The 72,089-nt window shown below is 36.6% G+C and overlaps 1 protein-coding gene and 9 non-coding genes across 11 annotated transcripts; all 10 read left to right on the forward strand.

Annotated features, from left to right (window-relative positions):
* Positions 1 to 3,887: 3,887 nt before the first annotated feature.
* LOC111582788 (SPARC-related modular calcium-binding protein 1-like) lies at positions 3,888 to 33,196 on the forward strand. 2 transcript variants are annotated; one of them, XM_035957853.2, is made up of 11 exons: positions 3,889 to 4,174; positions 11,203 to 11,377; positions 12,846 to 13,073; positions 14,101 to 14,154; positions 14,764 to 14,811; positions 17,725 to 17,805; positions 19,089 to 19,281; positions 21,231 to 21,304; positions 21,530 to 21,623; positions 24,315 to 24,658; positions 31,004 to 33,196. In XM_035957853.2, exons 1-10 carry the CDS (start codon positions 4,097 to 4,099, stop codon positions 24,643 to 24,645), a joined length of 1,356 nt encoding a protein of 451 aa, XP_035813746.2. In that variant the 5' UTR covers positions 3,889 to 4,096; the 3' UTR covers positions 24,646 to 24,658; positions 31,004 to 33,196. The 2 variants fall into 2 exon arrangements, with proteins under 2 accessions (XP_054867810.1, XP_035813746.2); XM_055011835.1 differs by lacking the exon at positions 14,764 to 14,811 and having other exon boundaries at positions 3,888 to 4,174.
* On the forward strand, positions 31,837 to 31,909 carry trnak-uuu (transfer RNA lysine (anticodon UUU)). The gene has a single exon. It is a non-coding gene; the product is annotated as a tRNA-Lys (tRNA).
* On the forward strand, positions 32,439 to 32,511 carry trnak-uuu (transfer RNA lysine (anticodon UUU)). Its single transcript has one exon. It is a non-coding gene; the product is annotated as a tRNA-Lys (tRNA).
* An 874-nt stretch (positions 33,197 to 34,070) lies between the features above and the next one.
* Positions 34,071 to 34,143, forward strand: trnak-uuu (transfer RNA lysine (anticodon UUU)). Its single transcript has one exon. It is a non-coding gene; the product is annotated as a tRNA-Lys (tRNA).
* A 282-nt stretch (positions 34,144 to 34,425) lies between these two features.
* Positions 34,426 to 34,498, forward strand: trnak-uuu (transfer RNA lysine (anticodon UUU)). Its single transcript has one exon. It is a non-coding gene; the product is annotated as a tRNA-Lys (tRNA).
* A 269-nt stretch (positions 34,499 to 34,767) lies between these two features.
* Positions 34,768 to 34,840, forward strand: trnak-uuu (transfer RNA lysine (anticodon UUU)). The gene has a single exon. It is a non-coding gene; the product is annotated as a tRNA-Lys (tRNA).
* A 792-nt stretch (positions 34,841 to 35,632) lies between these two features.
* trnak-uuu (transfer RNA lysine (anticodon UUU)) lies at positions 35,633 to 35,705 on the forward strand. The gene has a single exon. It is a non-coding gene; the product is annotated as a tRNA-Lys (tRNA).
* Positions 35,706 to 36,215: 510 nt separating this feature from the next.
* trnak-uuu (transfer RNA lysine (anticodon UUU)) lies at positions 36,216 to 36,288 on the forward strand. The gene has a single exon. It is a non-coding gene; the product is annotated as a tRNA-Lys (tRNA).
* Positions 36,289 to 36,640: 352 nt separating this feature from the next.
* On the forward strand, positions 36,641 to 36,713 carry trnak-uuu (transfer RNA lysine (anticodon UUU)). The gene has a single exon. It is a non-coding gene; the product is annotated as a tRNA-Lys (tRNA).
* Positions 36,714 to 36,996: 283 nt separating this feature from the next.
* Positions 36,997 to 37,069, forward strand: trnak-uuu (transfer RNA lysine (anticodon UUU)). Its single transcript has one exon. It is a non-coding gene; the product is annotated as a tRNA-Lys (tRNA).
* The last annotated feature ends 35,020 nt before the right edge of the window (positions 37,070 to 72,089 follow it).

A 72,089-nucleotide genomic window follows, 5' to 3' on the forward strand; every position in this document is an offset into this window, starting at 1 on the left:
CAGTCAGACTCTTCTAATGGAGTTCCGACTTGCGGCAAAAATCAACTTACACTTATGGAGTTCCATTTCTCCCGCCCGCCGTAAGTCGGAACTCCATCAGAAGACCCTCTGTTTATTGTAATGAAGCTGTGCAACGTTTTATCTTATTATACCAATATTTGAAAACTGTTCTGTCGCAGAAGGAATCATGGGTAAGAGATGCTCCTGGTATCAAAAATAAAGGTTACAAATGAGACCTTTCATTGTCTAGAACTTCCCACATGCTGATTTACACCCATCAGGCATCACATTGTGATTACTGACAGGTGAAGTGAATAACACCGATTATCTCTTCATCATGGCTCCTGTTAGCAGGTTGGATACAATACCGTTTAAAAGTTTAGGGTCACTTAGAAATGCCCTTATTTTTGAAAGAAAAGCATTTTTTTCAATAAAGATAACATTAAGTGAGTTATGAATAGTCTGGACATTGTTAATGTGGTAAATGACTATTCTAGCTGGAAACGGCTGATTTTTAATGGAATATCTCCATAGAGGTACAGAGGAACATTTCCAGCAACCATCACTCCTGTGTTCTAATGCTACATTGTGTTAGCTAATGGTGTTGAAAGGCTAATTGATGATTAGAAAACCCTTGTGCAGTTATGTTAGCACATGGATAAAAGTGGGAGTTTTCATGGAACACATGGAATTATCTGGGTGACTCCAAACTTTAGAACGGTCGTGTATATCAGGCAGCAAGTGAACATTTTATCCTCAAATGGCCAAGAGAGGATTTCAGTGAGTTTAACAAGACGACTGGGTCAGAGCATCTCCAACGCTGCAGCTCTTGTGGGGTGTTCCTGGTCTGCAGTGGTCAGGATCTTTCAAAAGAGGTCCAAGGAAGGAACAGTGGTGAACCAGCGACGGGGTCATTGATGGACGTGGGGAGGAAGGCTGGTCCATGTGGTCCGATCCAACAGACGAGCTACTGTTGGCCAAACTTCTGAAGAAGTTAATGCTGGTTCTGATAGACAGCTGTCAGAATACACAATCCATCAGTTTGTTGCGTACGGGGTGAACAGATAGACCAGTCAGGGTGCCGATGCGGACCCTGTGCACTGCCAAAAGACCAACAATAGGCATCAGAACTGGACCATGGAGCGATGGAAGAAGTCTGGTCTGGTCTGATGATCACGTTTTCTTTACATCACATGGATGGCCTGGTGCGTTGCTTACCTGGGAACACCTGGCAAGCTGGCGGAGTGTGATGCTTTGGGCAACGTTCTATCCATGTGGACGTTACTTTGAGACCTACCACCTACGTCAGCATTGCTGCAGACCATCTACACCCTTTTGGTTTTCCCTGATGGCCTCTTTCAGCCACAAAGCAGCGATGGTTCAGGAATGGTTTGAGGAGCTCAATGACCAGTTTGAGGTGTTGACTTGGCGTCCAGATCTCGATCCAGTCCAGTATCTGTGGGATGTGCTGGAAAAAGAAGTCTGATCCATGGAGGTCAAACCCCACAGCTTCCAGGACTTAATGGATCTTCTGCTAACATCTTGGTTCCAGATACCACAGCACACCTTCAGGGTCTAGTGGAGTCCATTAGACGGGTCAGAAAAAGGGGACTTGGATCATCCAAGAAAAGACCTGGAATGAAAGCTGACTGTATCTGAAGGTCAAGGGGGGGAATAATGATCTGTTTACATCAACAACTTTTTAATAAAAATTTTACTGTCATGATGTGATACTGATCCATTTTTTGCTGGTGTGGCAGTGATACTCTACTGTAAGTTTATTTTCAAAGATAGTTTTAACTGAAATGGTTTAAAATGGAGATTTTACAGTTCTATGGATGAAAAATTGGAAGAAAAGTGGATATTTCAGCCAAAATTCTTCTTTTAAATGTAGTTATTAAGGATAAGTCCACCTCCTGCCTGGTTACCAGCCTTTATAAACACAGTTTCTGAGCCGTGCAGCAGCAGCAGGGAGGTTTTCTGGATAAACACTGAATTAAGAGCATTTAATGGAAACATCAGTACAGTTGGTTCTGTGTCCAGATTTTGGGTGGCAGCTGGTCCAGCTTCCTACAGCAGTTTTCTACTAACATTCCAGCTTCATGTCACCAAACGTTCAGCATGTAGGTCAGTTAGTATCAGATGATCAGGAATGTGACACACTGCTACTCTTAACTTTTAATTCTTACTATAATAAGCCTCTTAGGATTAATCAGCTGTAAGTGGATTTGTTGTTCTTTAAGGAAGGAAAAACTCAACGTGCTGCAACAAAGAACCAGATTGTAGGAAAAAATCTAACTTTACTGTAGATTATGCAACTTTACAGAGGTTTCTTTATGTAAAATAGCAATAAGGCAAAGTAAAAATAGTATAATACAAGGAAAAGTCCTGCATGAAAAATCCGACATCAATAAAATAACAGCAAAATGTAGTAAAGTATTGCAGTAAAAGTCCTGAGTGGTACATTATTATATGTGCTGTTAATAGATTATTAATCTTTCTGTAGGCTGGATCTACTTCAGATGTAGTTTTATATCGAGTTCTGATAAACAAATCTGTTTTTAGTTTCTCTAATCTTTGATTTTTGCTCAGATTGGATCATTTCATTAAAATTGAGATGTTTAGAAAGAAAAATCACAAACTTTTACACACATATCTGCAGCTGTACACAGCAGTTTAGCACTTATTCTCCTTATGTTGAAAACGACAGATTTGTTTCTGTTGTGTTTTAAAAGCTCGTTATATCATCTTCATTTTTTAAAAAGCTGTGGAAAACTAAAGAGGAAAACTTCTTACAGGCTCTGTAGGTTCATCTGAATACCTTCAATTATGTAATTTTCAGCATCAAACACTTAATTTCCTGCATTCTGGTGAATTTTTAAACACTTGTTTAAAAGTAAAAAGAATCAGTCTGATCCTGATAATATGAGGTAGAGTGAGACATTCAATCAAGGCTGACAATGTGATGAAAATATGGAAAATAGAAGAGAGAACACAGCTTTGCTCTAGATATTGTTTAGGAAAACTGTTTGATGATGTTAATTCCAGCATTTCATGTGATTCACTGTTTTCTTCTTCTACCAGATAAAAGGTTATGCTAACAAGGTTGTTGTGGGACATGTTCCATGTATAATAATTATTATTTAAAATATTATGTTGATTAAATTAAAATGTTCCCACAACTACAAGAGACATCAATGGGAAAAAAATACCCCCAAAAAAAGGAGTTTTAAATTTATTTATTATTTATTTGAGATTCAGTTTGGTCATCAGGGGGGTGGGACAAGAGAAAAATGACTCCAGACTTATTTAGTATTTTAAAAATATTTTCAAACATTTTTTTCTCCTATTATTTTTTCTGATTTGGTTTCAGGACAAGAACATTTACACAACAACTGCATGTTTTAGTATTTTGTACGTGGATTATTTGAAATTTGATGTAAAATGTCCTCTACTTCTGGAATGAGCCTTATATGTAAGAAATGTCTTTACTTAAGGAAAACAGTAATTTGAGACACCAGATGTCACTTCAGTACATAATATTTATAACGATTTAGTGGATTCATCTGAAAGTAACTAAAACTGTAATATTACTGCAGTAAATTTAATATTGTCCTCAGAAATATGGCGAGGTAGAAGCAGAAAGGAAAATAAAACGGAAATATTCCAGTAAAATCCCTCAGATATATACTTAGTCACCTTCTGACAGCGACTATATGCTGCATATTATCACTGCTGTAAAGTAACTGAGTACACGTGTGACGTACTTAGTTACTTTCTAGCAGTGATAATATGCAACATGTGATAATACTACTACTAATAATAATAAACCTGAGCTGCTTCTGTCTCGCGCTCAGCGGAAGTGGGCAGTCCACTGAGTTTCTTCTTGAGCGCGTGCGTCTGGGCTCCCGTGAGCAGCTCGCGCTCACCGGACGGCAGCAGCATGGTCGGTTCGGTGTTACCGGGAGAGAAGCTCCGCGTGGATTCTCCGTGACGCTCCGCCGGTTCTTTGTTTGTTTGTTTTATTTACAGTCTGGCCGCGCGCGCTCCGCTCCGCTTCGAACTCTCTGAGCGTCTCGCGGGCGCAGCGGCAACGATGCTCGCGCTCACCTTCACCTGCCGCGCGCTGCTGCTGTTCCTGCTGACGGAGTCCGTTCAGACCGACAGGAAGCCGGTAAGTTACCGGAAACTACCGCAGATTTTATATTTATTTTTTATTTTATTTTATTGTATTAATCTTTTCCCTGCTTTTTACTGTAGTCTTTGCACGATACTGTTTTTTTAAAAATATTTTTTCATTAAATTTTTAGTTTTTTTTTTAAACAGATTTTCCCAATTTGGTTAAATTACAGATCACTGAAAAAAATATTAAAAAAACAAAACTGAAGATATGTTCAAAGACAATGGAATACTGTATCATTCAAAAAGTATAAAAACTAATGAAAATAACAGAAACAGTTCTATTCTATTCTATTCTATTCTATTGGTCCCAAGGGGAATTCAAGAAACTAGCAGCATATTAAACATACAGAGATAAGAGCAGAGCGCACAGGGGATATAGAGATCTAAAAAATATAGAATTATGTACACAATGGATATACAGATAAAAACTGTGTAGATGGTGTACAAGTAGGACTCTTAAGAATCAACATGTAAATCAGTACTTTCTTGGGTTATTTTACTTGATATTTTCTGTAACAAAACAGGAATAATAATAATAATTAGAAGAAGAAGAATACAATATCGCTTTTCAAAACAATCAAAATTAGCTACGAACGATTTAACATTTTTTAATCCTTAACCATTTTTCTGTCAACATCTGCAAAATGTTTTAGCCTCTTTTGTTTATTTTAATACAGCAGAAAATAAAATATTTTTTTACTATCAAATGTTGCAAAAGAAAAAAATTACTATTCGTAAAAAAAGAAAGATATTTTTGGCATTATTTATAGATTTAGCCATATGGTTAACGTGTAAATAGATTTTTTTTTCTGTGATTTTTTTTTGTTTGTTTTGTTTGTTTCTTTGTTTTATCTTCATTTAACAAAGCAGGGTAAATCTGCAAAATACTTTTCAAAAAGTAAAAATGGATCATTTTTTAAATAATGAACACAAAACAACACAAAAACAATCCTTAAAAATGTCAAAATCTGCTGATTAAAAACTAGAAAAAAATTTACAGTAAACATGTAAATTAATACTGTTTTGGGGGGATTTTACTAGACATTTTCTGCAATAAACAAGAATACTATAATAATAAAAATAACAACAATAATAATAATAATAGTAAAAAACTTAAACTTGCCTAAAAATGATTTAACATTTTTCAATCCTTCACCATTTTTCTTTAAAATAAAAGCAGAAATCTGCAAAAAAAAAAATATTATTTCAATACAGCATTAAATAAAATAATTTTACTGTCAAATTTTGTAAAAGAAATAAATACCATTAGTGAAATTTTTTTTTTTTAAATAAAAAAAGTATCCTTGCATTGTTTACATTTTTAGCCAGATGGTTAACCCTTCATTTTCAGTGATTTTTTTGTAATGTGTAATTTAACAAAGCAGAGTAAATAAAATACCACTATATAATTTTCAAAAAAAATTGTTAAAAAATGTGGAATTTTTTGCAATTTATACACTAAAAAAATCCTTTAAAATGTGAATATCTGGCAGCAACGGTGTCAGGACAAACTGTATGGAAAAAAAACAGTTCATAAACTGTAAAAACTGAAAATAATGGCTAATATTTAAAAATATTAACAGTGTAATTTTACAGTCAACATGTACGTTTCCTGTAATTTTATGAGTTTGTGTCTGTAATTTAACAAAACAGCAAAAATCCGTTAAAAAAAAAAAAAAAAAAAACACAAAAAGCAGTAAATTGTTGAAGAATTGCAGCTAAAAAAGTTTTTTTCCTGATATTGAATCCAAAATTCCTCCACTACTGCTGCTGCTTCAGTGAGCAAAAAAAGGCAATAAAAAGTGTTAAATAAGTGCATTTAATTTATGGTTTGTTCAGTTAATTCAGTCCCTGAACTACGTGGTTTTATTTGTATTTTTTCTGGCTCCAACGGTGTTTATTTGGAGCATAAAGAGGTTAATCAGGAGGTTTGTTTTGGGTTTATTCTCTGGAGGTTTAAACTCTCTGGAGGAGTAAAAAACCAGCCAAAACCACAAACATACAGATAAATATTTAACCTGCTGCTCTCCAGGGAAAGTGTGAAAAACACCCCAGTAATCCAGTAATTTATTTAAACTGTGCGCTGGACAAATATCCCAGAGTACATGAGCAAATATGACGGATATTAAACACAGCAACATCTCTATGAGAGGAAAAATATAGCAGATTAAAGGAAAAATACATTAAAAACTAAAATTTTAAACTGAAATATTACGAAGTATACCAATAAATGCAATTTTACTGTTTACAACCACAGATTTACTGAAAAAATACATACAATAGATGCAAAATAAACTATATTAAAGCTTTCCTGTAAACCTTTTTTGAAGCTTAATGTAGTTTTTTTTTATATTAATTGAACCTAAATCATCCTACAACTATAATTTATTGGTTAAAATATTGTTTTTACACAACAGAAAGAAGCAAAAACACTCTTTTGTGGTGCATTTAGGTGCTTCTGGAAAACTCTGACACCTGCGTCTTAACTCTTATTGCAGCTTTCTAGAGAAAAGTTTTATTTTACAAATCCTCCAAGCAAAATGACAACATTTAAGCTCTTAATTTACCTTCCAGACTTCCAGATGGAGAGTTTTCTGATCTGCATCTTGCTGAAGTTTGGTTTAGTATAAATGAAACAAGCAACACGATTAAAAATAGGTTTTTAGACCTTTAGCAACTTTTATATAGTTTAGTGGAGTTAAAGTTGCTGCACAGATGATTGAAAAGCTGATAATAAGCAAGAACAGGTAAAAAGAAGAATAAAAAGACAATATGCGAGAAAAAAACAACTAGAAAACCTACATATTGATTTTTAAAAAGGCAAAAAAATTACCGTAAAATGATTTAAAACTCAATGAAATTTAATAAAGACAGAGAAATAGAATTAAAGTCAAAATTTAACAATAAAAAAGTAATTAAACAGATGAATAAATAAAGGGAGAAATGTCTATAAACCAAATTTAATCAAAAATCAGACAGAAGTTATACGTTCATGTTTGAAGATTTCTACATTTCCATCTGTTTTCAGACAAACTGTTCCAACGTTTCAGTGCAGAAACGATCAAATCTGACAGAATTTTAATTCCTCACTTCAGTATTTTATTGCATATTTAGGCTTTATATCCACCAAACATTTACAGCTTTTGTTTGCAGCTGATTGATTCCTGAGCTTTACTGACATTTTTTAAATAAAATTTGGTGATTGATTATTTATTCTGGTGAACTTTATGATGTGATTGTAATGAAATATCGTGTTTATAAGCTTAGGTTTGGTTAATTTTTCTGAGAGAACCACACATCACTCATGATGTGCTCATAGACTGTAGGAAAGCTGGAACTCTGATGAATTTTTCTGTTTTTACAGTTTCAGGTACTGATAAATGGAATAATTTTGGTAATTTAAAAAAAAGCTTTCATTTACCAAACATCTATGACTGAGTCAATGCACAGAATTTAAGTGTTTTTTTGTTTTTTTATTTTTTTTACAGGATTTGGTAGAATTTGTTTATTTTGGCAAACTTTAGAATGTGATTTTGATGAAATATCATGATGTTAAGCTCAGATTCGGTAAATTTTTCTGACAGAACTGAACATAACTTCTGATGCATTCACAAACTTTTGGACAGTTAAGACTTTACTTAAGAATTAAGAATTTACTAGTTTTTACAGCTTCTGACTCTGATAAATTGAATCATTTTGGGGATTAAAAAAAAAACTTTCATCTACTAAACATCTTCAACTCTTGGTTGCTGGTGATTAAAGCATGCACAGAATTTTAGTTTTTTTTTGTTTGTTTGTTTTTTTTTACAAGATTTGGTAAAAATGGTTGATTTTGGCAAAGTTCAGAATGTGATTTTTATGAAATATCATGATTTTAAGCTACAAATTGGTAAATTTTTCTAACAGAACCACACGTTGCACATGATGCATTCACAGACTGTTGGAACATTGAAAGTTTGAGGAATTTTTCAGTTTTTACAGCTTCAGGTTCTGACAACTGCACAGGTTTTGCTGATTTTTTAAATATTTTTGAAGGGAAAACCTTCCTTTCAGACCAAACTGCTTTTGGTATTAAGTCTCTGCAAGTTGATTTATTTTTTTCCATGAACTAAATGCAGCTGCTCCTTTAAAAGGTTATAAATCCATCTGAAAACTGAACAAACTGGTCAGCAGTTAATGCAAAGTGCAGCTAATTTGTACTTAATGTGTGAAAATATACAGAAACCCTGGTTTTCTCCACAGTCAGTCTGTTTGTCAGAGTAAATGTGTGTAGAAGGTGAGGTGTGAAGGTTGTGTGTGAACTTGTCATCATCATCATCATCATCATCATCATCATCATCATCATCATCAGTGTGTCTGCTGATGATCTGCATGAGAGAAACTAACCGCCGGATTCACAGTCAGTTTGTTGAATCCGTCTGTTGGGTGTCAACAGGTCTTTCAGCAGCATCAGCAGACCGTTTCCATCCAAACATCACATTTAGTAAAGCTCAGGAGATGAGTTAGAATGTTTTCCTTCGGCAGCAGTCGGAGGTATCTGGAAGGTGGACAGTGGAGGCTTGTTCTCACTCACTTCCAGCCTCTTTACAAACTCACGGCTGGAGTTTTATAGCCGCAGAAACACTGCTGCTAATTGTCGTAACACTGAGCTTATTGTGGCGGCTGAGCTCCGACCTGACAGACAGGAAACTCAGTCACCCAACACTCTGCACCTGGACCCACTGCACTCTGAGGAATCAGGTTTAGACGCAACAAAAAGAGTTTAAGCAACAGTTTGTCGACTTCTCATGTATTTACCAGACTGTTAGACCAATAAAGCTCCACTGAGCACCAAAAGAATAATGTTTGGGATCAACAACTAAAGATAATTGATCTTTCTGAGTTGTATAAACTTCTAGTGGAATTACAGTCAGGAACTAAAGTTTACATCCACTTGTAAAGACCATCTACCAGTGAAAAGTTTTAGAACGCCCCAATTTTTTATTGGTAATTATGCATGTTTATGTCTCATTGGACTCTGAAATGAACGTATAGAACAAATAAACAAATGAAGTTAGAAACCAAAGTGTATTCTAAACTTTTGACTCGTCAAAGTACCACCTTTGGCAGATTTCACAGCTGAACACATTCTGTCCACAATGGAAATCAAATATTCTTCAGAAAGTTCTTCCTGACTCTGTTGCAGAAGTTCCCATAAATGTGTGGCATTTGTCGGTTGCTTTGCTTTCACTCTTCTGTCCGGTTCATCCCAAACCAATTTTTTTTTTTGTTTTTTACAGGATTTGGTAGAAATGGTTTATTCTGCCAAACTTTAAAATGTGATTTTAAGCCTAAAATATTATGGTTTTAAGCTCAGATTTTCTTATTTTTTCTGATGGAACTGCTCATCACAAATGATGCATTGACAGACTGTCGGACAGTTTAAAATTTCATAAGTTTTTCTGTTTTTACAGTTTCTGACTCTGATAAAGGAGATCATTTTGGTGATTTTTTGAAAGAACAGCTTTCATCATCCAAACATCTTCGACTGTTGGTTGCTGCTGATTGAATCATGAGTAATTTTTTTGTTAGAAATTGGCAAACTTTAGAATGTAAGTTTGATTAAATATTGTGATTTTGAACTAAGATTTGGTTAATTTGTCTGACAGAACCACACATCACAGATGATGCATTCACAGACTGTTGGAAAGTTAAAACTTTGACAAATACTTCAGTTTTTCAACTTCTGACTCTGATAACTGGAATAATTTTGGTGATTTTTTTTTTTTTTTAAAAAGCTTTCATATACTACAAAATATCACCTGCTGATTGCTGCTGATTGAATCATGCGCAATTTTTTGTTTGTTTTTTGAAGGATTTGGTAGAAATGGTTCATTTTGCCAAACTTTAAAATGTTATTTTAAGCTTGAAATATTCTGGTTTTAAGCTCAGATTTGATACATTTTTCTGATGGAACCACTCATCACAAATGATGTGTTCACAGACTGTTGGAAAGTTAAAACTTTGACAAAATTTTTAATTTTTACAGCTTCTGACTCTGATAAATGGAATCATTTTGGTGATTAAAATTTAAAAAAAAACTGAATCCAGTCTGAAACCAGTTTTAAAAACAGTGCAGTCATTTGTTCTAATTTAACTTTGTGCCAAGTTTTGAAGTGACTTGAAAGCAACTTTTATTCTAAAGAGTCCGGATGTCTCTGTGTTAAAACTATCAGACGCCACAGAAGTTGCTGAAATTTTTATTTTTTCGTCCACAACATTTTCTGTCATAAACAGAAACAGAAAAACAAACATCTGAGCCTCAGTAGATGTGTGAGGTTTATGAATATTTATTATTAGCAGCAGTAATTCTCCCTCACAGAGTGAATAGAAGCAGTTTGTTGTATTATTTCAGCTCGGAGAAGACGAAATGGAGGCAAACAGCATTAAAATCTGCTGGCAGAGAATCAGGAATCAGGAATGTTTTGGGCAGAAAACATGTTTCCATTGGCTGCTGTGAGTTTTTCCAACATATTCAGCTGTCAGTGACTCAGTTTACATCCATTCAAAAGATCCTATTTAGCTGTAAAATGGTGAAAAATGTCACTCAGTCCTGCTGTCAGAGCTCCAGAAATGTAGGAATAACACAAATCTGCAGGAAACGAGCTGCCGTCAAACCTCAATTAGTGGATTTATCCTCCTTAGTTTGCGGGACTGAAGCTCTCACAGGTAAAATATCTAAAATATAAGGTGTAGAACAAACTCAGTTAAATAAAACCTTCTTTAACTCACATTTTGATTTATTCAGGTCTGATGCTGATGGTCTAATGAGGACATTTATACAGTTTTAATAGTGGAGTTATTCAATGTCAATCAAGTTCGTCAAGTAAATGCATTTCCAGTGATGAACACCAGGGGGCGCAGTGCATATAATATATTAATTGATAAGCAGGAAGCCAAACTATGTGTAAATTAAGTGTAATTCTGTGTGTTTTTATGCGTTTTATGTGGGTTTTTTTGTGTGTTTTTCTGTGTTTGCAGCCTTTCCTGATCACAGAGAACATGTGGCCTCGTGGTTGTGTCCTGGACTGCCACCGGGGGCGCCACCGAGCCGTCTGCGGCAGCAACGGCAGGTTGTATAAATCGCTGTGCGCCTTCCAGAGAGCTCAGTGCATCAACACACAACTCCGCCTGGCCCCGCAAACACACTGCTCAGGTACACAACCGCAACCTGCTGGTGACGGTAAAGTTAGTTTTCATTACTTTGTTTAGATTTCAAGAGCAAAAATGTATCTTCACACTTCCATCTCAAATCATCAGGTTTCTTCACCTTGATCACCTCTGATTAACTTGAAGCTTTTTTACTTCAAACTACACATATTTAAAATGGTATCTGTGGAATTTTAGCTTCACATATCAAATACTTTTTGAGATAACGTTGTTTTTAAATTGCCCGTTGACCCACTTTCAGCAGGTTTTGTCTCACTTTTTGAACCACAATATCTCAGCAACCATTAAAGATGAAAACCTGAAATTTTCACTGTTATTTCTCATCATGTTATTGATTCTGAATCTGTAACATTGAAAAAGTAGACTCAAAAATTCTACTGGAGTCAGATTATCTACTGATATTTTAGTTTTGTGCCATGACTTGTAAAACCTGCTTAGTCAGTTATGAAACTTCCAATGAAAATAAGTTATTTTCCTCACTTTTCTGACCAAGTATTTCATATTAAAACTATTCCACGTGTTTAGTTTTGTATTATTGTGACATGAAGCTACATGTGGTTCAGAAAAAATCACTAATTGACTTCTGCACTGTCAATTTTATTGGTTAATATGAGCTCAAAATTTAGACTTTTTCATGACGGCTTAATTTCTGTTTCATGTTTCAAATCGCTCATAATCAGAGTTTATTTGATCTATTTGTCTAAAATCACAAATTCTGAATCAATAACATGATGAATAATGAATGAACGAATTACAGGTTTTAATCTTTAATAGTTGCTGAGATATTGTTGTTCAAACAGCCTCAAGTTTTCCGTCTTGTTGTTGTCTTTTTGTTTCTATCTCCACATTAAAAATCAGCGTCACAGATGTAAACAAACCAGCGTGAACATATCGTAAATTCTCCTGGATGTAGACCTCTGATGCAAAATAGCAAAATGTTTCTTCCAGGTCACTAATTTCCATTTTAATTTCATTCGGACAACAAACAAACGTGAAATGGTTCGTGTCTAATTTAGCTTTCTTCGTAAAACTCATGCTTGTTGTGTTTTTAAAAGCTGTTTAGTGCAACTCCTTAGTTCCCCGAGGCATTAAAATGGAAGAAAAGGCAGAAAAGTCAACATGATGAGCCACATTCATGAGTTAAAACAATCCAGAAGTCTCTGACAAAAGAGACTCAGTCAACTACTTCACTAAAAACAACAATCACTACTTCCTGTTTTTAAAGGAACTCAAGGAATCTCAGACCCGGTGCAGACTAAATGCCAGCTGGTTCGGTCTCAGGTTCTGGAGGCTCGAACCCTCAGCACCAGTTCCAGTCCTTCAGTTACTACGACTACTACTCCTGCTACTACCACTACTATTGTCACTACTACTACTTCCTGTTTTAAAGGAACTGTTTGCATCCTGTGTTGTTGTCAGAATTCAGATCTTCCTCTGCTCTCTCTCCATCTCAGACCCGGTGCAGACTAAATGCCAGCTGGTTCGGTCTCAGGTTTTGGAGGCTCGAACCCTCAGCAGCAGTTTCAGTCCTTCATCCGCCGTCTTCGTTCCCGAATGCAGCTCTGAAGGTCACTTCCTGCCAACTCAGTGCCACAACCAGACCGGATACTGTTGGTGCTCGATGCCGGATGGAAAACCGGTCAGCGGGACAACGGTCCTCCATGTCGTCCCCAACTGTACCGGTCAGACGTGATTTATTGAAGAGTTTATAAAGGGTTTTATACTCACATTTAATCTGTGAAGTCATTGGTTGGATTCAGGTTTTAATGTCACCACATCTGGATGTGCCTTTATTTTGAAAATCAATGTCAGTTTTGATCAGACCCCGGATTATGGCGTCTGCATGGAGCACAGAGAAAAATTTGAATATTCATTTGAGATGAGATGGGATGAGATGAGATAAGATAGAATGAGATAAGATAAGATACAATCTGATACGATGAGATGAGATACAATACGATAAGAGAAGTTAAGATAAGATAGGATGAGGTAGGATGATATGAGATAGGATGAGGTGAGATAAGACAGGATGAGATAAGATTAGATAAAATGAGATGAGATATGATCAGATTCGATACGATCTGATACAATCTGATATGATGAGATATGAAATACAATGAGCTGAGATAAAATAAGATAGGAAGAGATGAGATGAGGTAAGGTAAGATGAGATAGGATGATACGAGATCGGATGAGGTGAGAAAAGATGAGATAAAATGAGATGAGATGCAATCTGAAACGATGAGATGAGAGACGATGAGATGACATAAGATAGGATGAGACAAGACGAGATAAGGTAAGATAGGATGAGATGAGATAAAATGAAATAAGATAAGATACAATAAGATACAATACGATGAGATGAGATAAGATGATATGAGATGAGACAGAATAAGATGAGATAAGATGAGATGAGATGAGATGAGATGAGGTAAGAAGATAGAATGAGATAAAATGAGATGAGGTGAGATGAGATGAAATGAGAAAAGGTGAGACACGATGAGATTGGGATGAGATAGGATGAGATGAGATACAATAAGATAAGATATAATGCAATGAGATGAGATATGTTACGGTGAGATGAGTAAAGATAGGATGAGTTGAGATGATGTAAGATAAGATAGAATGAGATCAGATGAGGTGAGATGAGATGAGACTGTGTGTGTATTTTCATGCTGAGGTGTTTTATTTCAACATTATTCCGAACAGATCTCATCACCAAACTGGTCCAGCACACTGATACAGATTCAGCTGCGATCGAAGGTAAGAAAAAATGTTAAAACACGCCAAACACAGAATGATCACCAGCTGTACTTTTACTGGCAGTTAGTCTTGATGTTTCTCTTTTTTTCTGTCTGGCTCGACGTTCTGCTAATTTTTCTGCCAGAAAAATCTGAAAGGATTTCAAGACTCCAAAAATGTATAGTTTTCTCTCTGTTCTCCAGTTTTCACATCTTTACAAAAACACAGATGATGGAAGAAGAAAAGAAATAACAAACATTTAACGTCTGAAACTTCTCTTAAATGCTGGAAAATTTAATCAGATTTGCTTTGTTGTTTGCTCTATTGAATCAGATTTTCCACTAGAATCAATTTGACTCCTGCAGGAAAGTCTGTAACTGCAAACTCTGCTTTCATAAATGCAAGAAATCCATCCACCTTTCAGCACAGATGATCCAACATGTCAAAAATAACACTTCTTTGAGACATTTCCAACATTTGTTTTACACGTGAGCAGTGTAAAACGCTCTCTGTGTGAATTTCTCACACATTCTATTCTTTTCTTTGCTTTTTTTTTTTTTTTTTTTTTACACATTTTTCTCCCGATTCCTTCATTTTCTTCTTATATTACTGACCTTTTTAATGTTTCAGATGAAGCTAATGAACCTTTGCCTACGCTGGATCCTAAAAAACCTGCAGGTGACAAACAACCCTCTATAATGATGAAGTCAAGTCCGATTCATTAGACGTGATTTATTAAAGAGTTTACACAGGGTTTTATACTCGTGTACATTTATTTAACATGGTTTAATCTATGAAGTCATTGGCTGGATTCAGGTTTCAATCTGTCACCACTGGGTGTCTGGGTATGCCTTTATTTTGAAAATCAATAACAGTTTTGATCACACTCTGGATTATGGTGTCTGCATGGAGCAAAGAGAAAAATATGAATGTGAAGATGAGATGAGATAAGTTTAGGTAGATGATATGAGATAAGATAAGATGATATGAAATATGATAAGCTAGGATGAGATGAGGTGAGGAGAGACGAGATTAAATGAGATTAAATGAGATAAAATGAGATTGGGATGAGATAAGATGAGATAAAAACAGATGAGATAAGATAAGATAGGATGATATGAGATAAGACAATACACGAAGAGATGAGATGAGTAAGATAAGATAGAATGAGATGAGTTGAGATAAGATGAGATTGGGATGAGATAAGAAATAAAATGAGATGAGATATGATGAGATAAGATAGGACGTGATGAGAGAAGATGAGATGAGGTAATATAAGATAGAATGAGATGAGATGAAGTGAAATAAGGCCATGTGAGATAAAATGAGATTGGGATGAGATAAGATGAGATATGATGAGATACGATGAGATGAGATGAGATACAATCTGATACAATGGGATTAGATGAGATAAGATAGGATGATTATATTTATCACCTTTAAAACAACAGAAGTTTACTCAAAGTGCTTTCCAGCTGAGTTTGATTCAGGCCAAATGACTTCCTCAATCTCTTTGTATTTCACAACATACCAAAATTAGATTTAGCCACACCAGTAGTCATGCTTTTCAATGATTAGTTGCTCAGAACTGCAACTGAAGCAGCAGCTAGAAGCATAAAGGAGTCTATGGAGGAAAACAAACTAATAAACAACCAAGAAAACTGGTGTTCAAAAGGAAGATTTTCATATTTACACATCAACAGTGTTTGTGTAGTTACTGTTGTGACCAGTAGGGGAAGACAGAACTCTTCACTGCAATTGACTCAAAGAAGTAAAAAGTATGAATTAAAATCGGTTTTATCTTTTGTTTTGTTTTCTTTTGGGGTTTTTTTTGTTTTTTTTTCTTTCTTCTTCTTTTTGTGGGCTTGTGAGCGAAATGTACCAAATGCAATACTATAAGTAAAAGATGCCCAAAAATGTATATAAAAGGAAAGTCTGTACTGCATAAAGAGTGAATTGGTAACTTAAACATGTGCTCTTTCCAAATAAAAATAAAATGTAAAAAAAAAATAATAAAATCGGTTTTATCACAACATAAGTCACCTGAGGGACCTTTAATAATAAGTGCAGCTAGTGATTACATAATTAAATCATAATAATTCTGTAATAAAACATTTATTGTTCTCCACAGAGTGAGATCAGATTGTTGCTTTACTCCTGCCTGACTGAAAATATGCAGCACAGTTTGTTGCCATTTGGTAATATTTTATTTAAATTCCTCCTAATTTTCCTTAGAATATTCAATTTAGCACAAGGGGATCCCAAAGTAGCTGTAATCACCCTTAAAATAACAAAACCATTGTAAAACAGATTTGGACAATTTTTAAACAGGTTTTCAACGGCAGGTTTTGGACATTTTTCAAATATTTTAACAAAGGTTTGTAAACAGTATTAGGACAGTTTATGGAAGCTTTCCAAGCATTGTTTGGACAGTTTCTAAAAGGGTTTTGAACCATTTTTAAACAGGTCTCAGACTATTTTTAAGCAAGGTTTCAAACAGTTTTTCATCAGGTTTTGGACTTTTTTCAGTCCATTGTTGGACACTTTGGACAGTAAAAAGGTTTTGGGCAGTTTTCTTTTTTTAAAAAAAGATTTTGAACAGTTTTTAGGTATGTCTTGGAGAGTTCTAAACAAATTTTCAACAGCAGGTTTTGGACAGTTTTCAAACATTTTAAGGAAAGTTTTTGAACAGATTTTGGACAGTTTGTGGACAGTCTTCGGACTCTTTTTGACCATGTTTTGGATCATTTTTTAGCAGACTATGGACAGTTTTTGGACAAATTTTGGGCAGTTTTTAAACAGGGTTTGGACAGTTTTTTAAAAACAGTTTGTGGACAGTTTCTAAACAAGTTTTGGACATTTTTAAAACAGATTTTGGACAGTTTATGGACTCTTTTTTGACTCATTTGAGCAGGATTTGGAGAGTTTTTCAACAGTTCATGGACAGTTTAAAGAAAATTTCTGGATATCACAGTTAGAAATGTAAACATAATGGAGCATGTAGCTGCTAAAAAACAGAAACTGAGTGGACTTTTGTTCAACAAGTTACCAGAAATAAGACTCCAAATCTCTTCTTGTGTTTCTCTGTATGTGTGAATACAGTATGTGACAGTTTTCTGCATGAAGATACATCAGTGTGTGTTCAGCTCAGCTGGTTTCCAGTTCCCTGAGTTGATAAAAAATCTTGTTACTGCAGGTTTAAAGTGTATAAAGTCAGAGTGTCAGCGTTAGAATCCTTCCCTGGTGTCATACAGCTGTCATGCTCTGATGAAGTGAAAAGATTCAGGACTCCGGCAGCCTCAGCAGACTTTATATCCTCCATGCTTCAGAACTTCTATTTAAAAAAAATACATCTGCATTGTTGTCTGCATTAAAGAAGAGTTTCACCACTGTGACAGTTTCCTCCTAAATTAAACACTGCTGTATATTAAAGCCACTTCCACTACCCATAGGAGTTTAAGATAATAGAAGAGAAACTGAACTTTTTACCTCTGTGATATTTTTGTCTCTTTGGTTTGTTTTGCTGTAGAACATCACAGACTGACTGAAGCAGAAATAACATGTTGTGATGTTGTTGTCTTTGTTGTTCAGAGCTGACGGCTCCTCCGTTCTGGGTCACCATCCTGATGAACTCTGAGCCCAAATCAAACCGATCAGTCCGGCGACCCACCGGTAAGAAGCAGAGCTACTGAACTAGTATGAAATGATGGACTCATGTGGAGCTCACAGACTGCATGTGTGTCTATAATACTATAATAGTATATATACTGAAACTTTTAATGGATCAGTGCTGGTGTGAATCAAAGCCAGAACCTGTGTTTGCATCCGCTGTCACACAGGTGTTGTAAATTTTAATAATTTATTGAATAAATTCAATTATCAATCATCAATTTAATAATTTAGAATACAAATATGAGCACACTAGACATGTATCCTGTGTTGAAAGTACCATTTGAAACCATAAACACATTATACAGACTTCAAAAGGAGCTTTTATAAATGTTACTGGGATACAAAAACCTTATCGCAATTGATCCTGGCTCAGTTTAACCCTTTTGGGCTAGCCTGAGGACATTAGGCTTCGTAAGAGACTTTGTCATGGTGCCCTTTTACGAGCTAAACCCCAGCAATGCTCTCAGCTTGCCTGGCTGCTTCTTCCTCAAAATTAAATTCAAGTTGAAATGTCACCATTTTTGCACAGTTTAGGAGTTTCAGCTGATGTCACAGACAGAACTGAACTTCCAGGGGGCACTTTTCAAATGTTGCAGGAGCCCTGGGAGCAGAGTGTTGCTGCACGAAGACACTACTTTTTATAGGCACAGCTTCACCGGTGAACAGGTTTGCAGCTACCACCCAGAGAACAAACTGCAGTTTATTGAAGACTGAAGGAGGTGTATCGGTTCAGGAGCGCCACCAAAAAGAAATTTGTTGTTTTTTAGAAGTTGTGCAGCAAGAATTCATCCCTCAGGGTCGGACTATCGATGTTAGATTCTACTGTAGCATCTGATGGAGAATATTTGGCACAAATGACCTGAATTGTGACATGTGACATCATGAGAGATGCTCTCAGTCTGTCCTACTTGCCAAATTTGACCTCCTGTGGCTTCTTCTTCTTCTTCTTCCTCAAAATGAAATTCAAGTTGAAATGTCACCATTTTCAGACAGTTTAGGAGTTTCAACTCTAGTCAGAGACGTTTTTCAAATGTTGCAGGAGCTCTGGGAGCAGAGTGTCGCTGCAGGAAGACACTGCTTTACTTTTAATAGCCACAGATTCGCTGGTGAACAGGTTTGCAGGTGCCACCCAGAGAACAAACTGCAGGACTTTATGTTGCAGTGAAAAATGAGCGTCAAAATGTGACTCAAACTGCCTGGATTCCATAAAAACGTTTGCATATTGTTGGTAAAAACATATATATATTATAACAGAGAATGTGTTTTTGTGTTTTTGCTGACAGACAGTCCTCTGACCTGTGAGCGTGAGCGATCGTCACTGCTCTCTGAGATCCGTTCAGCCTTCCAGGACGAGCGTTTTATCCCAGAATGCACTGCAGACGGACGCTACAGCCCCGTCCAGTGTCACTCTGCTACCGGTTACTGCTGGTGTGTCCGAGTGGACAGCGGGAGGCCTCTACCGGGAACATCTGCACGGTGACCAATCACAGCTGCACCTCGTTAACTAATTAACTCTGCTATCCTTATCCTCTTCCTGTCCTCTCCATGCTTCTTCTCCTAATTAGATCTGACCGCTTTATAAATGTACAGAAGCGTTGCATCCTAATCATCCAATTTTACACCAGTTACTGTCGTGTTTCCCAGGTGGGTTCTGCTTTAAACGGAAGACGGAACAAATGAGGATAAACTGTTCTGTTCTCAGGAGGTTTTATCAGCTGGTTGTCGCTGCTCAGCTGGAGGATGTTTTCTTGTCTTGTTTTGGTTCACTGATGTGAGAAAAAAACTCCCTGGGGCTTAAAATATATATTTATTTCATTCTTCCTCCTGCACTCTAGCCATTCTTTGTGCTGTTTAATCAGAAAAAAAATCACTTAACAAATTTAATATCCTGATTAGCTTCACATAAACAGAAAATTTTTTAGGCTATCAGGTAAATTTCCATCCGTCAAACATGGATTCGATCCCACCAATAAACTCTGACGTCTCACTAAATGAACATGTGAACACAATAACCTGCTGTATTTCTAATTTCCCAGGAGAATAAACTGTTTTTTTCTGCACGTTATGAGATAAATTTAAGTCACATATGGTATTAATTAAGTATTTGAGCCACCTATAGATGTGTTTAGAATGAATTAAACTACATTTTCAGCATCCTTTTGAGAATATAACATCTAAAAGGTGGTTTATAATGTCCATAGACAAGTACTGATTGCATTTTTTGATTGATCGATGACCTAAATTATTGAATTATTATCAAAAGTTTCTTTTAATCAAGTAATAATCTCAGCTTAAACTTTTTAGGGTAAAATATCTTGATGGAAATTTTCACTTTTTAAACCCCAAAACCCAAAATACAGCTGCCAAGGACTCATATCCTCCAATATCACCCCTCAGACGGTAAACTGTTTTTATCTTTTGTGACAATTATGGCTAAAATATTCCATTTACAATAATTTTATATTTGTTTTTTGGACTCCACTTTGAGAACAACTGGTTTACAACATCATATTATGTAGCTATAAGCATATATGCGCTCTTTTAATTCAGTTTATTTGTGTATTTGTCACAGTATGAAGACAAATTTCATATTTTACGGCTGTGTTTTATGATATACGGCACAGATTATGCGAATAAGAACACATTTATAACTTCTCTAATTTCTATTATTTAATTTAGTAAGGTTATTGTATGCAATAAATAATATTTTAGGGTCCTAATATTTAAATTGTTTAGGTTTATTTTTATTCTATTTAAAATTGTAGGTCCATAACTACAATATTTAAACATGTTTGGTTAATTTTTAACATTTGTTTCTTCACCAGAAAACACTTTACATAAACATCTATCATTTTAAGTTTTTTCTATAAATAAAAGTGAACTTTATTTGACATTAATAAACTCTCATGTTTGTTTTCAACTAATTAAAATTCATAATTTTTAACTGAACGAGTCATGAGTTCAAGAATAAACAGCAATATTTTCATATATTTTGGAGGCTTCAATCTCTGGTTATTTCCTGTAGTTAAAACTACGGTAGTTCACATTAAAATACTAACTTCATATACTTTTAAAATCTAGGCTTTCAGAAAAATGTTGATATTTGACTTATAGAATCTATAGTTTACTAATTCTTGGCATTTCTAGTTGGGTTATTTCATCTCAAATCATCAAAGTTTTGGAACAATTTCTACCCGACTGTCTCTGATTTGCCTAAAATTTTATTTTACAAATATTTATAAAGATATTCAATACCATCAGATACCATATTTAATATCTGTAAATTATGATAAAAGCAAGTCAGAGATGGTTGAGCAGAAATAGCTTTAAAATTGCTGTTTTTAGATGGACAAACCCAGTTCTAAGATATATAAACTTCAGGTGTAATTTTGATTAATGGTCAGTTGTTCATTCTGTCTCTGCAGGAATCGTATCCCAGACTGCACCGGGGCAGGAGAAGCTCCGACAGACAGGAAGTACAAGGACAAGCCTCTACCTGGTAAATATGACAGCAAAACAATCAGTGAAACCGCAAATATTCTTCACAATAGTCAGGTATTTTCTGTTTTCTCCAGTTTAAACGCCTCTACCTGTTTAATTCGTCTGTAGTTTATGAAGGGAATCGAAAGAATTGCAGAAAACAACAAAAAATGTTTAAAGTCAGAATCTTGTCACAGCAGACTCTGTAACATGTTGATTTATAGTGTTTATTCTGTTTCTACAGGTTGTCCTGGAGCTCGGAAGAAGCAGTTCCTAAAGAGTCTGGTCAGAGCGCTGCAGCTGGAAGCAGAGCATGCTGGGACTCTGAGTCCACACCAGTAAGTATGGCTGGTGTCTACTGTACTTCACAGTCGTGTAATTAGGGATAAATTTGACTTACTGTGACTTCTTCTTCATCAAAATGAAACTCAGGTTGAAATGTCACCATTTTCAAACAGCCATTATATTTTATTGTCCTCTCAGCCTAAAATGATTAGAAATTTGTCCAACGTAATCCATAATTGTCTGAAAAGACCCAAAACCTGTCCACATGAGAAATGTCCGAAACAACTTGAAAACTGTGCAAAATTACTTGAAACTAGTTCAAAATTACTGAAAAATGATTCAAAATGACAATTTGAGTCATTTTCAACAATTTTTGTCTAGTTTTGAGTTGCACCAAATCATCTGTAGAAAGACATTTCACCATGCTGGATGTATCTTCCAACAACTTGCTTCTCTGCTTACCATTTTTGAGCCACGCTGCATTTGTTCTATTGGTCAAGTGTGTTTTATTTTCCTATTAAACTCTCAGATTTGTTTACATACTAGTCTCCAATCTGATTTGTGTAAACACTGCCTGCAGTTAAACAAAAAACTGAATTTTCAGATGAATTTCCATCTGTTTACTGCCAGTCATTTCTTACCTCGGTCCTTCCATCTGTTTGTACAAACATCTCACTTTTCCCTCATAACCTCTCCAGTTTTTCTCATTTTAATCCATCTGTGTTTTTATTATTCTCAGCCAACACACTCTCAGAGCTTCATATCCATCATATTTCCTCCTGGCAATGAATTCCAGGTTTGCTTGCGAGTTGTTCTTGGAGAAAATTGAAGCTGTGGTTTCCGCTGATAAGGAGAACCGAGGAGGAGTCATGTGGTGATTTTGTTTTTCTTGTAAAATGGGATGTTTTTATTGTGTTGTTTGGGAACACTGTGAATAAGACCGCTGGGTTTGATTTGACTGAGGCGCGAACACTTTGTCAGATCTGATTACATGAGTCTGAAGATCCAGCGGTTTGTTTTGTTGTTGACGTCCTCTGTGGTGGAAACAATATTCTCTCTTCAACTGCTACCTTGAAATCCCTATTTTAAGGTTTTATCAGGTTTATTCCAACAACAGTGAATGTATATAGATTTTATTATTTAGTTTATAAATGCTTCCATCACAGATAGGAACAAAAAACTATCAAACTGTGTTATATTTTAGTGTTATTTGCCCTTTTACAGCGTGTAGAATATGGTTTCTTTATTGTAAATGATTTGAAAGAAGAAAACTGTGTCCTCTAACTCATATTTTTAACTGCAAATATAAAGTCCTGCGGGGCTGCACAGTGGTGTAGTGGTTAGCACTTTCACCTTGCAGCTAGAAGATCCCTTGTTCGCGTCCCGGCTTTCCCGGGATCTTTCTGCATGGAGTTTGCATGTTCTCCCTGTGCATGTGTGGGTTTTCTCCGGGTACTCCGGCTTCCTCCCACAGTCCAAAAATATGCTGAGGTTAATTGATCATTCTAAATTGCCCATAGGTGTGAATGTGAGAGTGATTGTTTGTCTCTGTATGTAGCCCTGTGACAGACTGGTGACCTGTCTAGGGTGTCCCCTGCCTTCACCTGAGTCAGCTGGGATAGACTCCAGCCCCCCCCATGACCCTAGTGAGGATTAAGCGGTGTATAGATAATGGATGGATGGATAAAGTCCTGCACCTCTATGGAAACAGAACAACCATGAATGGAAGATGTTTCACCATGTTGGATGTATCTTCCAACAACTTGCTCCTCTGTCCACTGGTTTTGAGCCATGCCATTATGTTTTATTGTCCTCTCAGCCTAAAATTGTCCAAAATTATTTGAAATTTGTCCAACGTAACACAAAATTGTCCAAAACAACCCAAAACCTGTCCAAACTGACACGAGAATTGTCCAAAGCAGAACTAGTTGAAACTAGTTCAAAATTACTCCAAATTGGTTTAAAATGACTTTGGTTCCAAATTTTTGAGTAATTACGAACAATTTGAGTAATTTTCAACTAGTCTTTCTAGTTCTGAGTCTCGCTAAATCATCTGTAGAAAGACATTTCACCATGCTGGATGTATCTTCTAACAACTTGCTCCTCTGTTTACCATTTTTGATCCAGGCTGCATTTATTTTATTGGTCAAGTGTGTTTTATTTTCCTCTCAAATGCTCAAATTTGTTTACATACTAGCCTCCAATATGATCAGTGTAAATACTGCTTGCAGTTCAACAGAATTTTCAGATGTGGCTCATGACTTCTTGATTGTGCTGAGGAATGCAAAATTTCACCTTTTTTTTTTTTTTTACAGCATATCGTACAAAAAGTATATTTTTGTTAATTTTATTAAATGAAGCATGAATGGAGTCATTTTGCTAATATATAGTGATTTTTTAAGCTTAGATTTTGTTAATTTTTAAAATTTTTACCTATCAATTTTTGCAATTTTTGAGAATTAAGGCATGCAGAGCACATTCATTTTGATAGAATTTTGTGATTTTAAGCTGAGATTTGGTTATTTTTTCCCAGTGGAGCTGCCAGTCACACATGATTAAATGAAGGACAGTCAAAAAGTTGAAAATCCAGTTTCTTGCTTTCATAAATTCTGTATTTTTGATGCTTTGTTTTAAAAAATAAAATGTCTTTCAAACACAAGTGGGGTTTTTTGGGGTTCCGAGAGTTAAACTGGTGTCACTAAAACCTTTAAACTCTTTGTTTTTTTGCCGTTTCTTTCTTCCAGGGCCTCAAACTCTTCTCCTTCCACCTCTCCGTCCTCTGCTCCTCCTTCATCACCACCGTCCTCCTCTTCCTCCTCTCTGGACGTCGCCGCCTCGGCTGCTCCGGAGGCCGAAGACTCTTCCGGGCCGGAGGCGGTTCTGCGATGGTTCTTCATCCAGCTGGACGTCGACTCCAGCGGCGTCCTCAGCGAACGTGAGGCCCGACCGCTGCGTCAGTTCCTGCGACGGAGGCTGAAGCCGAGGAGATGCGCCAAGAAATTTGCTCAGTACTGCGATCGAGACGGAGACCGAGGCCTGACGATGGAGGAGCTGAAGACCTGCCTGAACCTCTGAGGGTCAAACACAGGTAGGACTGTAGGAGAATACTGACTACACAACCAGTTTTCAGTGTTTGTCCTGCTTCGTGTCAGGTATGAGGACTGTAGTCAACCAAAGAAAATCTTGTTGGGCTAAAATTGTACCTACACTGCAACCAATTGATCCTGAATCCTGAATTCATGCCGTAGTATTGACATCAAATGTGCTTAACGCCTCAAAAACAAAGATTCTCAGTATGCAGAGTCCCTGACAAGAAATTATATATTGTTCAAGGGTGATTTTTAAGAAAGTAACATGTATAAGCAGTACTACATTTTTGCTAATTTTAGGCAGTTTAACTCTCTAAACCTCCCGAGCCCTTTGAAAGGCATGTTGTCTTTCAAAATCAGAGCCAGAAACAATAAAAACAGAAAGAATCGTTAGATTTCCAACTAACTTTCTGACTGTCTTTGGACTAATCATGTGGCTCAGACAAGAAAATTTAACTCGTCTAATCTTAAAATGACTTTATTAAACATGTAATTTAAAAAATCACCAATAATAATACACCGGATTCTGTAAAAAAAACAAAACAAAAAAAAACAAAAAAACAATAATTCTGAGAGTTTTTCCGAAAACTGTATACAGTGGAGCAAAGTTGGAAGATACATTCAGCATGGTGAAACATCTTTGTACAGATGATGAGCAGAGATTCAAAACTGGACTAAAAATTGTTCAAAATGACTCTCTGACTTTCTGTAATGACTTAAAATGGTCATATTGAACAAATTTTGAGTCCCTTTTAACTAGGTTCAGCTCATTTTACAGAGATTTTAGATGATGTTTGAAGTTTTGCAAGACATTGAACTAATTTTGAGTCATTTTGAACAATCCTATGTTGCTTTAGACAAGATTTAAGCTATTTTTTTGACACATTTTAAGTCATTTTTGGCAACTTTAGACTGAGAGGAAAATCAAACCTACAAGATCAATAAAATTAATACAGCATGGCTCTAAAACTGTAAACAGAGGAGAAAGTTGCTGGAGGATACATTCAGCATGGTGAAACATCTTTCTATAGTTGTGTCTAGAGTATTTATCCCAATATTGGGCACGTTTGGGCATTTGCCAAAATGTTGGACATGCTGATTCCATATTTTTTCCAATTTTTGTAAAAAAAAAAAAATCAAAGAAATTCAACTTTTTTTTGTTTTTATGATTTAACTGTAATTAGGAGATTGGCGGCAAGTTAAACAGTCAAGCGTGGTATGTGGTTTCTCATCTTAAAATCACGTTATTCCACTTCTTTCATTAAAAGTGACCAAATACAAGCACCATGTTCTGTTGATACATTCAGCATGGTGAAACACCTTCCAACTGTTGTATCTCTAGTGCGTAGAGGCACCATGTTTTTCCAATATTGAACATATTTCATCTTTAAATAAACTAAATGTGTCATAGCAGATTGAGTGACTCAGCATAAAGACGTTATAGCAACAGGTTGTTCCTCCTGCTGCCAAAAATGATGAATTACTTCTGGAAGGATGTTGAACTTTTTTCCTTATGAAAGTAACACCAGATGTTGCCTGGTAAATGATAATTTGATTAGATGAAAGCAAATCGACCAACAAAATGACCTCAACTGTGACAGATATCCAACATAAAATACTTCAGAATCCTAAAAAACAAGATATGGTAGATCGGGGATAGGTAAGATTAAACATTTTGCTATTTGGGTTGAGGATAATCAATGTTTTAGCATAGTTTGTATAATCGAAAATTGTACCTGTTTTCTTCTGTCTTTAATTATACAATATTTTCCTATTTATTAGTGATCAGTGCAGCATCCTTAACACTCCTGTTGTCCTCATTTATGGGCACCAAAACATATAGTTCCCTTGTCTGAAAAAAAAATCCAAAAATTCTGCAAAAAATTCCCTAAATTTATAAAAAATTGCAAAATCTTCAGGGAGAAAATTCAAAAAAATTCCTTAAAAGTTTCCCTTAAAATTTTTATTTTTTTAAAAAATCCCCAAATTGTGCAAGAAATAAAAAAAAAAAAATTAAAAATAAAAATTGTCAATATTTTTCAAAAAATGAATAAAAATCTTCCAAAAAAAATCCTAAAAATATCTAAAGTGATTACACATATGTCAGTAAAACTTCTAAGATTTTCTTTAAGAACATTCAGAAAAAAAATCAACCAAAATCCAGCGAATTTTGCTGGATTTTTTTCTGAATGTTTTTAAAGAAACATTTTTTTGAACATTTCTTTTTTTTGCACCAAAAAATGTTCAAAAAATTCCCAAAAATGTTGCAAATGTGGAAGTTTTCACTGTGAAAATATATACTTTTTCCGCATTTTCAAACTTTAAAACAGGTTAATTTGACCCACAGGACGACACGACAGTTAACTTTACAAACACATTTTTACCAGATGTTTAACTGACACTAACCCAGACTTCCATACAGAAACTAATAGCCCAGTAAAGTCTGAGTTTACCTACAGAAAGTCACAGTGGACTGAAACCTGGCAGCCCGACCGGCCTTAGAACCAGAGCTGATGTGAGTCTGGCAGAGAGTCTCTGCTGTGAATGAACCAGCTGTTCTCAGCCAATCAACCAATTAACCTGATGGAGAGCAGCTGGCATCACACGCCTCCAGCTGCTGCTCAGTAAACCTGCTGCAGTAACGTCGTCTGGTTCATTCACAGCAGCCCAGTGATGAAGTTACTGCCGTCAGGGAGATACTATTTACAGCACAAACTTATTTACATGTTTACTTTTGCTCTCCTACTTCAACTTAACTCAACGCTGGTTGAATTTCTGTTTTGTTTTGACCGCTAAGTCCAGCCTTTTACTTTTAGGACAGCTAATTTACAGCCTCCGTCACTGGTTTATCTTTTATTATGTTCTGTGGTCTTCTCTGTCCTGTTGTGGTGCCTGAGTTGTTCCCAGAAATGATTACTTAGATTAGTTGCTGGAGTAAAAGTAGCACCACTCTGTAAAATGCCAGTTTGAAGGTTGAAATCCTGAATTCACACAAACTGAAACTTTTCCACTGCGAACAACAGAAACCCGCCTTTACTTTTAAAAATATGTATGTGTAGAAATAATGTCGTTGCAAGTCACCTTTTGCAAAAGGTAGTTCCCACAAGGATGAGTCTTAGGGTTACTGAGGAGTCTTAAAGTAAAGTTCTGATTAAACAATGACTAAATGGTAAATATTTGCACCAAATTCTCTTAAATCTCAAAAACTCTCAGTATGCAGAACCCCTAACAGTGTTATTGAATCTGTTTAATTGTGATTTTAACGTGTAAATTGCTACTTCTGGACAGTCTAAACATGAAAAACAAACAAATAAATCACTATAATTACAGCAATTATTATTACTAGATTTTCAGCTTTCTAACAGTTCTTGAACTAGTCATGTGTGCTGTGCAGTTCAGTCAGGAAAATTTTAAGAATTTATGTGTGAAATCTAAGAATATCGTCAAAATCATAGTTTTCACTAGATTCTGTAAAAAACTAAAAAGTGCTGGTGTTTTCATGGAGCAGAGAGGAAACAACAAGAGATATTTAGAGGAAAATCAAACCTACTGGATCAATAAAATAGGCGTGGCTCCGAAACAGTGAACAGAGGAGCAAGTTGCTGGAAGATACATTCAGTATGGTGAAACATCTTTCTACTGATGATGGGCAAAGACTCAAAACTGGACTGAAAATTGTCCAAAATGACTCAAACTTTCTGGAATGACTCAATAAAATGTCATACTGAACCAATTTTGAGTCATTTTGAACTAGTTTCAACTAATTTTAGATCATTTTTAGTTGAGGTTTTTCATTACTTTGAACTAATTTTGAGTCATTTTGAACAATCGTATGTTACTCAGGACAAAATATAATTCATTTTTGACACATTTCAATTAATTTTTGGCAACTTTAGACTAAGTGGAAAATCAAACACACTGGATCAATAAAATAAATGCAGCATGGCTCAGAAACAGTGAACAGAGGAACAAGTTGTTGGAGATACATTTAGCATGGGGAAACATCTTTCTACAGATGATGGGCAGAGACTCAAAACTGGACCAAAACTTGTTCAAAAATGACCAAAAAAAAAACCTCCATAGTGATCAAAAGTTGTCATTTTGAAATAGTTTAAAGTAATTTTGGGGCATTTTTCAAGTTATTTTGGACAATTCTTGAGACAGTTGAGACATCCATCCATCCATCCATTATCTATACACCGCTTATTCCTCACTAGGGTCATGGGGGGGGCTGGAGTCTATCCCAGCTGACTCAGGTGAAGGCAGGGGACACCCTAGACAGGTCACCAGTCTGTCACAGGGCTACATACAGAGACAAACAATCACTCTCACATTCACACCTACGGACAATTTAGAATAATCAATTAACCTCAGCATATTTTTGGACTGTGGGAGGAAGCCGGAGTACCCGGAGAGAACCCACGCATGCACAGGGAGAACATGCAAACTCCATGCAGAAAGATCCCGGGAAAGCCGGGACGTGAACCAGGGATCTTCTAGCTGCAAGGTGAAAGTGCTAACCACTACGCCACTGTGCAGCCCCAGTTGAGACATTTTTTGAAAAAATTATGTTACTTTGGACAAATGGCTTTGGACAATCTGAGACTAACAGAAAAGTCAAACACACTGTATGAATAAAATAAATGCAGCATGGCTCAGACACAGTGAACAGAGGAGCAAGTCGTTGGAAGATACATTCAGCATGGTGAAACGTCTTTCTACAATTGATGAGCAGAGTAGAAGGGAAAGGTTTGTAGAGTCTGGAAACAGTTAAATATCTATAGTATGTGGAGCCATTTTTTTGTAAAATAATCACACAAAATTTTCTCTTTTTTGATTTCTGTCATTGGAAGTGTGTCATTCTGCACAGAAGACATGTCAGAGGGTTTGTCTATAACAGCGTATCACATTTAACGAGGTTATCATTCATTAGTAGTCGTGTCAAACAGACAGTTGTGACCTCACTGTTCACATGTATATAAATATATATAAATACTGTGGGTAAACGTGGCTGTCAAACGCCTCCTCATTGGTATGCGGAGATAAAAGCGTCTTTTTCGGGTTGTTTTTCCGTCGATCTCAGGAGAGTCGAGCTGTTCGGCTTCCTCCCAGACAAATTACACCGCCGACGTCTGAGTGTTTGTGTTCCTGAATGAAATCCAAACAGACGCAGGCGGCAGTGAAAAGACCGACTGTGTGTGTTTCTGTCATTAACTCACTATTCAACTTACATCAGACAAAGAGTCTTTTTCTGCATTAATATTTATGGCATTACTGTTGACACACACAAAAAAACCCATAACATGTTCATACATACAGACCTACTGACATGGAAATACAGTGTAACACATGTTCAAGTAGAAACCTGTAGTAAAGACGACATAGAACAACATTTTATTTACTATATTTGTGCATAACATACTAGTAGGTCATCACGTTTCACATTTGTTGGATTTACATTCAATAAAAGCACTTCTCAGCAAACAGAAACACTCACATTTCATTTTTTTAAAGATTTGAATGGAGCAGAAACCAACATTTTTTTTAATCATTTTTGGAATTACAGAGTAGTTAAGCAATTCTAACAGTAGCTTTTTGAACTAGTTTCAAGTAAATCTGGACAATTCTTGAGCCAGTTTGGATGAGTTTTGGGTAATTTTGTGCATTTTTTGTTTCTGTGGACAGCTCTCAAGTTATTTTAGACAAGTTTTGAACAATTTTAGGCTGACTGATATTAAAGTAAAACATACTGGATCAATAAAATAAATGCAGCATGGCTCAAAAACAAACAGTGAACAGAGGAGCAGGTTGTTGGAGATGCATTCAGCATGGTGAAACATCATTGTATTTATTTGCTTAAGTTTAGTTTTTCTAATTTATTGTAATTTACTGCTGTTTTTTAAAGGTGTTATACAAATAAATTATTATTTTAAACAACAGTTTGCAGTCAGAAAGGTCAGATATGTGACAAGAATTTGGAAATTTAGATGCTATGATAATAGAAAAGATAAAGTTGGTATAAAGAAAGAAGTCCTGCTTTGTCATTAGGAGGACATAGAGGTTAAATTCAGTCCATTGCAGGGTTAAGAAGACGAGGAGGAACGATAAGAGTCGATGTGGAATAAATGGAACACAGTTGGAGTCGGTGATAGAGGGAAGGTGGGGTTCAGAGATAGTGAGAGGAAAGTAAAGATTTAAATGATGAGAAGCAGCAGATTACAGGAAACATGATGCAGAGACGCGTTAAACCAACGTGTTGGACAGAGATAACCTCCAGAGGACTCCTGAGAGTTTAGTTTTCACTCTATGTTCAGTTTCTAAACGTTATTTTCTATCTTTTTCAGAGTCGAAGCCTCAGTGAGCTCAAAGACCAGCATGTCTCCTCTCCTCAGTTCTATTTATTCAACCAGAAAACCATGGAAATGTCGTCAATCGCTTCCTTTTCATCCCAGATCAGCTCAGTGTTTCCTCATAATCCTTCAGCTGCAGCAGGTCTGGTGCTTTAAACACTGTATAACTGCTCTTTCTTTTATTTGCTGCCTGTCTTCTCCTCTTGCTCATGATTCCTGGTTTCTTTTCCTGTTTCTCATTTCCTCGAGGAGAGAGGAGTTGAGTCATTTATTTAACAAAACAATGTTGACAGCTGCATCATCTGTCTGTTGCTTTGTTCAGAGATTGACAGATGTGGTTTTCTTAGGGCAAATTATTATTAATCAGTGAGATGGATGACCAATATTTTGACTGATGTTTATTTGCGGTAGACAAAATAAGTGCATCTCAGCTGGAGGACAGAACATTTAGTGCACGAAGTCACAATAATGTTGTACAATAAAAGGCTGTCAATTTATTTTTTACCCAAAAATCTCAATTTAAAAAACAAAAAAAGATAAATTCGGAACATTGGATCCATTATTCAGCCAGACCTGCTGAGATTAATTTCTGGGTCAACAGCAGGAAGATGAAGGGGAAGTTCAAAGTAGAGAAATTATTCATACATAATTATCTCAGGATTCAACTCAGACTTCACAGTCAGAGTTTGTTAAACCACAAAAATAAATGAAACCTTCAGATTAAAAGTCTGATGCTCACAGTTCAGTGTCTTTCTGCTGCAGTATATCAAAATTGGAGATGTATGAATGTAATTTGGCGATTTGAGAGGAAATACAGAAGTTTCTGAGCCTGAATAGTTCAGTCGGTAAAGCATCAGACTTTTAATCTGAGGGTCCAGGGTTCAAGTCCCTGTTCAGGCAACATGAGTTTTAAGATACTTCATTCAACATCACAAACTGTCAACTTTCAGCACAGCAAACTGCATTAAATACACTCCATGCTACGCTGTATGTTGGTCAAAGAAAAGGACTCCTAATGTGGTAGTTTATGCCAGAGCTTCATCTGTCTTTATCATTTATTTGATGATGTCTCACCTCTTTTATACGTCACTGATACCAAAAACCAAGACCACAGAAAGTCACTGTAAAGGTGAAAGTGAGTAGTGGAGGTGCAGCAGAGAGAAGCTGAGGAAACGAGCCTTTAACAAAGTTCCTCGTTTCTATTCATAGATCAATATGTTTTTTTTGTTTTTTTTTTTTAAATTTTATTGTTATTAGTACAAGAGTGACAGTTGGATAAACCTGCTTTGTGGAAAAGATCTTTGAACCTGGAAACCTTCAGATTAAAGGTCTGATGCTCTAATCTGGAATGTTTCTGCTGCAATACACTGAAAATACAAATGTAACATTATAATTTTGTGTCTCCAGAGGGAATGTGTAGGCTTTCCAAGCCTGGATAGCTCAGTCGGTAGAGCATCAGACTTTTAATCTGAGGGTCCAGGGTTCAAGTCCCTGTTCAGGCGATAAAAACTTTCTTAAAGCCAAGAGGAAACACTTTAACTTTCTCTGTAGCTAAACTATGTGGTACTCAGCATCACCTGCTCATGATTTGTTGTTTAAAGCGGCTCTGAGATGAGCAGAAGAGTTGATGATAACTTAGAGTAAATATTTCCTTCTTAAAGCTTTGTGTCGTGTCTCTTTTATACGTCACGGCTGCTATAAAGTCTTCAGTGAAGGATCCACCTCTACATCCTCACTCATCTCTCCTCCAGATGAATTCTAGGATCAGACAAAGAGCTTTAAAACAGAGAAATGAGAAGAACCTTCTGTCTTTCTGATTAATCCCTCCTTTAATGATCTCCTCCTTGCTGCTTTCTTTCCTTCCTTTGTTTTCTACCTGAATCATCACCTCCTTCTTTTGCTCAGCTGCTCCTTTATCTTTCCTATCTCCTACTTTAAGCTACTTTTCTACCTCTTTCTTCTCCTCCTCTTCTTTGTACAGACTCTGCTTCTCCACACCAGCAGTATATTAATGCATTTTGATACACATTTTGAACGTATTTACTTTGTAATTTGTTTTATATGTTGGATTTTTATGCCAATCTTTAACTTTACAGACACTAAATCAATCTGTTGTGACTTTAATCACTTGTTGGTGTTTGTAAATGTGATTTCAATAAAGAGATGTTGAATTTCTCTGTTCATTAATCTCAGCAGTGATGTTTGTGTCTGTCAGTTCTAATCTCCCCAGAAAGAATCACCCTCATTAACATGCTGAGTCGCTGCTACATAGCAGATTTATCTCCTTTGTTGCTCTACGACCGTTATTACTGTCGGACCACCTGGTTTCACAACATTCACACCTGGAGAGAGCCGAGTCATTAATGGGCCGTTAGCCTTCTGAGCTGGAATCACTGAGAACATCTGAAGCTCTCCATCAGTGAGTCTCTTTGTTCATCCTCACGTCTCAGTTCCTCCTGCCAGAGACAGGAGAGATGAAGCAACAGGCTTTCAAAAAAATCAGACATCCTCACCTCTAAGTCACTATTTTAAAGCAACATCTCTTAAATGTGTTGCATCTATATCATCTGGTCATCAGTTCCTCCTGCTGTATTTTAGGATCTCTGTTGGACTACGGTGAAATCTTGGATGTAAAAATGTAATTTTGTGCTTGAAAAGGGAAAGTGAAGCTTCTTAGGGACTGGATAGCTCAGATAGGTAGAGCATCAGACTTTTAATCTGAGGGTTCAAGTCCCTGTTCAGGTAAAACTAGTTTTAAGATTCTAGAAACAACATCACAAACTTTCAACACAGCAAACTGCGTTAAATACACTCCATGCTACACTGTATGTTGGTCAAAGAAAATGACTCTAAATGTGGTAGTTTATACCAGAACTTCATCTGTCTTTAGCATTTATTTGATGATGTCTCACCTCTTTTATACATTACTGATGCCAAAAAGACTTGCAAAGAGGATTCACCCGTTCCCAGTAGACTCGTCTCTCCATTCTAGAAACTGAGACATCCTTCCTTTCAGTAAAATGCAATTCTGCATCTTGAGATGGACGATGAAGCTTTCAGATCCTGGATAGCTCAGTCGGTAGAGCATCAGACTTTTAATCTGAGGGTCCAGGGTTCAAGTTCCTGTTCAGGTGATATGATGATTAAATCAGCATTATAAACTGTCAACTTTAATGCAATGCTTTATCTGAGTCCCAGAAAGTCACTGCAAACATGGTATGTCTGTTTTTCAAGCAAGACCAGTTATTAGTACAAGAGTTTGTTAAACCTGCTTTGTTGAAAAGATCTTTCAACCCTGAAACCTTCAGATTAAAGCTCTGATGCTCTAATCTGGAGTGTTTCTGCTGGAAGACTTTGACAGAACAGCTGTTAGAATGTAATTTTGTGTTTTGACTTGGATTGTGAAATTTCTTAGAGCCTGGATAGCTCAGTCGGTAGAGCATCAGACTTTTAATCTGAAGGCCCAGAGTTTAAGTCCCTGTTCAGGATAGAGAATCTTTAAGGTGATTGAATGAAAACATGAAGAACATTTGGATAGATTTCAATCACAAACTTCCAGCATAGAATCCTGCATCTTATGCAAGTTCCTGTGAATATTTAGTAATTTATGTCAAATTACTCACTGATGTTTAAGCCTCTTTCAGGCATGATAAATGTAAAGTAGCTTCATCAATATTCATTAATGAACATTAATATGTCAACATCACAATTGTAAAAATGTAATTTTGTGTTTTGAGAAGAAACATTAGCTTTTCAGAACCTGGATAGCTCAGTCAGTAAAGCATCAGACTTTTAATCTGAGAGGCCAGGGTTCAAGTCCCTGTTCAGGCGATGCAAGTTTTAAAATGCTTCAATCATAAACAGGAAACACAAGAAGAGATCTCAGTCACAAACTGTGTGCTTTCAACACAGTGAACTGCATGTTGCAGGAGACAGAAAGTCAGTAGTTTAGGTAACAATTAGGTAGCTCTTTTAGTAGTTTACGTCCGATCACTCACTAATGTTAAAGCCTCGTTCTGACATGTAATATTGCTGTTTTGATGAACGTTGATCTCTGAGAAGAACAGAAGTGAGTTCACAATAACTTAAATTATATATTTACTTATGATTTATTCACAATGTGGCAGAATGTAAAGAGAATGTACAAAAGTTGTATCTTCTAATTAACACAGTGCGACGTGGTATAAAAGGCGAGACACACAGAGGAGTATTATACAAATAAAGAGCGACATATATTAGGATGGAATAAACACACATTTGTCAGTCCTCCTCCAACGCGGTTTGTTTATTCCAGCTGTGTGTTGCCTCTTTTACACATCACTGGTGAAAAAAAGACTTCTGCAAAATCCTCACCTCGTCTCTCCTCAGCTTCATTCTAGGAACTAAGACGTCCTTCAAGGTGGTGTGTTCAGGTGGATTTGTGGGTCAAAGGCAGGAGGGTGGAGGCTGAAAATAGAGAAATGAGACAAGCCTAGATTTGTTTGAACTCACTCTGATCAGCTGAAACCTTCAGATTAAAGGACTGAAGTTCGCAGTTCAGTGTGTTTCTGCTGCAATACATCACAAATCACAAATGTAACAAAATAGTTTTGCATCTTGATGGGGAACATTATGGTTTTCAGAGCCTGGATAGCTCAGTCGGTAGAGCATCAGACTTTTAATCTGAGGGTCCAGGGTTCAAGTCCCTGTTCAGGCGATGCAAGTTTTAAAATGATTAAATTACAAACTGAAGACAAAAGTTACATTTCTGAAAATGCAGCTCAAGGAGAACGGAGATCTGAGGATGAACAGATGTATTGTGTTAAAGAGTAACACAGAAACTATTTATAGAGCTGAGTTTTAAGATGCTTCATTCAACATCACAAACTGTCAACTTTCAACACAGCAAACTGCATTAAATGCACTCCATGCAACACTGTATGTTGGTCAAAGAAAATGACTAAATGTGGTAGTTTATGCCAGAGCTTCATCTATCTAAAGCATTTATTTGATGATGTCTCACCTCTTTTATACGTCACTGATACCAAAAAGACTTTCAAAGAGGATTCACCCATTCAACCTGCATTCTGGAGCAGATCTCAGAACAATGAAACCGAAAGGTCTGACGCTCATAGTTTGGTGTGTTTCTGCTGCATTATATCAAAATCGCAAATAGAAGAATGTAATTTGGAATCCGAAATGTGAGAGGGAATAAAGATATTTCAGAGCCTGGATAGCTCAGTCGGTAGAGCATCAGACTTTTAATCTGAGGGTCCAGGGTTCAAGTCCCTGTTCAGGAGAGAAGAGTTTTAAGATGCTTGAGTTGCAGATTAAAGACAAGGGAAACATGTAAAAAAAGACTCACTAGTTCATCCTCAGAGCTCCTCCAGCAGCCTCATCTCTCCTCGAGCTCTATTTTAGGAACTACGACATCCTTCAAGGTGGTGTGTTCAGGTGGGTTTGTGGGTCAAAGGCAGGAGGATGGAGGACATAAAGAGGCTGAAAATAGAGAAATGAGATGAGACTAGATTTGATTGAACTCACTCTGATCAGTGATGTGCACAGTCCCGAGATTATATACCACAATACACACATATCACAGATACAGGAATTTAATCCTGCATTGTGACAAGAAAGATAACATTTCTTAGAGCCTGGGTAGCTCAGTTGGTAGAGCATCAGACTTTTAATCTGAGAGTCCAGGATTCAAGTCCCTCTTCAGGCAACACAAACTTCTTTAAGATGCTAGATTAAACATTACAAACTGTATCACTGCAAATATATAAGCCTGCTGTACATGGTATGCATGTTTTTCAGAAAGCAACATCAGTTATTAGTATAAGAGTCAGAGTTTGTTGAACCTGCTTTGTGGAAAAGATCTCTGAACCCCGAAACCTTCAGGTTAAAGATCTGATACTCTAATCTGGAGAATTTCTGCTGTAATACATTGAAATCACAAATATAAGAATGTACTTTTGTGTTCTGAGAGGAAATATAAACATTTCAGGGCCTGGATAGCTTAGTCGGTAGAGCTTCAGACTTTTAATCTAGGGGTCCAGGGTTCAAGTTCCTGTTCAGGTAATGCAAACTTTCTTCAAGACAAGAGAAATGCTTCAACTTTCTCTCAGATTCAGAAAACTTTATTTGTCCCCAGGGGGCAATTAAAAAGGGCATGTAGAGCAGGCAGTGTAACAATGACGTGATATTTAAGAAAGAGGGATAAATATATATACAAACTATCACAAGTAATATAGGAATAAAAATAAAAAAGAGAGAAATAAGACAAAAACACAGGTTGGTAACGTATTAGTGCAAATATGTCATACATAGTGCAAATACGAATGATAAGTAGATACATTATGGCAATGAGGTAATGATTTATTGTTTAAAGCGACTCTGAGATGAGCAGAAGAGTTGAAGATCACTTAGAGTAAATGTTTCCTTCTTAAAGCTTTGTGTCGTGTCTCTTTTATACGTCACGGCTGCTATAAAGTCTTCAGTGAAGGATCCACCTCTACATCCTCACTCATCTCTCCTCCAGACGAATTCTAGGATCAGACAAAGAGAAATGAGAAGATGACTCTTAGATGTCTTCACCATCTAACACTCATCCTCTGTCTTTCTGAATGATCCCTGCTGTCCTCCTTCATCTCTTTCCTTCCTTAGTTTTCTACCTGAATCATCACCTCATTTATTTTGCTCCTTTATCTCTTATTTTCCATTTTCTACCTCCTTCCTTACATTCCTTACATACTTTGCTTCCTCATTTAACAGTCATATTATTGAATTTCATGCACATTTACTATTTACTTTGTAATTTGTTTTGAAGACAACGTTTCATTTTACAGAACTTTCTAAGACACTAAATCATCTCCTGATCTACTGGGACTATAAACTCCATCAGTCTCAGTTTGATGAACATCAGAGTAATGTCCAGAGTTTGATGCTTGTAAATGTGATTTCAGTAAAACAACGTTGTCTTCTTCTTTTTATTAATCTCAGCTGTGATATCATAAACATAGTCTCTGATGGCTGTAATTGGTGGATGGAGTCATCCTGTGGTCTCACAGGAGGGCCGCTGGTTGCCACAGCAACAGCTGCCCTAGCTGCTGTCTCACAATAAACAAATAAACACATAAACAGGAGACAACAGAGGAGCCGCAGATCTCATAACAGCTAAGTAAACCTTATTTCCCAGGATGCATTAGCTCCTGTCCGGGATCATTGCTGCGGCTAAATGCGATTGGACGGTACATTAATGCGACGCCGTGGCTGCTGCAGGAACAAACATTGTTTCCATGACGCTGAATGCAGAGTGACCTGAGTATTTACGATCAGAGACACCGGTGCAAAGTCACAATAATAAACAACAACAACACCACACCATAACACCCCAAGGACAAGTGAAGGTGGCAGACACACTGCTTTTATCTGTCACCACTGTTAACTTCAGCATCAAGATTTCTGGTGACTTGAGAAAACAAAACCTCCTGGACTCACTGACATCCTACGATGTGACAAAAAACACTCAGGATTACTGCCAGGATCAGAAAGAACCAAAAGATTAAATATGAAACATAAACAAGTCCTGTTTTCTGTAGACAGAGTGACTGTAAAGTAATGTTTGTGTTTTCCTCTTACGGTTGTCATTTGTCACTTCATGTGGGCGCATAAATGACTTAATAGTAATAATGTGTGTCTTCACAGCGCTTTTCAAAATAGAAGCTACAAAATGATTCACAAGGACAACAAAACAGACAAAAGACATAAAATCATCAGGTTTTTAAAAGCAGACAAAAACAAAATTTAGTGTATAAAAACCAAAATAATAAAAAAGATGTCAGTGACTCAGCCCGCCTAATTTCCTCCAGCAGATTTAAATGAAAGTATGTCAAAATATAAAGCAAGTAAAAGAATTTAGAAAAAAAAAGGTTTATATTTACTTTTATAGTTTAGGTAGTATTTATTCACCTGCAGAGTTGGCTCATTTTCATTTGACTACATTATTGTGTGTTCTAAGTTCAAAATCAAACATTTCTGTTTAAAACTGTAGTTTTTTTTGTATACAAATACCAATAAATATCTCACACTGACAAAAACTATTAGTTCCATAGGATCTCATATTACATTCGTCACTTAAAATCAATATTCTGTTCATTTAAATGTAAATTTCTAATTTATTTATTTAAAATTTATAGCCAAATTCAAACTGCTGCTGCTTGCTAGAAGTTCCAAACAAATGACAAATATTTATTTTCAACCAACTTTGTAAGCTAGTAACTGTGTGCTAAGGCTCATTTAAAATATGGGATTCTGTTTATTTTTGATGGATTAAGCTGCAAGTAAAGTGGTTTAATCCAAATCTGACACCTCTTCAGCTTCTTTTTTGCTCATTAAAAGGTAAAAAACAGAATGCTCCCCTTTAAATTTTAAATAATTAGCCGCTTCTTTAAGCTAACTTGCTAACTGCCTTTGCCGTTGAGCCCGCTCTGCCCAGCAACGGTTGCTAACTTATGATTGGCTCCGCAGCCGTCTGGACGCGGGGTTTAGATGACGTAGCAGGGCCGACCTTTATAACATCTGCGCGTGAACGTGTGTGTAAGAGTTTTTTAACGTCTTCTTTTTTTCGCGACGGAAAGATGTAATTTTTTAAAATATTCCTGCTTTTGGCGAATCAAGAATGTAATTTGTCGATAACGGAAGTGTCATTACGGATATTTATAGCGAAATATTTAAGTAAAATGACGAACTGGAGGCGCATTGAAGAGAGGATGTTGTTAGCTAACATGAAGCTAAAGCAGAGGAGGACTAGCAGCCGACCGACAGCACAGGTAAGATCTGCTTTGTTGTGCCAAAAAATCAGTTTTACTATTATCCTCGGGTCTCTGCGTTAGTGTACCTGCATTGTGTCCTACAATACAACCAAAGCAGGTGTTTTTACCTTTTGAAATCGCTTTAAAAGGACAATTAGTCTCATATAATGCAGTTTTGCGGTATTAACCTAAACGTTTTTACTGCACAGCAAACAGAGAAACCACCAGTTCAGGTGGAGCTCAGTAGAGGATGCAGATGTTTGCAAGGCCTGTAGATAGTTTCCAGAGACTCACTGAGCTGACATTTGCAAGAAATGGATGTAAAAAAGTGGAAAGTGACATAGCGACAGTTTTATTTAAACTGGAAGCTGACAAGAAAAGTCAGGGGGCCACAGAGTCATGGTACCGTGTTAAATCAAGTCCATGGTGACGCTGAGAAAATGGGTTTTTGTAGAGAGACAGTGATGTTGGGATGCACAAAACATGACAGTCCACTCAGGGAGCAGACATAGGAGGCTCTAAGTGGAGGGAACAATCTGGAGTTTATTGGGAAATACAGTTTGTAGCATTTTACTGCCACTGGAACCTAAACTGTCAACCGATTCATGTTATGTTATGTTACACTAATCATGTAATAAGCTAATCTGATTCATTGCTCTGGCTGTTAAATGACATTAAATGCTGTGGTCATTAACTGGTGCTCAAGTACTAGACATAGGTACAAGTTTGAGGTTCTTATACTTGAGTATTTCCATCCTATGTTCCTTTATACCTCCACTTCACCACATTTCTGGGAGAGATATTCTTTTTTCTGCTCCACTATATTTATCTGACAGCTTTAAGATGAAGATTTGTCACAACATAATAAGATTTTCAAATACGACACATAGTTGTAGATGTGAAAGAAGCAATAGATCGGGTTGACAGGGTTTGCTCTTTTCAGGATATGAATTATGAGCTTATATAACACTGAATCTATTGTGGAACTTTGTTTTTTCTTCTGTTGTATCTCATTAATCGTTCAGTCTTATCAGTCTTGGTTAAATTAATGCTGACACAGTTGTGGCCTTTGCATCAAGAGTTTGTGTTTTCTGCTTGTATGCGGATGTGAGATGATAAGCTACTGAATTTCTGCTGTTTTTAAAACTTGGACATCTCAGTTATTGCTTTTTACTCTGAGGACTTATTGCAGTGTTGCTGCCAAGTGCAAGTGAGAGTCTGGTATAGCTTGTATTCATGATCTAATAGAGAGATTTAGAAAGCTTGATATTTTTCTATCAGTATTTTCACATCTTCTCGGTAGATTTTGGATAGCATAATGCATACGGTGTACTAGTGTTATGTGTTTTTACATACTGTTACTGTTGTTTTTATTTACAAAAACAAAAACTGGTAGAAGTTGTGATTCTGGTTGAGAAATTGTTCATAGTTACAGTATAATTTCCTTTACATGGACTAATTGATTTTGAACTGGGGTTACATAAAGAACTGGCTGCGTGAGACATGCTGTCAGATAACAACTTTTCCATTAAATCCTTCATGCTCTGGTTTTGTGTGAGAGCAGAATGCACAGTAGGACCTGTCATGTCTGCAGAGCGTCTGATGAAACATCCCATAATGTCCAGTGTCTGCCGTAACAGCTGTCACTCAGCTCTGGTTGTTATCTTACAGCATCAGGCCTTTCCCCTGCCACAAAGACCCACAGTTAAATTCACTGTGCATGTTTTCAGGTCGCTTCTCTTCATAAAGTCACTTTTTGTTGTGGTAAAAAGTCCTGCTGAAACTTTCCTCCTCCTCGTAGAAAACATATAGTTTCTTGTTGTGAGTTTTTTAAGTCTTGAAGCAGCTGTTTGTGTCTGTTTTCTTGTTAAATTCAGCCGCAGTCAAAAAAACTGACTGAAACAGAATTTTGATGTCTTTTTCACTCATTCATCAGAATCAGTTTTATGTGAGCGTATGAGAATGTAAGAATACTGTCTTATATGTTGTCTTTTAGTAAATCTGGAAATAAGTTGTTCTGAACAAAGCATCTGATCTGAAGGTGTTTGAAGATTGTTTGACATAATTGTAAGAATGAGGCAAATCTACCCTCAGCAATTACATTGACTTTCCTTTTGATGCCAGGTTAGCAAGGTGGATGAAAGCCAGGATTCCCCAAATTGGAGGGTATATCAAAGAAATATTTAAATCGAAACACTTTTTAAGTTGCTCAACTGTGGTTTGAGCACAGAAGAAATGATGACTGAGCGCATAATAAAGAGCATAGATTAAAGAGACTAGATATTCCATTTGAACCCATGACTCAGCTTGGCTTGCTGTGTTTATATGAGTTTTCTGTATACTGCACACACAGTAATGATGAAATAAATTTGGGAGAGTAAGGCCAGCCAGGGTTTTATGCAGATCCTGAAGAGGTGAAACTCAAGAACCTAAATCAGGATAATCTCATTTCAAAGAATATATGCATAGGGTCATTTCACCTACATTCTGTCTGACCATCTGATATTTATCTGATTTATTTTTCTTTGCATATGTTATTAGATAAAACGTGTACACAGGTTTTGGTCACAGGTTTTGAAACTTTTCGGGTTAAAAAGAGGGTTGGAGTCACTGTTTTTGCATTGTTTTCTTTGCCATAACCTGAGACATAATGCAGTTAGAGTCTTGGGATTTTGTAGGCTCATTGATATGAACATTTGGTCTTTGGTCTTTGCTTTTCTTCAAAGAACTGATCCACAGATTGGGACAAAAAAAATTATGCAGAAACCGACAAAAAACGATCTTTAAAACTTTTAAACTCAAAAGCCAATGTTACTTTTGTCCCCAGATTTTACACATGGCCAACCTAATCAATTTTCACCACTTTAAAAAAAAAATAAGTCAAATTGAAGATGGTCAGAGGAGGGGGTGAATTTGATTCGATGAATTGAGGTGGAATGACCCTGTATTGATGTTCTTTTTCATCATGAAAATCACCTCAGACTAATCTTGCAGCCTCTTGGAGGTTTCTGAATCTCCACATTGCAACTGAATGACTCCAGGAATTGAAAACTATTATTAATGCTTCACTTCAGATTTTAAATCAGCTGACCACACTCGCCTGTCCACTGCTGAGGAGCTGATAGCTTTTGGTCCAGTAGATGGCGCTGTGGCTCTAAAGCAGCAGCTCCAGCAGGCAGGGGAACCTCCTGCAGTCAGAGCTCCCCAGACACACCCTGATAATACAGGGAGACACTGAGTGCTGCTGATAGATCTCAGGAAAACACACATATAGATTTTATAATAAGACAAACTGCTCATGAGATGGAAGCGAGGCGATGACTTGATATGGACTCTGTAAATGATATGATATAGATATGAATTATAGATGAGCTGCTGCATTTAAATGTATAGGTTTGTAATGGTTAGAGTAGGTGGATATTATAGTGTGTGTGTTCATGTGTATATGTATATATGTGTGTGTGTGTCAGGGTTACACACTGGGAGGGAAGTGCTCCACTGAGCCCATGACTAACAACAAAGAAATGGCCTGCAGGTCACACGGGGCATCAATCTGCCAAGGATTTCAGCACAAGAACGCACTCATATGTACACACACGAGCACACACACAAACACACAAACACACACAGAGTAGTACCCTGGGACATTTGCATGCTGGGATTAATCTATAATTCATCCAAGTAAAATCCATACCTGCCATTTCCCCTCTCTGTATCTTTTGTTCACGAGGCCTCGGAGTCACGCCAGCAAAATGGAAACGGCTTAACTGTCATTAGAAAAAAACATGCTGACTGAAGAGCAAATTGGAAACACACTTAGAGGTGAAAACCAGCCGCAATAAAGCAAAATTAAACAAGCTGCTCGTGCTCTTCGTGGACGTGGATGTGGACGCTGATCTTTGTGTTACAGCACCGATCAGACGTTTGTACAGAAACCAGGATGTGGAGGTTCAGTTAATGTGTGAAGTGGTGTTACACTGGAAACAATAGGTGACATTTCTGGGGCATTTTTATGTCTTTATTTGACAGAGAAAGAGGGCAGTGAGAGGAAATGTGGCTGAAGAAATATTATAATCAAGTAGGTCTTAACAAGTAAGGTGCTTAACAGTAAATGCTGGCATGTAGAGCATTTTCAAAGAAGGATATAAAGATGTAAAAAAGAGCAAGTTTCTCATTTTAATAGACAGTAAGACTTCCAAGCTAAATAAGCATCAGGTGGAGCAAATCCTGGTAATTGTAAATCATATTAAAGTAATAAAAATATTCAAGATGTGCAGGAATGTGCATATTATTCGCCTTAGAATGTGCATGTTCTCCTAGCATATGGCGTACACAACTTGAGACGTGGAAGAAGCTGTGCATTTACGTAACAGTCTTGGAATCGAACCCAAGACTGTTGAAGACATTTTAGGGCTCCTTGGCTCATTTTCATCCATGTTGTATGGAGTCTAACTGTTCGGCTATCAGTTTGTCCTGTAACAGGCATGAGTATGTAGACTCTGTGTTTCATTTCGTGTCTTGTAGTTATTTAAGGAACTATGTTTTAATATGCTCAGCTAATGGATTTGTTAGATATGTTAATATGATGCTCGTGTTCAGTATTTATGGTTACATGAAGTCACGAAAACTCTGCTCGTGTCATGCCTCCACTGGAGCGTAGTGTCCTCTTAAAGTTTAACTCCAGCACAATCTTCATTTGTTATCTATCAATCTTTCAGTTCAATCTGTCTACCACCTCTTTATGTTATCAGCTTTTTAATTGGCTATCACCACACATCATTCCCATACATACATTTAGATGTAGAGAGTAGAGACGTCCACCGCATTCTAAAATCAAGCCAATTTAATTTATGTGGCGTGTTTCAAACAACGTGAGTTCGCCAAAGTGCTCTACGTGTTATCAGACAGGAAGCAGCAAAATTAGGTGCAAAACATCAAGACAGGATAAAACTAGTGAAAAACTAAAATATGATAGCAGCTTTTATGTTAAATTTCTACAACAAATTTGCCATTTAGAGCAGCCAAAAGCCATTGAAAACATGTTCGCTTTGAGGTTTTTCTTGAAAACATAAGTGAAGGAGGAAGATTTGATCGAAAGAAGAAGAGTAGTATCTTCTAGTAGCTCAGTAGGTGTGCTATCATCCATTCTGATCATTGATGAATGGAAACTTGATAACACTGGTGACATCCTGTCACTCTGGAAACTTAGAAGATTGAGCTTTGTAACATGTGGTAAATGGAGGGTGCATTTTCCAGTTGGACTCCTGTAAATTGTCAAAATGTGAGTAGAATAAAATAGGATTATTGCCATCATACATGCAAAAAGGCAAGATATATACAATACAGTGTGGGAGGTAAATGAAATGAAATAAAAACTAATAAAATAGAATAAATATGGACAGGAGATTGCACATAAGCAGCATTTGAACCATTAAAAGCCATTAACTATTATTGTTTTGATTTCAGGAGTCTGATGTGACGCTAATCAGTGTATTTTTGCAAGTTGGACAATGTTCTGGAGTCAGACTGAAACTTTTGGATGCGTTTGTCATTCTCTTACACACCTGCCTCAAGAAATAGATGTGCAAAGTGTTTGTTTTTTAATCCAAACCATGATCCTTTTCAAAATAGTTTTGCACAACTAGCAGCAAGGGAAAGTGAAAGTGGCTACACTGCTGTTAAATAAGGTGCCAACAGCCTACTGAGTGTACTGGAAGGTGGAAGAGGTCCCTACTGGTCCATATGGATAGCCATAGTATGTGATAATGGTCATGTAATGGACTCACATGAATACTGTAAACACTAAATCTGGATTATTGCAGCTTACTGTACCTGGTGTTGGAGTTTTTCTTCTAAAGAGTCCTCTCTGTTCAATCTGCAGCTGCTGCAAGATGAATAACTGGTAGCAAAAAATGGAAAACGTTACACCTGTACCTGCATCCTTGAACCAGCTACCTGTTAAGTACTGAATTCTTTTAAAATGTAGTTTATTTGTTTATGCATGATTAGGCGCCTGGGTGCATTTCAGAACTTGTTTGTCCTTTCGCTGCCTCCAGACCTCTTAGATCCTCAGAGGTTTTAACTGTTCTACAGTCGAGGCTGGTGGGTGAGATTGTGACTTTTGAAGAGCTTTAGTCTTTTAAGTGTTCCTCCTACATCCACATTTTTAAGAAAAACCTCAAAGTGTGTGTTTGCTGTGACTTTTGGTTGCTCTTAAAGGTCTTAATATTTTAGTATTTCACAGTGATTTTATATTACAAGTTTATGTTGTCATCTGTCTTCCTGTTTAATGTTTTATATTTATTGTATTTTATAGATTGATTCACCATCATTATACCTTTTGGTCCAGTGGAAATATTTCTCAGCAAAGCAATGATGTTGTTTTTTTTTAGTTTACTGTTTCATTGTGACTCCACTGCGGTATGTGGTTTTGCAGTGGATCCTTTGGGTCCTGTGGGTTGTGGAATGGGGCCTCTGTGGATCAGGCCTTTTGCTGTGTATCCAGTAGATGCTTCATCAGTTTAGTATCTGGGGAGTTCGGACGCCTCCGGCTCTTAGTCATGTTTCTTGAGCGGTTCCTGAGCAAGTTTTGTGATGTTCCCATGGGGGGGCTGCTTGGTCTGCAGCGATGTTTAGGTGAGTGGTACCTGCTAAAGGTTTCCCATCAGAGCATCGCATTATAATGAGATAATCAATGTCTCTCCTCACCTGTCAGCGCTCGGTCTGTATCGGCAGCCTCTCAACGCTGAGGAAATGTGATGGTAATACAACAATCAGCAGGTATTGGTATTCACAAAATCAATGAGGACAGAGAGTCTGGAGGGTCGTAAAGTGCAGAAACACCAAGAGAAAAGACTGCAGCAATAATTGGCTCCTTCTATTACTTCACTGGCTGCTGTGTTCTTTAACCTTGGAGAAGGTTCCCTCGGGAATCGTCTCGGTGCTGCTGTGGAGCAGAGCTGTGTTATACGAGGACCGAGGTCTGTTGTAACACACCTGTGATTGGTAATAGTTTCATGAGGAGGAAGGTTGCCAGGTCAGAACTTACATCTCTGCTCACTCTGCAGCTCCTTGGTTCTCAGCTCTGACTAGTGAATAATGTTGTTTTTCCCTCTTGTTTGCCAGATGAATAGATGTTGAATTTGTGAGTGCTAACAGGGGGAACACCAGTACAACCTCCTGTTTGTTCCAGATTCATACTGTTTAAACTGGAAGAATTATTCAGTTCATTTACTTCAACTGCAATTATTCCTGAAACCTAATCCGAATGTAACCTGATTATCTCAAATTAGCAAGATCACTTTTTATCTCCGCCAAGGAATGCGACGAAGTAATGTGATGATCGGCGCACGTTTGTCTGTCTGTTAGCAACATTACTCAAAAACGGAATTATGGATTTGGATAAAATTTTCAGGGAAGGTCAGAAATGGCACAAGGACCACCTGATTAGATTTTGGCATTCATGCGGCTTCTAAACTTTGTTAAAGATTTCTTGATCATTGCCAGATAACGGCACGGCATCACTGTAACTATGACAACAAGTGAACACTACGTCAGCTGCCTGCTGATGATCCCATGATTGTGATCCTACTACAAATCTACTGCTATGGACTTATCAGGACTTATCCATCACAAATGATACAAGGAACAACTGATTAAATTGTGGGGGTGTTTCTGAGTCCCATCAATTCCCGCCGCCCGCTACATGTTTAGGTCACGTGATTCCATATCCATACATAACGTACACATGCATAACACATGCCTGTGCTCAGTGCAAAGTCATTCTGTTTGTGGGTACATCTATATTGAATGGACACATTGTATGGTGCCGTGATTTCTGCCACGAAGTTTTTCAAGATTTCATCCGTCAGAAATGATATGACTGAGCAGCCTTGGCGGAGTACTGCGCTCACTGAGTGCTTTTCTTGTTTATATATGTGAAAGGCAGTAAATTGAGTCCTTTCAGTGTGATTTTTGACATATCTCATATCTTGCTCAGTTTCAGACCTTCACTGTTACACTTCCACCTCAGACTAAATACTGAAATTTATGAAAAGATTTTTTTCCTGCTCTGAAAGGGGCAATGATGCAACACAGGAAACATGATTGGTTTATGTACAGTACAGTCAGTGATTCTGTATTACCTTATTGACAGAAGTTGTGCATTTTCTTATTATTTTTGACTGTTTCATTAACACAAATGTCTGTTATGCTTGAGTAAATAGTTGTGGTTTGCTAAACTGTCTTTGGATGGCACCAAAAATCCCTTTAGGCAGGAAAAACTCTGTTCCAAGTACACCTTCTCCTACCAACAATCAGCATTACATTCTGACCTCTCTTGCTATCAGTGTTTTACCACAACTGGAAGTCTTCCTGTGTGTCCGTGTAGCCTCATACTGATAACTACACCGGTAGCCTGGAGCTGGAGTTTGGATGCTGCCCACAGCGCTGTACAGACAGAACTGATGTAAACTCTACAGGAGCTCAGCACAGATGGCTGCAGCCAGAGGCAGGATTTGTACCTTCATCTGTCTTTGAGGAGCTTCGCTTAATTAATCCAGCAATGTAATGATGTAACTAAACTTTCAGGCCATTAAACTGTCTTACAGAAAAAAGCAATTTAGTATTTGGAGCTATGAAGTGCTCATGCTTCCAGAAAGTTGCTTTTAAGGACATTAGTATTAACTTAAAACCAAGCTAAAAGGGCCATTTTAGTACAAGTGCAACTGGAATGAAGAGCAGATTAGAAGACTAGAAATAGACAGGAAGTATTCATTTCCCAGAAAAGCAAAAACTCAGAAAATTGACTTAACTTTCATGCTAATTTGTGCTGCACGATATATCATTTCAGCATCTACATTGCAAAGTTTGCACAGTCCAGATGAAATTCATAAGGCTAATTGACTCAAAACATCATACTGCACTTTATTAGCTGCTTGATTCAAAGAGAATACTGCACATTTGTCATTTTCCAGGACTAATCTAAGAGAAAGTCTTAAATACACTGAGTTTAAAAAAAACAACTTTATTTACAATAGAAGATTTAGTTGTAATGAAGAAATATAGGGCTGCACATTTAATTGGATATTAATTACTGTTGCAATTTTGTTGCTGTGACTAAATGAACACGTTGACTATGGTATTGATGCTTAAAATATGTCACTAAATGTGACATTACGATGTGTTTTTTTCTCTTTTCTCAAGCTAATTTTTGGTCCCATGCAGCGTCACAGTAACTGATCAGAGACGAGAGGTTTCTCTGTGCACAGCTAAGCAGCTTTCACCTATTGCAGCCTGCATGTGATGCATTTAGGGTACGTCAGTATATTGTAGTGTCAATCGATGAGCAGATATTCATCCAGTGGGAGTTTTGGATACAGTTTTATTTATATTGTCAGCCACAGAGATGCTGTGAATTCAGGCGAAAATTGTTTTAAGTCTTATTTTGTTGCAAACATTTTAAATTAGCCGGAATGTAACACAACATAGAAGTGAAAAATCTTCAAGTGCAATAAAAATATTTACAACTTGGAAATATATCAGCTGTACAAAGGATGATGTCGATCAAAAGACAGCCACTTTGTCTACAGTTGGTGCAACTAGGATTTGTTTGACAGATTTATATGCAATACGAAGAAAAAATACTGTTATGCATGCCTTTGCCAATATATTACGATGCAAAAAAAGGTTTAAAAAGGCATTTGTCAGCTTTTCTGTATTATTTTTTAAGTTTGGATGCAAATGCAATTTAATTTAAAAAATCTATTTAATTCTTTACAAATATAGTTATTCAGGTCTTCTCGTGAATATTCCAGCATTTTTTTCATATTGCGGGAAAGCAAAATATCGCAGTGTCAGTTTTTTCCCACATTGTGCAGCCATAATACTGATTAACTTCAGGTTTTTGACAGGCAGAGAAATGTTAACTCAGCATCTAACAAAAAAGGCCCGAAGTGCTAAACAGCTCTAAGTTCCTTTCCTGCTGCAGACTCGCATCCAGGTCAATGTTCATTAGAAAACACAGCACTCAGTTCTACAGACAGTGTAACTGGATATTAAGTCAATAAAAAAGATGAAAGTGGAAACAAACAGACTCAGGTTCGCTTTAGGCTGCAGAAAGTATCCGTGTGAGTCGACAAATCCAAAAACTGAGTTCAAAAACTGTCTTGGTCCCAAGGCCAACTCCACTTCACTGAACTCACTCAGAAAAGTGCAAAGAAACTGAACGAAATCAGAGTTTTACCAACACGTACACAGTTATATCAACACACGATGCTAACAACTAACTGAAAAATCATTAAGAACAACATTTCCGGGTGAATGCTTATCAAACTAAAAACAGTTTAATCATCGTAGGAGAATTAAATACGGCCTAACCATGCATGTTAATGCCGCTGCTTTATCTCCCTTTTATTTAGCGCCTCACTAAACCTCAGCCTAGGAATTTATTCAGCCTCACATACAGGCAAAGTTTGAGTCAACTCCGCTAATCTGCAGTAATTAAATGCAGGAATGGCGTTATTTCCATATCTGGTCTTTTAACAGCACTCATGAGCACTGTTTAGTAGAATCTGGCAGGCGGTAATATCTGAAGGTTGTTGAATTAGACGATGAAAACACCCATCAGTGCTTCAGGTGACAGATAGAAGAGGATTAATGAGTGTGTGCCTGTAATTAAATTCTCTCTGATTCTGGATAACGACATGCTAATTGGATCTAGAGAGCTCCGTCACTTTGACCGAGGTCAGGAAAGAAGAGCAGCTCATTATGAAGCTGGAGCTCCTCAATATGCAGCTGACACACGTGGTTAACTGCAGTGACCACTGAGCTGCTGACTCCACGCCAATCTGCATTTCAATCTCACTCTTTTTCACCTCGTTTATGAACAAAAACCACAATATTCCATTAGTGGGGTCCTCTGTGAACTCTGTGGTTGTAGACTTGTTGTCCCTGACTCATTTCATCTGCTTCCTGTTGAGCTGAACAGGAGATCACGACCCTGTGAGGCCAACAGAACTTCACCACCTCTCAACAGCAGAAAAGATCATGTCTGGAGCAAGAGTCTTAACTCTCATGAAGTGGCTTTCCACTGCAGGACCTTGGGGCAGATGTGAGGTGGTGTGAATGCTAACTAGAGACGCTCTGTTAGACCCTCTTTCAGCCAGAGTGTGAGTGGAAAATTTCTAGACTGCACAAATACCAAATTTTTTTAAACGCCTCACATCACGATCTCAAAGCATAACCCGGGAAGGAGCCGAGCAAATCTGCTGAGCTGTAATTTTATTTGTTAGAGTTATAGCTAAAAAAATACAGTGCATGCTGTGAAGGATTTGTATGGACTATGAATGGTACTTGTCCACAGTGGTGTTTTTAGACACTGCTTCCCAACATTGGCTGCTTGATGTGAGGATAGATAATTGACAGCGTTCCTTCAACCACAATCAACAAAGAATTCAACTTGTCACAGCCACGCAAACATTGGCTGCATCTGATGTAGGGCTGCGTCTATCAACAGAGTCTTATAAATATGTTTTTTTTAATCTTTGGTCCATTTAAACTGCTGGTACTGAAGCTGATAGAACACAAATAAGAAAACTGATCAGTTTATTAGTGTAGATTACAGAGAATATTCAATCGGTAACATTGGTTTCACTTTGATTTGGCTTTAAATTAAAGTGATTTCCTTCATTGTGAGACAGTGTCAGACCTACATGCACTTCAATACAATGTCATGTTTGAATATATGAAGTTTATAGCTTTATTGTGCACGTCTGTTATTAGCTGCATTGATCGATAATATAAATACATTAACACACGTTTAACAGTTTTCTACCTTAGATCATTTCCAGTTGCAGCTTTTTCCCACCATACATGTTTATGTTCCTCATCATTCTCCATTAAAACAACCTGTTGACTGAAGCAGTTGAACAGCATCAGTTCATTTAGTGCAGAAAACAAGCCAAATGTTTGTTAAACTTCCTGTTTGTGTGACGAGTTTGAAGTAGAAAGTCTGAGTTGACAAAGAAAGTTGAAAACCACCTTCATAACTGTTAACTCTGACTGAGGTTTTAGTTTTTGTTTACTCGCACAAAGAAAGTCTGACTATGTTGAACTGTGTTCATAGTTCAGCCTCTGATCTGATAAATGCTGTCAACACTAGAAAAGCTGCACCGGTTAAAATAGAAGCACCACGTCAATTTAAAAGCCCCCTGTACTTGATTATAGGTCCGGGTCCATATAGGATGAAGTCTGGATCTGAACTTGAGGTCTAGTATGTAGTGGATTAAATGAAGCCTCGAAGAATTTTAGTAATCAAATTACTCGAATAACTCGAGGAATCGTTTCAGCCCTAATCTAATTGGACAATAATTTACTCAAAGTCTGCCTGTTCTTGGATATTTAAACCAAACCAAGATGGTGGCTCGTTTTGGCAACTTTTTCTGTAATTACAGTTCATCAAAATGTGTTTCTGAAAACATTTGAGGTGAGAAATAAGCCAACCAGTTGCTAAATCTGAATTCAATTTGTATCACACCCAATGCTCCTTATTTACATAAAGTACCCCAGACTTCATCATCATGCAAACTTTTCTCGAAACACAACACGATGCTACTGGAATGCTGTGCACAATGGTTCACAGTGACACTACATGGGAAGCGTTGATGTGACCGATCCCGTGGACACGTACCATGACTGTGAATTTTCACCGTTCCACTCCACTTGCATGTCCTGCTTTTAGTGTTTCTGTTTCCGTTGCGTTGTAGAGTGCTCTGAGGGCACCAAAACAACAACAAATAGTTCTATCTAGTATCTTAGGTTTTTTAGCACGTAGGAAACACAACAATGAGGGTTGGTTACGTTAGTGTATTTGGTGAATTTTACGTTGTTCATGCTGATGTTACAGAAGAGAAGACTACAAAAATGATGCTAGTTGTCCGAGTTTTTGCCAATTAGCAGTTGTGTTTTCCACTTTAAACCAATGAGTGTTGAGACCCGCACAGCCGTTTTTCAGGTCCACTCAGGAGGTTGGTTCTGATAATAGGTGTCATTTTAGCACTTTATATTTAAATTAACACACTTTTCAAACTCGCCAGCACATCTTCAGTTTTAAAGGTCACAGGGCAGGAAAGGAAATGAAAATTTAATTTATTGTAGTTATAATTTCTGATTGATTTTAATCTCCTCCTTAATTGGTCGGGTTCCTGTGCACTTTGTCCAATAAAAGCCTGTTTGAAATTATTTATTGCATTTCTTTATTCAAGGGCAAAGGCTATTCAGTAATTGGGGCAGCAGTAGTTCAAACAGAGCACTGAGGCTGCATTTGGTTTGGCTGCTTGGCGTCAGATATATGCAGGATGTTTTACAATGATGAGCTCATTCACAGGTCTGTGGTGACTAATGTTCACTTCTATTCATTCAGGTAACCAGAACAGACATTATAACCTGACACTGTTACTCTAATGCTTATGCTGTTTGCTGATATGAGCTTTTCCTTTGTGACAGTTTGATTCATAAGTAAATAATTTGCACATCCTCTGCAGCCACATGACCTGAGAGTCAGCAGGTTGTCAAAGAAACACCGATTCAGAGGCCTAATCATGTGGTTTCCTGGGTTCAGGCTTTATGCCGGGGTCCGAGCCAAGTATCCGCCGTTGGTCTGCTGGTGCTTCCATGCGTTGCTGATGGCATGTTTTGGTTCAGTTCTGGTGTAAATTATCCAGGAAGGTTTGGCTGCATCGCTGTTGGCTGTTACCTGATTCCCTGCTGTTGGGTTCAGTATGTGATGAACATGAATTACTGGCATTTATGGGTCAGCAGAGTGTTCAGGTGCTGCTCTGCTGCAGTATCTCTCAATGTAATTTACAAGAGACAGGAGCTACAATGGAGTGTTTCAGTGTGTCATATTGTAAAAATCCTCTTACATTGTGTTTTGTGGTTGATATAAACTTGGTAATGTAAACTAAAAGCTATTAAGATGCGAAGATGTTTACTTCTTTGCTAGTTTGCCGAAACAGAATGACCAACAGTCCACCAGGTGTGTTTACTTTCTGCAAAGCACACCAAACGTTCTGCTGGTGGCTGCAAGAGTGAACACAACAGTCTTCATGCACTCCCGAGATCTGAGGAACTGAAGAAAAAGTAGATGACTTTAATTATTGATGAAGCTCTTAGTTTTAGCACGTTGTGTGGCTAATGTGGCTAACATGGCAGGTCAGACCTCTGAAAACACTGATGGACATTCAGAGATAATAAAAGCTTTAATTTATTACAATAAACAAAAGGGCTAGGTGGGTTGCTGTTTTCGAGTTGCCTGTTATGCTTCAGTTCTACCTAAACTCAGCTGCTATTTCACTGTATCTGCTAGCTTCTCTCCTGCTCTCTGTGCTCATATATACTGCATTTTAATACAGCTTAATTCAAACTAAAGGTTTTGTCATTTACATATTTTTCTGTTTTGGTTGTGAGACAATAGAACAAATACGAAACACTGACTGAATACAGCTCATTGAGACTACATGTTAACCCGTTGTCACTTCAGATTCATCTCCAAGCTCCTGTTCTGCAGCTAAAATACTGATATTACAACGATGTCTGACAAATTCACCAAACACAGGAGTTAAAAATGACAGTGCTGTGATTTTAGAGATATTTCCATGAAAACTGGTCACTCAGAGAAAAAGTTAAATGATGGAAAATCATAGTCCCTAGGTGTCAGCAGCTGTTTTTTTGTACATATATAGTATATGCAGCACGGACGTCCACGCTGTATCATAAACGCAGACATCTGCGCTATATCGTGCATATATAATATATGCATATACTATACAACACAAAACACAGGGAGATCAAATATTTTCTGAGCTGAATGTAAATTACTATATAGCTCTTAGCTTCTTATTCAATGATCCCATTCCTTCTAAAGTTCTTTCCTTTGTTTCTTGGTAGATGCAGCGTATAAATCATGATTTCCATGGAACGTATGTGGCTGACAATTCTTACGAAAACATCCATAGTTGGAGGGTCTCTTCATAAACAGCATTTACTTGTGGCTTTTTTGGATGCAGACGTATTATATTTTAACTGGCCGCAAAAATATCTGTCAATATGCAAAATATGGGTCTTTCAGTGAGGCAGCTTTTGTGCAGCATTGTGGAGGCTGTATATCATTATTGTGACATGTCAAAGTTTTGACCTGACATAGCCGCTCTGTAACTTCGTCCTTCTTTGAATTGTGCCCTGCTTATGCTGAAATCGGAGGTGCAGTTGTAAATTATCCTGCAGTTTACCTGCTGATAACGTAGTCTCCCACACCTTTCCTCTTTGCCGACATGTGAATGGCCGCTTTCAAAGAGATAAGGTTTATTTCAGGTAGCCGTCCCTTCCTCACCACTCTGTGTATGTCTGCCAGCATTTCTCCTCCTCCAGCCCTGATTTTCTTCTCAGCTCTGCTCTGTTCTTTGTCCTGCTCCTTCGCATTTCCATTTTTAGCCTGCTGGTGTGCAGTAGACGGCTTTACAAGCTGATGTGACAGAATGACAATGTGTATTCATGCAGGTGCACACACACTGCAGCCTCATTACTGTTGAAAACTTCTATTCGGTTATTTGGTGTCTGTCTGTCTGTTGGCTCTTCATGTCTCTCAGTGCTAACGTTAATGACAGTGAGGAGCCAATAAAGGTTTACAGATTGATTGATGACTCCATTGTCACACTCATTGTCTTACTGCCATCAGCACACCGTTTTATTTCCTCCTCCTGCTCCTCCTTGTGTTTCCATTTTCTCCATATCCATATTTTCCTTCCATCTCCATCATTAGAATATTCGCACTCTGCAGTTTCTTCAAATGCAGTTTTTCCTCTCAGGGCTTTTCCCATTTTCTCCCTCTTTCCCCAAATGTCTGCCTTTTTCCTCTTACATCTCACCTTCCCACTTCTCACCATCATCGCAGCTTTCTCTCCATCTTCTGTCCATCTCCCACAATCTTCCTCTGCTCACTTCTTATCACTGTTTCTCTTCTCGCCTCAGTCGCTCCCCGCAGATTTCAATATACGAACCTGAACCGAAAACATTTCCTGTTTCTACCTGAGTGACCGCAGCTTTGGAGAAACACAAACACGACTCAGGATCAGAATCAACAAACCGTTTTCTTGTTTTTCACACAGATTTCCACCACTGACACCTAAACTGAAGTGATGAGAAAATTGTCCTGCAGGAGTGAGATTTGGAGACGATAAAAGCAATGTTATATTATGTAACAATGTTATACGATGATATTAAAAAAAAAAATTAAAAATTGTGAAAAGTAACATGAAATATGTGTAAAATAATGCTGTTTTAGTTAATTTAAAACAGTGTGATCTTCTGGTCACATATTGTAAAAGCACAAATTGCAATTTGTGGATATTATTTATAGTTTTGGCCCTTCTTTTTAAAATAATAAACATCCAAATTAATGCCTTTTCTCTGTAATTTTACTACATATTATCTGTAATTTGACAAAACTGTGAAAATCAGTAAAATATAAGTTAAATATTTACCATTTTTTCATGAAATAGCTCTAAAATAATGGTATTTTTACTTCATTTAAAACTGTGTGATTTTTCTGGACACGTTAAAGAATAAATTACTATTTGTGGATATTATTCATAGTTTTGGCCCTTCTTTTTAAAATATTAAATGTGCAAATTAATACCTTTTCTAGTTTTACTTGACAGTATCTGTAATTTAACAAAACTGTAAAAATCAGTAAAATATAAGTTTTTCATCAACTCTTTGTAAAATAATGATATTTTTAGATGACTTAAATGCAGTGAAGCACTTCTGATTGCACATTATGTTCAGTTTTGGCCTGTTTTTCGTTTGTATTTTATTACAGTCAACTCGAAAATTAATAGTTTTTCTGTAGATTTTAACTGTAGTTTAACAAAACAGGAATAATCACAGTTATTTGCTCACATATGAGCAAAAAGAAGTAGTCATTGTCGTGTATGTCTCAGCAAAGAAGCAAAGATGAGAGAAAACTGACAGACTATAAGCTGTGTAGAACAGTATGATTATTTTCTTTTGTTCCAGCATTTGTAGTAGCATATCAGCCGACCTAATCAGCCTTGTTGTGTGGTTTTACTGTACATGTTCTGCTTTGCTCTGCCTTCAGGCCAGACAGGAGCATCTGTTCAAACCAGAGCCACTGCACTGCAAATAACACTATTCTGCTTTTTTTTTTTTGTGATTTCACAGAATGAACCCTATCGCTAAATGCAAGATAAACGTTTGTCCTCCACCACGTTATGCAGATAAGATTTGTTTGTACCATTGCCAAACTGTAAAGACGTTTGAATCCGGAGGCTGCATGTTTTCCTCATGTCAGAGTAGGTTTCCAGCTGACTCTAAAATGCCTCTAGGTTGAAATTTGAGTGTGACACGGACTTATCTAGGACTAAAAACCTGTCCACGGTACATCTAGTCCACTGCTGCTCCCTAAAAACATGTGAGCTGCATGAGGGGTGTTAAAGTCATTTTTATCAGGGGCCACATTCAGCCCAATTTGGTCTCAATTGACCAGTAAAATCAGAGCATAATAACCTATAAATAACCACAACTCCAAATTTTCCCTTTGTTTTGGTGCAAAAAAGTCCATTCTGAAAATGTTCACATTTAAGGAATTATCTTTTTACAAAACATTATGAACAACCTGAAATTTATGAAGAAAAATAAATTTCAACAACATTATGCTTCAGTTTATCATTTATTCATTACAACTTTACAGATCACAGTTTATGTACAAAGGCACAAAACATTTAGTCACAGGTATCTGGAACTGAAAACCACAAAAGTCAGACAAAAAATACAAAAAACCCAATAAAAACAAGACAAAATATTTCCATCCATCATCTATACACCGCTTAATCCTCATTAGGGTCGCGGGGGGGCTGGAGTCTATCCCAGCTGACTCAGGTGAAGGCAGGGGACACCCTAGACAGGTCACCAGTCTGTCGCAGAGCTACATACAGAGAAAAACAATCACTCTCACATTCACACCTACGGGCAATTTAGAATGATCAATTAACCTCAGCATATTTTTGGACTGTGGGAGGAAGCCGGAGTACCCGGAGAAAACCCACGTATGCACAGGGAGAACATGTAAACTCCATGCAGAAAGATCCCGGGAAAGCCGGGACGCGAGGCATGAATGACATGAAACAAAACAAAAAGAGAAAAAAATTCACAAAAAAGTTACAAAGAGACAAAAAATGGACACAAACGAGACAAAAGTGACAAAAAAGCAACAAAACAACCACAAAATTAACAAAAAGCACAAGTGAGACAAGGAAACTCAAAACGACAAAAACATGAGACAAATGACAAAATTCAGACAAAAAAAGACAAAAGACAACAAAAACAAGATGACCAAAGAACAGTGAACAATATATTATTTTACTCTATGATCAAAACAAGTTGTCATAGTCTAGAAATTGTTTAAAATTCATAGTTTTACATTTTTACAATTAGCAATTAAAATCTTCTCTAATTTTTAAACTTCAGTAGGCCTAATTGGACCCTCTGGCGGCCTGCTTTTGGCCTGCGGGCCACATGTTTGACACCCCTGATCGACAACATCACTGGCTTTAGATTGTGTCCAGGGTTTACTATTCTGATCTTCTGTTCAAACTGTAGATTACTGGAGGTCAAGACTTAGCTTTTCATGGCTCAGAATGGGCCCTTGGTGAGTAAAAACACACAGCAGTAAGCATTATCAGCATGAGTACAGTAAAGGCAGTGAAACATACACAGAAATGTGTGTATTTTCTTACTATTTCTGACCATTATGACCAGTTATGTCATGATTGTGTAGCTCTAGCAAATGTACCGCTGCATCAAAACGGCATTTTACTGCACAAACATTAACAAGGTCAGTTTATTTTGAATAGCATTTTTTTGTTTTCTTCTCTGCTCTAGTTTAAACTCTACGGAGAATTTAATCACCCCTCTTATGTGTTTTGCCACTATTTCTCTCTTATTTGTTTGTCTGCCTTCAACCAAACTGCACAAACATGATTTAACAAAGCCTAAACTGATATCCAGTAACAGCTGCTATCATGAGGAATAAACAATCACTTTTGTTGACGAGAATCTAATTAAATGCAGATTTCTGAGGCCTAATGGCGTGTAATCATTTTTATACAAAGCAGTGCACAGAAACTTAAACTAAGAAGTCATTAAATGTGATATAAGAATGATCTTAAACAAAGAACCACATCTTCTGCCAGCAGCATTGTTTAACCTTTATTTAACCAGATAAAAGACACATTGAGATCGAGACTTCTTTCACAAGGGTGACCTGGTCAAGAGAGGCAGCAGCAAACGTCAAAGTAAACAAAAACTGACGGATAACAATAATAACAAGCATTCAAATATTAAATACAAGCAATTAGAAAAAGTACAGGAGTTTTTTTTACAGTGACAATTTAAGAACACAAGCACCGTTCGAAGAATTTCCGTTATCAATTTCTTAAGAGGCTTTCAATGAAACTAATTCTGACAATTTCAGTTCAGATTGGAGGGCGTTCCAAGCAGAGGGAGCAAAGTAACTGAAAGCTTATTTTTCCTGTTTCAGTTGGAACACGAGAAGCAGAGAGATACAAAATAGTGGTGTGCGATATTGCAAGATTTGGTATCGATCCGATATCAAGCAAACACAGGGCCAGTATCGCTGATACTGATACCGATACTCCAGATTATCTTTTTCAGTAGTTGGTAGGTTTAGAACAAAGGTTAGGTGCTGTATATGGTCGTCCACATCTGGAATGAAGATGGGGTTGTAAATGCTTACAGGGTTTAAGAATCAGACTAATTCGTGGGTAGGTTTTCTTCCACAGATGAGGAAGAATCTGGGTTGCCGATGATATCACAAAGTGAGGGATAACCTCCTTAAACAGTGTTCATTATGGACAGTTTGGTCAATATTTGTGCAACACTTCTGTCACTGAAATAGCCAATGCTCTTTTAAGATGCATTTTTACATTTTTTGCACAGAGTCACTTTTGTAATGATGAGCTTCACAGACATTGTCAGTTCGTCACTTCTACCTGGTTACAGGTGAAACGCTTCACTAGCTGAACATTTACTTATCGGCAGACACTACATTTACCAATGTTCCTTCAATGCCTCACAGTGCAGATTGCGGTAGATGCTGCTCAGACGGCGCTAGTCTTTGTAATTGGCATACAGGAGAGAAACTGAAACTAAAGTATCGATCTTATTACACTGGTATATCTGGTTCAATATCAATACCAACGCTGGTATCGATATTATCGACATTTGGATTGCTTTACCCACCTCTAACACAAATAGATGGCCGAAAGATGGATACCAGGAAGATGGATTTGAGCTCATAGAGTATTTCTGTTGAGTGTTTTTAATTCAGGAAAAAAAGCTTAAAGAGTAGTATGTCAATAAATGCCTGTTAGTTTTTGTTGTTGTTGTTTTTGCAATGGCTGAATTTATAGGCTGATCACTGATGCCGTTTAGTTATATAATCATTTCGAGATGTCACTTTCCTTTGTGCTCACAGTGATCATATTGCACAATCATACAAAACGTGCCTAAAATGATGTGGATGAAAATATTTTTTAAACTGCAGGTTGTACGAAGTTTATTGAGGTCTTATTGTATCTTACAATCAGACCGCAATAAACTTCAAATGCCATTTGATCGTTATGCCGGGCATAACGGCTTCTGGTTCTCCGAAGAAAAGTGCATAAATAAGTAGGACCCAAGCCAAGAAGAGCCTTATAAACCAGAGTCATGCAGTGTGTCTGTCGCCTTACATTCAGGATCAGTTAGTGTTCCTCAGATTATAATCTCTGTTATGTTCAAACACAGAAGATGTCCAAAAATAATCTATCTGCTGTCATTCCATAGAAAATATAGTCTCCAGATGTTTAGAGGCCTGCAGCTGTTGTGATAAAATTCGTCTTAGCTCCTTTTATTCTTCTTTGGTGTCTTACATCTGAGCTTGCAGCCGAGTGGATATGATTTAGAGGCCGTTGATGCAGATCACTCTGAGGGCGGCCAACTCGCCTGCAGCTGAGAAAAGCTGAGATTTCCTGCTGATGCAGCACCGAAGGACAAACCGTCCACAGCAGGATGCTCAATCAAATGACTTCCGACAGGAGTTAGCAATGATTTCTCTCTCGTTTAACTTCCGTTTCAATTTTTACAACAATTCACCTTCTTCTGCTGCGCTTTAAATCGACTTTCCTCTACGTTTCTGTCTGTCTTTGCCTTTATTTCATCTCAGTGTCTGCCTCAGTTATTTTCTAGTTAGATCTCCATCTGGCTGTCTTCCACCTACTCACACACACTCATCACCAAGGCCACTTATTACACTTTAATTTGTTTTCCCAGAGTGGTGTGTCTGTGTTTTTCTGTAGAAGAAATCCAAAAAGAAAGGGAAAAAAAAGCTGCACACACATTGAGCTGAAATGGCCTCACGGCATCTCGACACTGATTTAATTTAGATGTAATGCGCTGTCCAGAGCTGCTTTGAGTGAGGCTGTCTGGTAGCGTATAACCGCCCCGTGCTCACACCAAGGCTGTGGTATTGCTGATTATAGCTCTGATTGTGGAGCCTCCTGCTGCTGGTTGACAGATTCTGACATGTGAAGCTGGAGAAAGGTTTCAAGTTGGACACATTTCTGTCACCGAGCCACGTTGAGCAAATGGCTCTGCAGCACTCAGAAACCACAGATGTACCCATGTAGCAGAGAGCTCCATGAAAAATAAGAAGTGAGAAGACATGTTCATTTTTGATAAGTGGGTTAAAAATATAACAATATTTTTGCAAATTTTACCAAAATACCACTGATTACATGTCGACTGATTTGTTTCTTTCAGGGCTGAAGCTGATTATTAGTAATTAAGAAGACTGATAACTATATGATTTTGTAATATAATATACTGATATTTAGAACCAATATACATTTACAGTAAAAATTACAATGCACAAACTTCAAAACATCTTTATTGGAATGCCTTTGTGTATTTATGTTTAGCATATGCAAAGGGTCCTTGACTCACGTGAGTTCCATCCTACAGCGTGATGTAAGTCGATTTTCACCATAAGTCAGAACTCTGCAGAAATGTAAACAAAGTCGTTATATGCATCACTTTATGATCAGTTCTTTGAAAAATTCATGAATACCGACTTTCATGCATCTATGACTCATTTTACAAGAAGATAACAGAATATTGTATCGCCTATTGATGTTGATGTTTCAATGTTAATTGTTCAGTTCCAGATTTACCTAATGTCAGTGAACGTGCCATCTTTAGTTAGCTCACCTCTGATTGGCTGAGAGTCAGCAGTAATGTCTGTGTGTCCAGCGAGAGAGAGCTGCGAATAGCGGCTAATTCTGAAGCTAAGCTATCAGGTTTTTTTGTAGTTATTTTGGCATCCAGAGAATGGGATAAAGTCTCACTCATTCATCACAGAGGGTCGCTACAATATGTTGAACTGGTTTTACAACTTGACCGATGTTTGTCTGTGTTTCGCCCTGTTCCGCGCATTTTATTCTACCTAATTTCACTTCTATGGAGATGGCTTTCCTTTTTTTTTCGAAGCACTGCCATCAGAAGAGCCCGACTTACACTTGGGAGCCATAATGAAGGACAAAAAATTAGGGAATGTAGCACAATCCAAGGTGGTGTACAGGCAAATATAAACAAATAATCACATAATTCATCTTGTAGAAGTAACACTTTCTACAGCTCAAGTGTTTTCACTCAGGAGAAATCTAAAAACAGGTAGTTTAGGCAGCAGCATCCTTACATGTGGAGTTACAGGGTAAAATCAAAACTGCAACGTGTCAGTTTGGTTGATGTCATGCTCATGCCTTAAGCTCACAAATATTGTCAAATACACATTTCTAAAGCACGATAAATGGCAGATATGATCGAGACACGATAAAACACTTTCTGGTGGAGCAACATAATACACGCAGCGAATACGCCGGCGAATGTAAACAAAGCCGTCTTATAACGCTGTGTGACGACGTTTTCGTCCGCTGCACTCGCCAACTAGTTCAACATAACCAGTTCTAACAGGAGGACGTTGTACTAGATATTGTCTGTAATTTTAACAAAACTGTAAAAATCTCTAAAATATAAGTTAAGAAATCTTTATTTCTGTAAAATAATGCTCTTTAATGCTGGTTTAAATACAGTAAAAGAGTGTAATTTTATGGTCACACATTCTAAAAAAAGAAATTATCTTAAACAAATACAGATTTTTCATGTGGATGTTTTTTTTGTTTTCTTTAGGTTTTGGCTTGTTTTTTTGTTCGTTTTGTTTTGTGTTTATTTTACAGTCACCATGTAAATTAATTGAATCTTAAATTTATCTTAATGTTAAGTATCATGGAGAGAGAAGACATTGCGATAAGAAAAAAAATAATAAGTAAAAGAGACAGATGAGACACTTTTGGGTAAATATTTGGACCTACTTTGCTTATAGTGCCATGAATAAGAGTGAGTCATCCTGTCAGTAGAGAAGATATTTAAAGAAAACCAGAGAAAAAAACCTCAAGAGACATTTCAACTTGTATTACACAGGAAATGACATCGTTAGGGCCAATCAAAGCCTATTTAAGGTTTGTGGATGTGGCCTTTGAATGTGAACAGCTGACACATACTTGCTGTATTTATATTCTTAATATGTGTGTGTCGGTTTGATATGTAAACAGTTGCATTGCATCTCATATCAAACACAGGAAGTCACACAGAGCTCCTGTAGATGTTCCTGAAAAGTTTGTGCTTTTCACTGGATATATCAGCTGGTTACAGACTGAGTTGTAGCACTGTGTTACTGTGATTATTACCAAGTCAGTCTTGTGTAACCAGACCATTTTCTAATGCTGTGAAGAATGGTCTGACTGTATCTTTTCATCATTCTGCTATAGAGGGAAAAACACAGTGGGTTGTTTGTATTTGTTTAAAGTAATCACAATGGTCTTGGGTAGCGCTAAACCCAGGATGCAGCAACGGTGTCCCTTCAAAATAGTGACGTGGGAATTGTTTAGGTGGAACATTTGCATGCAGGGAGGCGAATGCTGCCATTAAAATGAATAAATCACTGACAGAAAACCTAGCTGGGTTGCCTTATTGACAAAACTTTAAATTTTCACCTGTAGTAGGTGCCCAGAGGTTGTTTTTGTTGTTTCCAGTCGTGAATTACATTTTGAAAATGGTAAAATGCAGAAAAAGGCAGACGGCCAATTATGGTTAAGTATGGTTATACCCTAAATCAGGGGTGTTAAACTCATTTTAGTTCAGGGGCCACAGTCAGACCAGTTTCATCTCAGTGGACTGCACCAGTAAAATCACAGCATAATAACCCAACAACTCCAAATGTTTCCTTTGTTTTAGTGCAAAAAAGTACAAATGCTCACATGTAATGAATTATTTTTTTTACAGAACATTATGAACAATCTGAATTTTTTTTAAGAAAACTAAATTTGATTTCAACAACATTATGCCTCAGTTTATCATTTACGCATTACAACTTACAGATCACAGAGTGTCTACAAAGACACAAAATATTTAGTCACAGGTATCTAGAACTGAATGATGTAGTATTTTACTTTATGATCAAAACGACAAAAGTCAGACAAAAAAAAGACTAAAAACAACAAAAACAAGAAAAAATATTACAAAAATGAGACACAAAATGGCCAAAGTAAGAAACAAAATGACAAAAAATGAGATAGACACAAAACAAAACAAAATAGAGACAAAATGACAAAACCAGGACAAAAAATGACCAAAGCAAGAAACAAAACAACAAATACATGACATAAAATATTACAAAAATTAAATAAAAATTACAAAAATGAGACAAACGACACAAAACAAAACAAAAAAAGAGCAAAACAATTAGACAAAAAAGTTACAAAGCAACAAAACAATGGACATATGACAAAAATGAGACAAAAATTACATAAACAAGACAAAAAATGACAAATGCCAGAAACAAAATGACAAAAAAACAATACAAGCAAGACACAAAGGAAACACAAAACAACAAAAACATGAGAGAAACGACAAGTCAGACAAAAAAGACAAAAAAACAAGATAAAATATTACAAAAACAAGACACGACAAAAAAGAGACAAAAGACACGACACAAAAAAGAGACAAAAAAAATTACTCAAGTTACAAAGTGACAAAAAATGGACAGAAACGAGACACAAAACTAGTGCTTTTCTTGTTTGTTTTCCGCTAATATGCACACTTACCATGTCTGCAGTTGATATAGTCTGCACGATCACACATTTTTGACTCTACATTAACCCTTGCAGACTTGGGTAGAGGATGAAGTTTCCATCACACATGACCTTGTGGACACGTGAATGTGGAAAGAATGAATTGTCTCACTGTTGTGTCTTGCTTGTGAGTTTCTGGTTGTTTGTGGCTGCACCAGAAAGCTTCTGTAACCCGTGTTGTTTTCGTCTCTGGAGGTTGAGTCACGCCCTAAAGATGTAATGTTGTTGCACTGTTTTTGCCATACTAGGTGTCGTGACGCTTCTCCTTTTTGTAATTTTTGTCTGGTAAGAAAGCATAGGATTTAATCATGAGTCCTTTTGTTGACAAGATCAGTTGAGCATGTTTTCTTTCTGTTTATTTCTTCGATTTTAGTGGCATCCACCACCCTCTGTTCTTCCTTTTGTCTCCAGACTCTGTTTATGTTGTCATTCAAAAACCCCTCCTCACTGAAATACTTTGAACTTTGGTGCTGGTTTGTTTTCTCACAGCGAGCCGGGTCAGAACGCTGCCAATATGGACCTTAAAGACAGAACCAAACAGAGGAAACATTCACATTAGTCGTGCTGCATCATCTCATTTTATAAAACCCAAATGAAAAGAAGCCTCAACCTTGCTGACTTGCAGATGCAGGAAGCATGAATTAGCCTTTAGGCGATGAAAGCGAAGCAGAAAGAGCGAATGAATGACTGAACACCACAGCAGAGACGGTTAGTAATTTAATTTAGCTCTTTATTATTGTAATAAATATAACTGAGATGATGCACAGTCACTGTTTGTGTTGTGTTTGTGAAAATCTAATTTTACTGATAGATTCTGGTGTTTTGTTGATGCAACACTATGGTGGCGATTATGCAAAATACTGCAAAACACAATTATTTAAAAGGATCTCAGCTGTATTATTAAAATGAACAAATAATGATAATAATAATACAAAATAAAGAGTCACAGCTCCGTCTGCTGTCTGGCTGTTATCGGGAAATTGGGCACATCATGTCAGCGCTGAATAAAAACTTCTTTTTGTCGTTTCGTGTTTCCTTTTTGTCTCGCTTGTGAGGTTTTTTTTGTCTATTTTGTGGTTGTTTTGTGTCATTTGTGTTATTGTTTGTCTTGTTTTTTTGTCGTTTTCTAACTTTTTTTGTCAAATATTTCTCTTTTATTGTTTCATGTCGTTTGTCTCATTTTGTCTCATTTTCATGATGTTTTGTCTTGTTTTTGTTGTTTTTTTGTTATTTTTTGTCTGACTTTTGTCATTTGTCTCATGTTTTTGTCGTTTTGTTTCTTGTTTTTGTCGTTTTGTTTACTTTTGTCTCACTTGTGTTTTTTGTCTAATTTGTGGTAATTTTGTTTCTTTTTTGTCATTTTTTGTCTCAGTGTTATTTGTGTAATTTTTTTGTCTTGCTTTTGTCCATTTTTTGTCATTTTGTAACTTTTTAATCAAATTTTTAGTCCTTTTTTGTTTTTTTCGTCTTTCATCTCATTGCTGTCATTTTTGTCTCATTTTTGTAATATTTTGTCTTGTTTTTATTGTTTGTTGTCATTTTTTGTTAGACTCGTTGTTTTGATCATAAAGTAAAACACTGGATTGTTCATTGTTCTTCTGTCATTTTGGGTTTTTTGTCTCACTTGTGTTTTTTGTCTATTTTTTGGTCATTTTCTTTTGTGTTTTCTATTTTTTTTTTGTCATTTTATTTCTCGCATTTGCCATTTTTGCTCGTTTTTGTTGTTTTGTATCTTTTTTGTCTCACGTGTCATTTGTGTCTTTTTTTTGTCACTTTCTAACTTTTTGTCTGATTTTTTTTCTCTTCTGTTTTGTTTCGTTTCATTTCTCTCATTTTTTTTGCTATTGTTTCTCGTTTTTGTCATTTTGTATCTTATTTTTGTAATATTTTGTCTTGTTTTTGTTGTTCAGTAAAATACTAAATCATCAGTTCCAGGTACCTGTGACTAAATGTTGTGTTCCTTTGTAGACACTCTGTGATCTGGAAGTTGTAATGTGGAAATGATAAACTGAGGATTAATGTTGTTGAAATTGGACTTATTTTTCTTGAGAAATTTCAGGTTGTTCATAATGTTTCGTATAAACATAATTCCTTACATGTGAACATATTTGCACTAAGGCAAAGGAAAGATTTGGTTATTTATAAGTTATTATGCTCTGATTTTACTCATCCAGCCCACTGGAGATCAAATTGGACCGAATGTTTCCCCTGAACTAAGATGAGTTTAGTTTCAACTTTACTCTTAAAAAGATAAGATGAAGAGTGTCAGAAACACAGTATTTATAAAATAATAACTCAGATTAGCTGCAGACAAACAGACTCTTCTTCATTGTGCAGTCAGGAGGTGTAGACGTACCTCTCGATGATTCCTTTCTTTATTTCTTGTCTTGTTTGCGGCTGAGTGGATTCAGAGTTCAGCGACATCATGCTGCAGTCGGATGTTAATTTGACTGGATATTTTCCACAAATTATTTGATGTGTAAAAATCTTGCATTTACCGCATCAGACTCCCTCTAAGGATTTCTTTGACTTTTTTTCAGTTTTGATAAACCTACATATTGGAGAGTTACTCCTTTGATTTGTGGGTCATTCCAGAATTGGAGGACATTTTACATCAAATTTCAAATAATCCATGTAGAAAGTACTAAAACATGCAGTTGTTGTGTAAATGTTCTTGTCCTGAGACCAAATCTAAAATAAAACTAGGAGAAAAGAATGTTTGGAAACATTTTTAAAAATACCAGGTAAGTCCGGAGTTCCCCCTAAAATTACATTTTTCTCTTGTCTCACCCCCTGATGACCAAACTGAATCTCAAATGGAACAGTTAAAATAACATTTAAATCTCCTTTTTTTGGTATTTTTTTTAATTGATGTCTCTTGTAATTGTGGGAACATTTTTTTAATCAACATAATAATTATTGTACATGGAATATGTCACACAACAACCCTGTTGATGACGTTTTTGTCAATTTCTGTTACGTTTCTGTCGTTTCATGTCTTGTTTTTGCTTGTTTTATCTCCTTTTTGTCATTTTGTGTCTCGTTTTTGTCGTTTTGTGTCTCGTTTTTCTCATTTGTCGTTTTTGACATTTTGTGTCTCATTTTTGTCATTTTGTGTCTTGTTTCTATCATATTGTGTCTTGTTTTTCTCGTTTTGTGTCTCATTTTTCTCATTTTGTGTCTCGTTTTCCTTGTTTTGCGTCTCATTTTTCTCATTTTGTGTCTCCTTTCTGTCGTTTTGTGTCTCATTTTTGTCATTTTGTGTCTCGTTTTTGTCATTTTGTGTCTCATTTCTGTCGTTTCGTGTCTCGTTTCTCTTGTTTTGTGTCTCATTTTTCTCATTTTGTGTCTCGTTTTCCTTGTTTTGTCTCATTTTTCTCATTGTCTCATTTTTCTCATTTTGTGTCTCCTTTCTGTCGTTTTGTGTCTCATTTTTGTCATTTTGTGTCTCGTTTTTGTCATTTTGTGTCTCGTTTTTGTCATTTTGTGTCTCATTTCTGTCGTTTCATGTCTCGTTTCTCGTTTTGTGTCTCATTTTTCTCATTTTGTGTCTCGTTTTCCTTGTTTTGTGTCTCATTTTTGTCATTTTGTGTCTTGTTTTTGTCATTTTGTGTCTTGTTTTTGTCATTTTGTGTCTCATTTTTGTCGTTTTGTGTCTCATTTTTGTCCGGTCTCGGCGACTCTTTTTTATCGGGTCTCGTCGGGTCCCCTCCACTACGATGTCATGTTCAGGTCAAATCAAATTCGCCGTAATTATCAGTTTTGTGCTACTAAATGCTGTTTATAGATGTTTATACATCAGACCTGTGAGTGGGTAAATTGATTTTTCCTTGAAGGTTCAGTATATCTGAGTAAAAACATGTAGCAAGCAGGATCAGAATGTGTCTGGTCAGCTAAAGTCTCCTGTTAAACATAATTAAATGCTGAAAAGTAGCAGAAGCAGTATTTTACCTCTTTCATGTCTAGTTCTGCAGTCATTTAAAGTGTTTTGGTGAACAGTTTTCTTGCTCTGTAGAAACTTGAAAGAAATGCAGCTAAACTTTATTTTATTGTTTGTTCTGTTGCTGTTTATCGATTAATCTCCAGTAAGGAGTTCAAGGCAGAGGATGATGAGATGGTGATAAAAAAAGGTCAGCACACACGAATAAAAGACAAGTTAAATTTATTGCAAATGTTAACTGGCAGAGACCCAACATGACCTCAGCTTCACATATATTGAATAAACGGAGCGAGTGAAGATCAGTTTCCTTCCCTTGTGATGTAAACACAGAATAACTTGTGTGTGATTTAGATAATACGCTCATTTATGCTTATAGAAAAAAGGAAAATGTGATGGAGGAAACAGAAACGCAGCAGGCAGAAAACATTATAAATAATCAAGTGAATCATTTAGCCTTAGTTCTTCAGTTTGTTGACTCACCGTCACAGCTTGTTGTTATTTGCACCATCTGCTATTATACTTTCTTCAAAAAAAAAAAGGAGGAAAACAAGTTTACTTTCGGCGCTTGACTCTCACAGCAGTTGTATACAGGAAATAGAAAGATAACGTCTGCAACAAACAATTTATTTCCCCTAAACGAGCTGTGAAATTAGCTTTAATAGATTACACTGTCAGAATATCTGCTGTAGAAAAGGGGGATTCAAAAAGAGACATGCAAACTTTCAGCTTTAATTCAATGAATTTAACTTAAATATTGAGTTTTCTTAAAGAGCTAGTCTATTTTCACAGGCCTAAAATTAATTGGATAAACCAACATAGTTATAAAAACAAGGATAAATGTTTATACTTGTACGCAGATTGAAGTTTTGTTCTTATGGATGCTCTGAGTTTCCTCCCTCCAGATGCTTTTCAGGCTTTTGTGGGTTTTTCTGCCCTCAGTTTTGTCTTCAGTGAGTGAAAAGCAGCTCAATTGGGTTGAGATCAGGTGACTTTAAGAAGCTCTCAGTATGTTCAGGGTCATTATCTTTACTGTGAAACACCGTGTTGTCAGTTTTGCAGCGTTTTGTTGCATATGAGGGGACAATAAAGCTTAACCCTCCTGTTGTCTTCATTTATGGGCACCAAAAATATTGTTTCCTTGTCTAAAAAAACATCCAAAAATTCTGCAAAAAAATTACTCAAATTTCTGAAAATTTGCAAAACCTTCAGGAAAACAATTCCAATAATTCCTTAAAAGTTACCCTTAAAATTTTTTGTTTTAAAAAAATTCTCCAAATTTGGCAAGAAAATTCTTATAAATATTTTCAAAAAATTAGTAAAAATCTTACAAAAAAATCCTAAGAATATATAAAGTGATTACATGTATATCAGTAAAACTTGTAATATATTTTTTAAGAACATTCACAAAAAAATCCACTAAAATCCAGCGAAATTCGCTTAATTTTAATTCTTAAGAAACATTTTTAACATTTCTTTTTCCACCAAAAAATGTTTAAAAATTTCCCAAAAATGTTGAAAATATGGACATCCGAAGTTTCACTGTGAAAATCTATTTTTTTCCCACATTTTCAAACTTTAAAACGGGTCAATTTTGACCCGCAGGACAACACGAGGGTTAATATGCTTTAAAATTCCTGCTATGCATCAGTAAACAGCACCTCTATAATGAAACACTTTATTCAACATTTCATGTTTCTTTTCCATCATTCTGCTACAAATTCTTCTTGGTTTCACGTTTTCCAGCAAACTCTTGTCCGAGCTTTCGGTTCTTGAGTTTTCTTGGTAGTTGGTAGTGGTAGAACCTTCTGTTCACAATCATGAAGACGTCTCTTCATAGTAGTCTCCTCCAGAGTGTTCTCGCCTAGAATCGATGCTGTGAAGAGGTTTTTTTTCAGACTTCAGTCATCTTCTGTGGGTATTTTGGTGTCGTTGATCTTGACAGAATATATCAAATAATTAATAACTCTTAAAGTTTCCGCTTTAGCCGAGCAGAAGCTTTCTTCATTTTCATTCATGCATCAACAACTGTTTGAAAGTTCCTGCTACCAATTCCAGACTTTATATCCTCTTAATTTGTCCTGAAATGACAAGGAAGCAGGAGAAAACACTTGAACATTGTCCAGTTACTTTTGGATTTGCATTCAAGTGTGAAAATAATCCTCTTATTCCTAATTATGTTAGTTTGTCCTTTCGTTTAAAACCTGTGAAAATAGAGGGACTCTGTAACTCTTACAGTTTTAAACTCCTTTAATTAAAGCTGAAACTTCACACTTCAGTCACGTCTTGTTTGCTTGACTACTGCTACTTTGTGGTGGTGTTCACTGGCAAAATTATGAAAATAGTGTCGCTGTCCTAAAACATATCCAGACTGGACATGTGGTTTCCTCATATGTGTCTGGAAATGGAGTAAACGTGACTGAATCCAACATATTCAACATGAAGTATTTATAATGTGTGCTAGTGGCACCAAAAATGATGTCTAAAAATCCACTAATTTGCATTAATTTCCAGAACAGCCAGCTTCAAAACATATTAGAGTCAAAGTTTTATTTATTGTCAATTCTTCAGTATGTACATGACATACCAAGAATCGAAATTACCCTATTCTCTCTTTGTGCAACAGTAGACATTAAACAAACGCTGTACACAAAACTGGTTCTGAGATTTAAAAAAAATAATAATAATGATTTTGAAGTATATTTAATAGTAATTTAGAAATATTGAATAAAAAATAGAAAAAATAAATAATAATTTAATTATATTTAACTAGATATATTTAATAATTTAGAAATATAATATAAAAATAAATGAAAAAATGTTTAGTTATATAATCATATTTAATAATAATTTAGAAATATAATATAAAGTAATAATAATTTAATTATATGTAATTATACATATTTAATAGCAATTAAGAAGTCTAATATAAAATAAAACAAAATGTAAAAAATAATAATTTAGTTGTATCTAATTATATATATTTAATAATAATTTAAAATATAAAATATACATTAAAAAGTAAAAAA

Source organism: Amphiprion ocellaris, chromosome 7 (genome assembly GCF_022539595.1).
Source record: "Amphiprion ocellaris isolate individual 3 ecotype Okinawa chromosome 7, ASM2253959v1, whole genome shotgun sequence".
Taxonomy (NCBI): domain Eukaryota; kingdom Metazoa; phylum Chordata; class Actinopteri; family Pomacentridae; genus Amphiprion; species Amphiprion ocellaris.

What these genes read in the sequence shown, in the direction of transcription:
- LOC111582788 (XM_035957853.2), top strand. Translation starts at nt 4,097, where the DNA reads ATGCTCGCGCTCACCTTCACCTGCCGCGCGCTGCTGCTGTTCCTGCTG. An exon ending in TTCAGACCGACAGGAAGCCG is followed by an intron (nt 4,175 to 11,202) that starts GTAAGTTACCGG and finishes CTGTGTTTGCAG; the next exon opens with CCTTTCCTGATCACAGAGAA. An exon ending in TGTCGTCCCCAACTGTACCG is followed by an intron (nt 13,074 to 14,100) that starts GTCAGACGTGAT and finishes TATTCCGAACAG; the next exon opens with ATCTCATCACCAAACTGGTC.